Below are 72,089 nucleotides of genomic sequence, written 5' to 3' on the forward strand. Positions count from 1 at the left end.
TGTGCAACTGATTCAGAAGCGGGCGCAGGAGCGATCCGTGCTGCGCCCTCAGTAGCAGCGGATCCGAGAAGGTAAATGATGCAGGTGTCATCTTTTGAATTGTGACGCCCACCTGTGCCTTCGTCCGAAGATACAGGATCGGGTCACCATCGGCAACATCCCGTTGGCCATCAGGCATCTGAGCAACCCTAAGGTTGCCCAGGATGCCCACACCAATTAAGCTGCCGAGGCCAGTGGATCCGCTTCAGAAGATGGAGTGGCAGGCTTCATCATGCCTTGAATACCGAGCAACATGCCCCCTTTTCTGAAACGCTTCCCCCTCACCGAATCCCATTAGCGCCCTCCTCTCAATCTACCCCTATCTCTGTGTTAGTAACTCAGCACCCTCAAGTCCCGGCATCACTGGATGATTTTTTTGAACGACATGAATGATAACGACATCGTTTAACGATATATCGTTCAAATCATCCAGTGTGTATGCACTAAACGATGAACGATGCACGCTCCCGCTGGTCGTTAGCGATATCCCCAGTCCTCTGTACATGCAGCTCAATCTGGGGATATCGTTAACGATGCCATGTTGCCGAATGCAGCGTGGCCTCGCTCCTACCCCCCCCCCCCCACCTGCTGTCGATCTTCGTTGCTGGCATCGGCAAGTGTGTATGCACTTGCCGAAATCAGCACCACCGCCGGGTCCGTTGCTGACGAGGGGTCGTTCTGTACACACATCGTCCAGTGTGTACGGGGCTTAAGATGCTCTGCCCTTCAGGTATCTGTTTCCGTATTGGTAGCGGTATTCTCCAAGTCACTCTCTTCCTCCAGTGTCTCTTTGTTGTTAGATTTACTCTATAAACTATTCTCTTCCACAGGTGTCTGTCTCTGTGTTAGATGTTGCCCATAGCAACCAATCAGCTTGTACCTATCATTTCATAGAATGCACCTAATAAATGCTCATTAGCCAATCGGCTGCTATGGGAAACTTCCACGCTTGTCCGCTTCTCCTTTCTTTAGAAGGTTCGATACATTAGCCCCTAAGCCGATCTGATCCTCGGGTGTCTCTGCGTTGCATAATCTACTTGGTTCCAGATGGGTGGAGTGTGATGAGTGAAAAATCGGACACAGCATCAAGTGATTTGTTTCATAAAGTCTGCTGGAAATATACTGTCACTGCTGCAGATTTAGAGGAGCAGAAGGTATAAGAAAAGTAGGGGAAGAAGCGATCAGGATGGATGGGACAGGCAACAATGGAAGACAGGGAAAGATCAATTAGATTCTGGGAGCCTGCTGGGAGCCTGATTAAACTGCAGTTACTTTGTGTAAGAAAAGTCATAGAAGATAATTTTAACTGTTGTCTTAAAGCGGTTATTTAAATTGTAGCTGCTGCGAGACCAGAAAAGGAAATCTGAAATCATAATTAACCCTTCTCCTGTGTTTCTGCATCTCGTGTCTATTGTGTAGAGAATAAGCCTGGGGGCAGAATGAGCCATAGGTAGAGCACAGGCAATTAACTATACAAATTGACACAGTAGTAAGTATAAGGATATAATGAGCACAAATAGCAAGTGCATGAAAATGCTAAACTCTGTGTTCTCCCATTACCGTCTCTCTGTCCTTTGCTGAATGCAATTACAGCTCTTACTACAAGAACAAACCAGTCATCCTGATCCCCTTCCCATTATTAGTGCTGGGCTGACCAGGGCATGCATATCCCAGCAGTTAACCAAGTAATGTTCAAGCAAAATAATATACGTCATGTACAACACACCAGAATACATGTCTCAGCACTCCAGGGAGGTTGCTTAGTTAATACATACCTTCCAACATTTGGGAGCAGGGATTCGGAACCTTGGCACATACAAAAAAAATGGACATGGCCTTGCGTCTCTCACATTCTCCTGCTAGAGAAAGTGAAAATAGAGCTAAAGGCAAATTATAGCATTCCAGGTTGGTTGCGTAATACATACCTTTCAACACTTGGGAGCAGGGATTCGGGACCTTTGCTCATGCAAAAAACTGGCATGGCCTTGCACCATAAGCTTGGCCTCACATCATGCCACCATATTCCATTACTATGGTGGTGTGCCCAGTGTTCCCTGAGCTGCTGGGCTACTCCCAGGCTTTCTCCGGTACTGTTTCAAGACGGTGGGCCTGATACAGACCCGTTCGCTATATGTGTGCGCTCGCAAGCGGCCCGATATTCTGCATCCGCGCATGCGCACGCTTCATTCTGCACGTGCGCGAACTACTCACTGCGATCGCATTCCGCTCGCTCGCCCTGCAAAGACAGCCCAGTGTAATGAGTGACAGGAGAGGTCGTATGTCGGTGGCTGTCCTGTAATAACAGGGGGTAGGAGATGCGAACGCAGGCTTGCCTGAGTGTTTCAACGCCGTTTCAGAGGCGTGCATAATTAACAGGCAGCGTCACTTGGCTTTTTTTTACACTGAAATGCCCGCAGAGCTTGCGGTAGAGTAAGGCAACCACAAGCTCAGCGTTCGCATCCGATGGTCCTCGATGTACCAATGTTTTCATACACTTACTGGGGACGACGTGTTCCAGTGGGCGTCTCTACATACGCTAAGGGGTGTCTGCATATACAGAGCGATCACTCGCACAGCCAAAGTGGGTGTGCTTATGTCTTGGCGAGCGATCGCATCTCATGACGTCAATTTGGAAAATTTGCATACGCTCAGTGCAAGCGTACGCATCTAGTGACCGGGTCTGAATCAGGGCCCGTGTGCAGAGCAGAACAGCGGTGATATACAATATATTTTAGGGGCAAAATAGGGGCAAACGCAGCATTTCTAGAGGGAGGTTTCCTAATGCTTAATTTTAGAGTAAGTGTGGCCAGCCCAGTTAGAATTAGCAGTAAACGAGCTATACTTAGCCTGATACATAGTGCAGTGCACAGTACATTATACATCAGACATATACAGGGCCAGCAATCACTGTAAGCCGTTAGATGCGGTAGTAGGGGCAGTTTGCCTGAGTTGAAAGGGTTTTTTTTTTATCCAGATGTGGACATCGTGTCATGTTCGTCTACAGTATAGGCTAAAGGGGAGAGAGTGTAAAAAAAAAAAAAAACTTTCTGTCTCAAACATATGTAACTCAAATAATTAACATAAGTGGCCAGGAAAAGGTTAAATATTCCAAAATAAATGTACATACATAGTGTAACCAGTAGGAAACTGAGCTGCCTAAACACATATTCTCCCACCTAATGGTAAGACACCTGTTTCTTCTTCCTGGCAGCTGCTCTCTGGTCTTTCTGATCCACTGGGCTGATTGAGAGCTCAGATCCACATGCACAGCAGACAATGGGGTCTATTTACTAAGCAGTGTTAGGAGACAGAGTGAAAAGTGAAAGAAAGTGATAAGGTGCCAGCCAATCAGCTCCCAACTGTCATTTTTCAAACACAGCCTGTGAGATGACAGTTGGGAGCTGATTGGCTGGCACCTTAGCACTTTCTTTCACTTTTCACTCTGTCTCCTAACACTGCTTAGTAAATAGACCCCTAAGTAGGAGAAGCTGCTGCCACTAGACATGCGGGGGCAGCTGCTCCATTCTGTCCCTTATACTCTGGCCACTGCTTTAGTAAAATTGTATTATATACTACTGCTATTGTGGGCATGATTTTAGCCACTGGGTGTGGTGGTGGTGGTGGGGGGTTCGGGTCGGGCAACTGAAAACCAACCCATCCCCCTCCCCCCGTGTGTTTGCCTGTGTTCAGTATGTGGCCTGTAAAATGTAATTTCTGTCTGAAACCCATAGCAAAGATCTCACTGTATTCTGGTTTCGTATTATTATCCCAGTGTTGCTTTCAGATGTGTGTTGGTGATTACCCTCTATAACATTTATATATCCTTAGAGGGCAATTTATCGATCAATATCAATGAGCTGGAAAGCTACCTTTACAGATGTAGGTATACAAAGAGGTTTTCTTTATATTTGGGACAACGTGTGAGGGATGAAGAACTACGAGTTGTTAAGCGCTCAAAGAAATATTACATTAACTAATGACATATTTAGTATACAGAAAGTTACACAAAAATAAAAGATAAGACAGTAACAGTGACCAAGGAAATCACCATCAATAAAATTCCAGGGAAAGCTCCGGTGAATCCTCAAGGGAAAGTCACAGATTCTCTGACACATCTTTGTGGTGCAAAGGTTCCCAAACACGGTCCTCAAGCACCCAACACTACCAGTCCAGGTTTTAGGGAAAACCATGCTGGGACACAGGTGACTGATTTAGTACCAATTTCATTTAACCCTCTATGCTCCACCTTGGATATCCTTAAAACCTGGACTGTTAGGGTGCCTTGAGGACCTTGTTCTGCCAGTTACGTCTGCCACAGAACACCAGCTCTCCTCCTGTACAGTCAGCAGGAAACACCACCCCCATAATTCTCATTCACGGCAAAAATTTAATTTTCTTATATGGTACAGGAGCCGTGGCTTACCTAAAATGGGTGCAGGGTGTGGACGCATGAGTCCAGGGAGCCCCTGCTGTGCTGCACAGCCTTCAACCAAGAGAGATTCGCCAGAGTGCCTATGTCACAGCACCCTATATAATATACTTACTCCATCTTTCCCGGGATATATTCACAAAGATGGCGCTGGGACAGCAGATGCCAGGTGTTATTCAGTGCAAGCGTCATCTTTTAGTATATCTCACCGGGAAGATGGTACCACGAGAGCAAGCACAAGAGGCGCTGTAGCATGGAACACTTGACACCTAGATCCAACACAAGTATGGGGGGCACGGCGAGGGGACCTGCTGCACACAGGCCCACTTGTCAACGGACAGGTGACACACTTCGATAGGTGGGGGCACAGGGGCGTATCTATAATGGGTGCAGGGTGTGCAGGGAACACTACACACCCTGCACCCATAGGTAATTATACTTACCTCTCCGCCGATTCCCGAAGTGCTGCTCCGCAGCGCCGGACTGGCGCTGTACAGCAGCAAACACTCACTGGGAAAATGGTGGCGGCCATTTTCCCAGTGATCTGCGCATGCACAGAAAAGATGTCCCCGGGAAAGTAGGCGTGGGCGCCAAAAGGTGGGTACACACTAGACGATATGTCGCCTGATCCTGTGGATTGGGCTGACATCATCCACATCGGCCAGTGTGTACCCACTATACGTGACCCTGCGCACTCCTGCGGGTCGTCCATCGGGGTCGTTCCATCGGCCTGCATGTAGGGCCGATGGAACGACCCAGATGCCGACTCTGGCATAGTGGATGGAGCCGGTGCCCGACATATGGGACGTTTGGACACCACATCATGCAGTATGTATCGACCGCCCGATATATACTGCGTGGTCGGGCGTCGCATCGTTGGGTACACACATCGGCAAGTGTGTACCCAGCTAAAGACTGGCAAGGGAATGAGGTATGAAAAGAGGGAGGAGGTAAAAATGTGGAGGCTGGTGTAGAGGGAGAAAAGCAATATAGGCAGATAAGGCTGTGCATATACTAATATATTTAGGTTAGAGAAGAGGGGGAATAAGGGAAGTTAACCAGGTAGAGAGTAAAGACAAACACAGAAATGACAATTGATGGTCCCACACTGAGGTTTATCCAACGCAGGTGACGGACTTGATGATGTTGGTGAGGCTGAGATGTTGGTGAGGACAAAGAGACACCCCCCATAAATTGGGCTTTTTTATTGGGCTTTTTAGGATTGGGTTGGGCTTGTTTTAGGCTTGTTTTTTGCTTATAGGTTGCTTGTTTTCCATTTCAGAGTTGGCAACACTGCCGCTGAGTCGCCGTCAGAGAGGAGGGGGCCCAAATGGAGGCTGCACACGGGCCCCCTCCTCTCTTAAAACGCCCCCCCCCGTGTGGGCACCACGTTCCCTGTGGGCATGCCCAGCACTTCTAATGTGCTAAGCCACACACATGTCCCATCCTCTAATAACACCCCTGATCTAGAGCCATAATTTCTACCTTTAGACTAATATCCAGAGAGGTCTTATAACACGGATAGTCAGGAGGCCCGAACAGCACCATGTTGTATGTGGGTGCAGTGTTTTTTATGACCTGTAAATACATTTGCACGTCTCCAGATGTACTTTTCATGCAAGAGAATTGATAAAGATCTTGGCCTGATTGCCATTCATAGACTCTCACCCAGGCATAGTTACACAGTCGTGGAAACTCTCAGCAGGAGGACATAGCTAGAAATAGCCCTGAACACGCATACTCCCAATACAGTTCACATTCTAACATTTAATAAGCCCAGTCCTTGCCCTATATCTCTGCTTCTAACCCCAGCTCAGACCCCAGTGCCCCTAAGATGCCATCACCTGGCAAAAGAAATTGATAGAGAAGCGACTGTAATGAAACCTGTTCTGAAGCTGAGATGGGGATCTGTTCTAAAAATAAAGGCATCACAATTCTTGCATTTGTAAGGTAGAAAGAAAGCAGCTGAGATGCCGGGATTTCAGCCACACTCTACCTCCCCTTATATATCCCTGTCACTGGCAGCGAGGTGACATCTGTCAGGTCTAATTATTGGAAAAACTGGAGAAAGATTTGCCTGTGGCAGAACAGGATACTGTTTAGTACTAAAGTCATCATAGACACCATGGAAAAATGACAATAGTATGGAGCAGGCACCCATAGTGTGACTGATACCACACTCCTTATTAAGGTTTCGCTACTCCAGTAGTCAAGGGCTGGCTGGCATCTTTCTGCCTGGGGGGCAAACACCAGCCAGTGGCCCTGGTGCCCCTACTAGCATATTACAACGGAAAACAGGATGTGACGTAAATCCTGTAGGCGTCCTTTATCTAATGTGGGTGTGCTCTATATACAACTTCAAATGCAATACCTACCAGCCGCATCTGACAAAGCAAAGACTATCCTAGTGACCTCTGGACCTGATTCAGAGCCGCTCGCAAAAAGCGAACGCTCGCTCTGAATCAGGGTGGCCGCTTTTTAAAAAAAAAAATGGCCTCCTGGCCGCTCGCTAAGCTGTGGGTGACCACCCACAGCTTTTGCAAGCGGCCAGGTGATGGTCACAACCATCGCGACCATCGGGTTTGCGACGAGACCCTTGTGGTAGGGTATCATCTGCCGCAAGCCCTAGTGAGCTTCTGGCTCTAATAAAGCCGGAAGCTCACTACTGACATCACTGGTGATGTCAGTAGGGCCGCCCACAAATGGCTAGCGTTCCTTCAGGAACGCCTCCGTTTGTCCAATGCCTCGTTTGTAGCGAGCAGGGCCGTTGAGAGCCTGGCTGGGCCCGGGTAATGGGGGGCGTGGCCTGATCGCGGGAGGTGTGGCCACGTCCCCTTGGGGAAAAAAAGAAACAATAATCACTCTTTCAGTGCCGCGTAGCTGTGAGCCCCCCAGCCCGGTGCTAAGCAGGCGGGGTGCGATCAGTGTGATCGCTCCTCCCCACAGCCGTAGGAGACTGTTCCGGCTGCTGCAGCAGCCGCGAGCAGTCTCACACAGCAGCCCAGCACAAGCTGTGTGCTGAGCTGCTGTGAGGGAGAGGGGGTGACGCCAGACCCGGTCCCTGCCGGGCCCCTCTAGCAAGCTCGGGCCCGGGTAAACTGTACCCGCTCCCCCCCCTCTCGGCGCCCATGGTAGCGAGCCCCGGAGCGAGTGAATTTCTCACTTGCTACGGGGCTTGCGCACGCACATTGCGCACGCTGCGCGTGCGCAATGCACAACCATCGTTCCGCTTGCGAGCGCATAGCGCTAACGAGCGGGTCTGAATCAATACAGAGATCATTACAATATACAATACACATTCTAGTGACCAATATACACATTCTAGTGACCAATAAACTATATAGGGACAATTCTAATGACTAATATACAATACAGGGACCATCCTAGTGACCGCTATATATAATGCACGGATCATCCTAGTGACCGATATATATAATACAGGAACAATCCTTGTAACCATGATAAATCATAAAAAAAATCTATATCATCAATGCAGTTATAAAATCCCACTCGTTATGTAGAGAAAAAAAAAAAAGAATATTGCATAGCATAAAAACAATCTACCACTTATACAAATCAAAAAGGAAGTGCTAGTAGTTGCTTATAATATTATACAAATATTGTATCAAAATACATAGTACAAAATAAAATCGAGCTTTCCCAAAACTAAATCGTCATAAACACAGTCTTATAACAATATAATATATAAATATTAGCAATCAGTAACAGAATGAGCGATTGCTACAGCGCGTGTGCAAGAATCCCCCAAAACGGCGCATGCAAAACGCACAAAGGCGCCCATAGAGGCAGCCACCTCTGCGTCCACCTATGAATAGGCCCTGTCTGCTGACTAAGATGCAAGACTGAGGAAAAAGTAGCAACATTGAAAAAAAAAAAGAATGCAACACGGGAGTCATTACCCATGGGGTGCACCAGACAGCTCGCACCATAATGCACACAAAAATAGGTGTATGATACTGTACTTAGGGGTCTTTTGAATGTGAAGCTGCTAAACTTCAGAAATCACAAGATGGTGGCTCCTAAAGTCTTAATCCCGCAATTTGTGAGCAATGTAAACCAGTACTTGGCATTGACATTGTAATGGGCACATGCATTGGCCAAAATATGTGTAAAACTAGTCCTATTATATTTATGCCACACACATATTACACAGTACTGTATAGAGATGTGGGAGAGATACTGGGAACTGCAATCATTTTTGCAGACAGACCCGGTGGTTGTTTTTTTATTAACTCTGTGTCAGACTCACATCACACAGACTCAAGTGAGCGCTAAACTTGACAACATTACAGACAGTGGTTAGAGATTGCAGTACCTTGGCACTGGGTCCGTGACAGTAAGTAATGGATGTATCTCTAGACCTGAAACGCACGATTTCAAACTCTCAGAAAAAAAAGTGTGAAAATAACTAAAAAGTAACTGGTCAAAGTATATGCTGAATAAGAAATTCTCTGCAATGTATTATCAACGTGTATACATACAGGACCTGATTCAGACCTGCTCGCTAGGATGCCATCGCTCGTAGCTGGCCGATATTTGGATTCTGAGCATGCGTATGCATCACAATGCGCGTGCGCGAACCACTGCGACAGATCGGGAAGCACTCAGTCGCCCAGCATAGACCGCCCAGTTGAATCAGTGACAGGAGAGGATGTTTGCGGGTGGTAACAGGGGCAGGCCACTAGAAACGGGGGAGTGGAGCTTTGAACGCAGGCGTGCCTGAGTGTTTCAACGCCGTTTCATAGGCGTGCATATTTACCAAGCATCGTCATTGTACACGTCACCTGGTTGTATTTCACACTGAAGGGATCGCAGTGCTTGCGGCCAGGTATAGTCAACTGCAAGCGCTACAAGCACATCTGCGGGTGCTCGATGTACCAATGTTTTCATGCACTTCCAGGAGATGACGGGCGCAAGTGGGCGTCTTATGAACGGCTGGTGGGCGTCTGCATACACAAAGTGATCGCTCGCCAAGACATAGTGAGCGTGCTAATGTCTTGCCGTACGATCGCCTGCCTTACTGGGCGTGCGTTGGATTGCATAGGCTGGAAGCGAGCGACCACATCTAGGGATTGGCTCTAAATCAGGCCCACAGTATAAGAAGTGATTTTTGGAACAGTGCAGAGTTCTGCCGATTTGTGAACAAATGACTAAACCTGTAATTTGCAGGTCGTGAGATTAATTTTTAAACATCTAAAACAACAAAACAGCCATGCACTCTACTGGCGGTTTATAATTTCACGTGCATGCTTTTCAACATTGTTTATAGGAATTGGTTCATCAAGATGACACCATCTGCAGAGAGCCCAGTGTCACTGGGGGTCCACGTCGCACACTATGAACCCCAGAACAAGGTCCAATCAGGTGTGAAGAATTAACATTTTTGAGGGGATGGGGCCAACTCAATAACACACACTCCTGGGGGGCAGGAAATATGGGCTACAAATATACATAAATCCATATACTTTCAGAAGAATCGGGCATGAGTACCTCACTTTCAGTGGCAGCCTGTAGGAGTCTGTACAGCACCAATCACATCTAATTGTCAGTGTCAGAAGAAGCGGATAAGCCCCAAAACTTTGGGCATCCTCCCTTACTCTGCCACTATCTATCACAGCTAGCGAGGATGCAGGGGGGGGAATGGTGAATGACCTGATCACCTCCATTTGCCCCTTCCTGCACTGGATGCTCATGGTACTGGTAAGAGCATTACTAATTATTGGGGAAGGTTCCTCAGTTGCTCCCTCATAGTACATGGCTGCAAGATAAGAGGAGGATCAATGATTTGCACTTTAGAAAACATAGAGGCATTGCCTGGGCCTGAGAAGGAAGTCTTCAGTATGCTGAATGGACATTTGATTATGACATATAGTAGTGGTCCATTCATCATTACTAAATGTAAGTGAAAATCCAGGTATCGGAGGTATTCAGCACAGTGGTAATGCAGGAGACATCATTGATATCTCTAATCTCCGATCCTGGTCGATGTCCTAGTACTGTAGCATGGGGATCTTCATTCAACAAACTCCGAAGCTGAAAGTTGCTGGAGTCTGACAGCAGGAACATACGCCATCTTCAGCATTGGTTCCTGGAGCCCGGCTACTTCCTATGGGAAGGAGGTCCAGGTTGCGAAGAGGGATTAGATCGGATCTCTCTGCCTGTGACGGGAAGGGCCGGATTAAGGGGAGACAGGTGTGGTTGTCCATACGCAGAGGTGCCCCCATAACTAGCGCACACAGGGGGGGTTTCTGAGTACTTAGAACCCCTGACAGACAAATCCCCACCTTACAGCATGCAAAGTGGGGGTGGAGCCAATACAGCAAGCCTAATGATGTGAGGTGCCCACCCCCATTGCCAACCTGCAGCTGCAGCATAAAAATGTAAGTATTTGTGTTGTGTACTGGTTTATTGTGTATATATGTATATGTATGTGTTTGTGTGTATATACTGTTGTGTATGTGTTATTGTGTGCATACTATGGATGTGTTAGTGTAACACAGCTTAGGTGCCCTGGGGCCCCCACAAGCCTTAATCCGGCCCTGGTGCCAGGTCTCTCCATGCACATGCGTGTACTCGGTTCACCTATGGGCACTAACACTTCTGGGTAAGACCAGTGATAGGGCTCGCTGCTTTACGGAGCAATTGTCCCCACAGCTGAGTAATACTGAATTTCTTTGGTAATATGGTATCCGGCAACGCACTTCATGTCAAGTCGAATTCCAAAGTATTGGGGGTCATTAGGGGCATATTGGCATATTAATGAGTATGACCCTTAGCATCTTCATCAATAGACACGACTGCGCAGAGGACATAGGGCCTAATTCAGAGTTGGACGCGGCGCCGATATGTTACACAGTTGAGCAATGTTTTGCTACTGTGCATGTGCGAAAAGTGTAGAAAACCCTTACGGCGCACAAGCAAGCCAATGTGAGCGATGCCGTTCGCAATTCCGTACGGCTTCGCTAACACTTGAGAAGGGGTTTTGCGACCCCTGGGCGTATCAGGAGACTGGGAGGTGACCTAAAGTGATTGCAAAAAAGGGGAGGTGTCATGGGCGTGTTAGGGGAGTGTCATGGGGCGTGTCTGGGAAGGCTGCTGTATTCCTAACCGCAAATCCAGAGCCCCAGATGCCATGTCTAGTTGGATTAGAGGATTAGTGAATAGCAGCTAGAGTAGAACCTAGGCTACCGCACATGCCAATGGTGTGACCAATGTGGCATCGGTGTTGGAGTATTCATGGCAAATGCACAGACCATGCAGCCGGAACGTGGGCATCTCACCGCTCGTACACCCCATCGCACCATCCAGCACAAAAGGGAAGGCTGAGATTAGCATTTGCATATTCCGGCATCCGCTATAGCGAGGGTGGCAGCGACCACAGTTGCGTCACCGACCATCTCTGAATCAGGCCCATAAACGGGACATAAATGAATAAAGAAACATGTGAAAAATATCTCTATGTACTAAGCATATCAATGATCTGTACAATACAGGGTGTTTTCTGATATGTCGGTACATTAATCCAGGGTGTTACTCTAGTATAGATATACATTCATAGCCGGCCTTTCCTTCCGCCAATTCCTGAAGGAATTCCAGATAATTAAGGTCATTTTGGTAAAGCAATTTTGCAACTGACAGTTCATTTTCCTCCCTTGCTCTAGGATGAAATCTCTCTTACTATTTAAATCCCTGATGAATTGAATACGATCGATGGACATTTCATATGTTCATGGTCTCGGGAGATGTAAATGTTAATCCTTGCTGTAATATATTCAAATCTGTACATGTAATTCCTACGCTGGGACAGGTCAGTAACATTTCCCCTGTATGCATTTGATTTTGCTTTCTCTTTTGGTCTCCAAGATGTGTATTGTTTATTTTCCAAGCTTAAACTTGGAATTTTTGAGCTGGAGGCGATTGATCCATGGAATTGTTCTGATTGACATTATTGGGGATCTATTATTGCAGTTTCCTGCCCGTCCACCCATTTTTTCCAACGCTTTAACACTCTCCCTCCCCTGACATCACTGACACAGTTTTCAATCTGAATGCCGCTGTCCTGTTGATTGACAGAATGGACTGTCCTGTGGGCTGCAGGAGCCTGTCCTGTGGGCTGCAACGGTGTGTGCCATTCTTAAAAGCATCGCTCTCCCTTCCCTTCACCAGGTAAGTAAAAGTTTAAGTATCACTCTTATGCATATGGAAGCTGAACAAAACCCCAAGTATCGAAGTTTAAAAACTTAAATTCAAGGGGAAAAAAATATAGGGCCTGATTCAGATCCGCTCGCGAGCGCACAGCGCTTGCAAGCGGGTTTATGGTCCCCCACTGCACATGCGCACACCGAAGCTGGCTCCGGCATGAGCATGCGTGAGCCCCAGCGAGCGACGGCACCCATAGCTTAGCGAGCGGCCAGGAGGCCGGCTCCAATTAAAAAAAAAAAACGCCCTGATTCAGAGCGAGCGCTCTGAAAGAGCATCCGGCTCTGAATCAGGGCCATAGTTTTTGGGAGTATAATGGCCTGATTGTCAGTCTCACGTTGCAGCATTGCCTGTGTGGGCCCTTAACTAGTCTTGCATATGCAAATATTGCTACAAGCCCTTCCCTGATGTACAAGGGTGCGTCTGAATCTGCAATGGCTGAGACTACCACTTTGAGCTTCTGTAGATGCTGTATTAGCGCCTGGTGTGTCTTCAGCAGTGGCGGCTCCAGAGGTGGGGATGCAGCGTGGTCCGAAATTCAAATAGGGGAGTCCCACCAACTGTCACCCCAACTGCTGCCAAAAATCACTGGCAGTTGGTGTGGCTCCCCTATTTGAATTTTGGATCGTGCTGCAGCCCCACCATGGAGCTGCCAGTGGTCTTCAGACACAACCATTGGTCGTACCATCAAAACTCGTACAAGCCCTATGCTAGGTGCAGATTAATCATCAGAGTATGGCCTCCATTGTGAGTGATTATGCAGCTGAGTTTACTACCACTTCAGCAACACTCCTATAACACGCCCATAAGATGGACCATCTTTTTGCGTCTGAATAGCCACCTGGAAAGCCATCTCCCTGTCACCGCCCAATACATTTTCAAGAGAATTGAGAATCAGTATTGGAACTTTGGGCCTGATTCAGAGAGGTATACTCAGTACAAAAAAATGTTTGGTGAGTAATTGCTCCTTTATGAAAGATGTATCAATATTGTTGCCTTAAAATGTATTATTCATTGGTGTTTAGCTTTATCACACCCAGGCTATACACATTCAAGTTTAAAAGGAGGATTTATTAAAAATAAAAGTAGAAACATAGGACCTCATTCAGAGGCACTCACAAAATGCAAGCGCTCGCTCTGAATGAGGGCGGCCGCTTCCATTTTCTGAGCCGGCCTCCTGGCCGCTCGCTAGGCTCTGGGTTACCACCCACAGCTTTAACGAGCGGCCAGGATGATGGTCGCGATGGTCAAGGCCAACGCGACCATGGGGGCTTGCGCCGAGACCCTTGTGGTAGGGTCTCGTCTGCCGCAAGCCCCAGAGAGCTTCCGGCTCTAATAGTGATGGTGATGTCAGTGGGGCCACCCACAAACGGCAGGCGTTCGCTTGGGAACGCCTCCGTTTGTGGAACCACCCGCCTGGGATGCCTACAAAATGGGGCAAGCTGTCAATCAACATCGACAGCCGCCCCTTTTGTAGTGAGCCCCAGAGCGAGAGAATTTCTCTCTCACTATGGGGCTTGCGCACGTGCAGTGCAGCCACTGCGTGTGCACAGAGCCATACATCGACGCGCTCAAACGCTTGCGAGCGGGTCTGAATGAGACCCATAGTGTGAATTGCATAAATATTTGCCTATCACAAAATCACATTCCATATAAAGTGCATAAGTGTGAAAAAAAGATATAGGAAACCAATTTCATAAATACACTTACATATAAAGTGCAAAATACTGTAAATGTATAGGAATCCCCTTGTCTCATAGACTTTTGGGTTGGTGGTGTGAGCAAACATTCAGGTAGCCAAAAGTTCTGTAGATGAAGGCAGTTTTAACTGCATACCCCCAAGCTTTGCTTGATCATCTGGCAAAGAGTCCAATGTAGGGGTCCGTACAATGCAGCATAGTAACAGTGAAACACATTTTGGATGCCTCAAAGGGTCCTTTTTCAAGTGCAAGATACTATGCAGTTAGGGTCTATGATATTTAAGTGAATATACTAGAAATTAGGATTCAGCACTTTGTGTGGGATTTTATCATAGAATCTATTGCTTTTATTTTAAAGAGCAATTATTTTTATGTTAATGGATCATTTTACCTTCAGATTTTAGGAACCACAATGGGCACCAGGTTTGCCCCCAGCTATGCTAATCTTTTTATGGTCTACTGGGAGCATTTGTGCATAGAACCTATTAATGCAGAGGGGGCAAACCTGGTGTGCTGGTTATGTTTTTTGGTGTGGAAAGGGGAAATAGAAACTTTAAACCAGTTTTGTCAAAATTTGAATAACAATGATTTTAATATCCTTTTAACCTTCACCAGTAGTCCAACTGATCTCACCTTTTTAGACCTTCTCTAAAAAAGATTAAAGATGGCATTATCTGTACAGAAACTCATAGAAAGGAAACCAATTAAAATTCTTACATACATACTACCAGCGAACACCATAAAAGGTGGCTGAATAATATTTCCATAGGGCAATATAAAAGCGTAAAGAGAAACTGCACAGAGGAAAGTATATGCCAAGAAGAAATTACAGAAATGAGTAATACATGTAAGGATAAGGGCAATTCCTTAGAGGTTTTACATAAAGTAAAAGAAAAGACAGTTTATATAGAGAGAGACTGTAAGAAAAGGATAAAAAGAAAACTGGTAATTCTCAATATGATTAGGCCAATATGGGTCACATTACAAGCAATTGGAAAATAATATCACAAAAAATTGTAGGATTCTTAAAGAGGACCCAATATTGAAGGAACATTTACCATCAAATCCAGTTTTTTTATCTATAGGAAATCCCAATTCTTGAATGACAAATTAGTGAAAAGTGCACTGACGGAGGTGAAACCAATGAGTGATAGAATTAAAGGATTTCATACAGTAGGTGCGCCTCTTGTTTAATGTGCCACACCACTAACAACAAAGGAAACCCTAGCAAAACCACTTAATTTACAATAAATAAAAATAATAAAGAATATATTATTAATAATTTTGTTACTTGCCAGTCACCGAATGTAGTGTACATGTTGGAATGTACTTGTGGGCTGATATATGTGGGCAAAACCACAAGAAACTTGCAACACAGCGATGACGACTTCCGGTTTCTGGTCTCCCGCGATAGAATGTAAACTAGCACCACTTCCGAGTACTGGCTCCTGTGGTGAACGCAGGAAGCACTGAACCGTAATTTCCGGTATCTTCACTTAAATATCAGAGACCCTAACTGCATAGTATCTTGCACTTGAAAAAGGACTCTTTGAGGTGTCCGAAACACGTTGTGCCGTTACTATGCTGCATTAAACAGACCCCTACATTGCAATCTTTCCCAGATGATCAGGTAAAGCTTGGGGGTGTGCAGTTAAAACTGCCTTCATCTACAGAACTCTTAGCTACCTGAATGTTTGCTCACACCACCAGGCCAAAAGTGTATGAGACAAGGGGATTCCTATGCATTTATTTTGCACTTTGTATGTAAGTGTATTTATGAAATTGGATTCCTATAATATTATTACCAGTAGGGGTGAGCGGGTTCGGATTTCTGAAATCCGAACCCCCCCGAGCCCCCCCGATCCGAGTCCGATCCGAGTCAGGCTCGACTTTTCCCGCCTGACTCGGATCTGAAATCGAGGCAAAACGTCATCATCCCGCCTTCCGAGTCTCGCGGGTTTTGGATCCTATATAAGGTACCCGCGTCGGCGCCATTTTCTCACTCGGCTGTGGACAGTGAAGAGGGAGGGTGGGAGTTAGGGCTGTGTAGTGTAGTGTAGTGTAGTGCTGCTGTTGTCCACTACTTCAAAGTCCATAGGGGCTGGCTGTGTTGTGCTGTGCTGCTGTTGTTAATAGGGGCTGTGTCCACTACTTCAAAGTCCATAGGGGCTGGCTGGACTGTGTTGTGCAGTCAGTTCTCCATAGGGGCTGTGTCCACTACAAAGTCCTGTGCAGTGTCCCAGTCCTAAAGGAGTGCTGTAGTGTTGTCCAGGGGGTGCTCTGTCCATCAGGGGTGCTCCCCCCAAGTGCTAAAAAAATAATATATTTTCTGTGTTTGTGAATTGTGTGCGCAGTAGCCGCACGTGCATCAACAAAGTAGTGCCAAGCGTGCGCCTGTGTCATAAGTAAAGGGCCGGCTGGCTTGACCGTTAAAGGGTGCTGTAACCCCCGAAAGTACACTCCAGTCCAAACCAAAAAAAAATTATTTTCTGTGTTTGTGAATTGTGTGCGCAGTAGCCGCACGTGCATCAACAAAGTAGTGCCAAGCGTGCGCCTGTGTCATAAGTAAAGGGCCGGCTGGCTTGACCGTTAAGGGTGCTGTAACCCCCGAAAGTACACTCCAGTCCAAACCAAAAAAAAAATTATTTTCTGTGTTTGTGAATTGTGTGCGCAGTAGCCGCACGTGCATCAACAAAGTAGTGCCAAGCGTGCGCCTGTGTCATAAGTAAAGGGCCGGCTGGCTTGACCGTTAAGGGTGCTGTAACCCCCGAAAGTACACTCCAGTCCAAACCAAAAAAAAAATTATTTTCTGTGTTTGTGAATTGTGTGCGCAGTAGCCGCACGTGCATCAACAAAGTAGTGCCAAGCGTGCACCTGTGTCATAAGTAAAGGGCCGGCTGGCTTGACCGTTAAGGGTGCTGTAACCCCCGAAAGTACACTCCAGTCCAAACCAAAAAAAAAATTATTTTCTGTGTTTGTGAATTGTGTGCGCAGTAGCCGCACGTGCATCAACAAAGTAGTGCCAAGCGTGCGCCTGTGTCATAAGTAAAGGGCCGGCTGGCTTGACCGTTAAAGGGTGCTGTAACCCCCAAAGTACACTCCAGTCCAAACCCAAAAAAAAATTATTTTCTGTGTTTGTGAATTGTGTGCGCAGTAGCCGCACGTGCATCAACAAAGTAGTGCCAAGCGTGCACCTGTGTCATAAGTAAAGGGCCGGCTGGCTTGACCGTTAAAGGGTGCTGTAACCCCCGAAAGTACACTCCAGTCCAAACCAAAAAAAAATTATTTTCTGTGTTTGTGAATTGTGTGCGCAGTAGCCGCACGTGCATCAACAAAGTAGTGCCAAGCGTGCGCCTGTGTCATAAGTAAAGGGCCGGCTGGCTTGACCGTTAAAGGGTGCTGTAACCCCCGAAAGTACACTCCAGTCCAAACCAAAAAAAAATTATTTTCTGTGTTTGTGAATTGTGTGCGCAGTAGCCGCACGTGCATCAACAAAGTAGTGCCAAGCATGCGCCTGTGTCATAAGTAAAGGGCCGGCTGGCTTGACCGTTAAAGGGTGCTGTAACCCCCGAAAGTACACTCCAGTCCAAACCAAAAAAAAATTATTTTCTGTGTTTGTGAATTGTGTGCGCAGTAGCCGCACGTGCATCAACAAAGTAGTGCCAAGCGTGCGCCTGTGTCATAAGTAAAGGGCCGGCTGGCTTGACCGTTAAAGGGTGCTGTAACCCCAGAAAGTACACTCCAGTCCAAACCAAAAAAAAATTATTTTCTGTGTTTGTGAATTGTGTGCGCAGTAGCCGCACGTGCATCAACAAAGTAGTGCCAAGCGTGCACCTGTGTCATAAGTAAAGGGCCGGCTGGCTTGACCGTTAAGGGTGCTGTAACCCCCGAAAGTACACTCCAGTCCAAACCAAAAAAAAAAATATTTTCTGTGTTTGTGAATTGTGTGCGCAGTAGCCGCACGTGCATCAACAAAGTAGTGCCAAGCGTGCGCCTGTGTCATAAGTAAAGAGCCGGCTGGCTTGACCGTTAAAGGGTGCTGTAACCCCCGAAAGTACACTCCAGTCCAAACCAAAAAAAAAATTATTTTCTGTGTTTGTGAATTGTGTGCGCAGTAGCCGCATGTGCATCAACAAAGTAGTGCCAAGCGTGCGCCTGTGTCATAAGTAAAGGGCCGGCTGGCTTGACCGTTAAAGGGTTCTGTAACCCCCAAAGTACACTCCAAAACAAAAAAATATATATTTTCTGTGTTTGTGACTTGTGTGCACTGTGGCTGCACGTGCATCAACAAAGGAGCAGCGCCAAGCGTGCGCCTGTGTCCCATAAGTAAAGAGACGGCTGGCTCATTTCTTAAAGGGTGGTGTAACCCACAAAGTGCACTACTCTCCAGCAAAAATAAAAAAATATTTTCTGTGTTTGTGTGCGCTTTAGCCGCACGTATATATCAATATAACATAAATGGAGGACCAAACTTTCTCCGATAAAAATAAAATAGGGAAAGATCAAGAACCACTTCCTCCTAGTGCTGTTGCTGCTGCTGGGAGTTGTTCATCATCCCAGAGAGGAAGTAGGAACATCACTACTTTTACTAAACAATTGACCCTCCAACAGTCCCTAGTGATGAGGATGAAGTACGACAGCAGTCATCCTGAAGCAAAACGTATAACTGAGGCCTTGACTGCTATGTTGGTGTTAGACGTGCGTCCGGTATCCGCCATTAGTGCAGTGGGATTTAGACAATTGATGGAGGTAGTGTGTCCTCGGTTCCAAATCCCGTCTAGATTCCACCTGCATCCTCAAAGCAGCAGCGACAAGCGTGCGTCTGTCTGTTAAAGGGTGGTGACACCCTCAAAGTGTGCTACACAAACAATTCAAATATTGTTCTTTTTTTTTCTGTCTTTGTGAAATGTGTGGGCTGTAGCCGCACCTGCATCCTTAAAGCAGCAGCGACAAGCGTGCATCTGTCTGTTAAAGGGTGGTGACACCCTCAAAGTGTGCTACACAAACAATTAAAATATTGTTCTTTTTTTTTCTGTCTTTGTGAATTGTGTGGGCTGTAGCCGCACTTGCATCCTCAAAGCAGCAGCGACAAGCGTGCGTCTGTCTGATAAAGGGTGTTGTAACTCTCAAAGTGCTCCAAAAAAAAAAAAAATTTTTTAATGTGTTTGTGACTTGTGTGCGATGTAGCCGCACTTGCATCCTCAAAGCAGCAGCGACAAGCGTGCGTCTGTCTGTTAAAGGGTGGTGACACCCTCAAAGTGTGCTACACAAACAATTAAAATATTGTTCTTTTTTTTTCTGTCTTTGTGAAATGTGTGGGCTGTAGCCACACCTGCATCCTTAAAGCAGCAGCGACAAGCGTGCGTCTGTCTGTTAAAGGGTGGTGACACCCTCAAAGTGTGCTACAAAAACAATTAAAATATTGTTCTTTTTTTTTCTGTCTTTGTGAATTGTGTGGGCTGTAGCCGCACTTGCATCCTCAAAGCAGCAGCGACAAGCGTGCGTCTGTCTGTTAAAGGGTGGTGTAACCCTCAAAGTGCTCCAAAAAATAAAACATTTTTTTTAAGGTGTTTGTGACTTGTGTGCGATGTAGCCGCACTTGCATCCTCAAAGCAGCAGCGACAAGCGTGCGTCTGACTGTTAAAGGGTGGTGACACCCTCAAAGTGTGCTACACAAACAATAAAAATATTCTTCTTCTTTTTTCTGTCTTTGTGAATTGTGTGGGCTGTAGCCGCACCTGCATCCTTAAAGCAGCAGCGACAAGCGTGCGTCTGTCTGTTAAAGGGTGGTGACACCCTCAAAGTGTGCTACACAAACAATTAAAATATTGTTCTTTTTTTTCGGTCTTTGTGAAATGTGTGGGCTGTAGCCGCACCTGCATCCTTAAAGCAGCAGCGACAAGCGTGCGTCTGTCTGTTAAAGGGTGGTGTAACTCTCAAAGTGCTCCAAAAAATAAAAAACTATTTTTTTAATGTGTTTGTGACTTGTGTGCGATGTAGCCGCACTTGCATCCTCAAAGCAGCAGCGACAAGCGTGCGTCTGTCTGTTAAAGGGTGGTGACACCCTCAAAGTGTGCTACACAAACAATAAAAATATTCTTCTTTTTTCTGTCTTTGTGAATTGTGTGGGCTGTAGCCGCACCTGCATCCTTAAAGCAGCAGCGACAAGCGTGCGTCTGTCTGTTAAAGGGTGGTGACACCCTCAAAGTGTGCTACACAAACAATTAAAATATTGTTCTTTTTTTTCAGTCTTTGTGAAATGTGTGGGCTGTAGCCGCACCTGCATCCTTAAAGCAGCAGCGACAAGCGTGCGTCTGTCTGTTAAAGGGTGGTGACACCCTCAAAGTGTGCTACACAAACAATAAAAATATTCTTCTTCTTTTTTCTGTCTTTGTGAATTGTGTGGGCTGTAGCCGCACTTGCATCCTCAAAGCAGCAGCGACAAGCGTGCGTCTGTCTGTTAAAGGATTACATCGGTGACAGCATCCAAGTAGGCATGTCAGACAGTCCGTACCTGTACTGGCAGGAAAAAGAAGCAATTTGGAGGTCCCTGTACAAACTGGCTCTATTTTACCTGAGTTGCCCCCCCTCCAGTGTGTACTCCGAAAGAGTGTTTAGTGCAGCCGGGAACCTTGTCAGCGAAAGGCGTAGGAGGTTGCTTCCACAAAATGTGGAGAAGATGATGTTCATAAAATGAATTATCAACTCTTCCAGGGAGACCAGCCTCCTGAACATACAGAGGGACCTGTGGTTCCAGCAGGGACGAATTAATACTCTGTGAGGATGAGGATGTACACACTGAAGAGGGTGAGGAATCGGTGGATGAGGAGGATGAGGATGACATCTTGCCTCCGTAGAGCCAGTTTGTGCAGGGACAGATTAATTGCCAGCTTGTTTTGTGGGGGCCCAAACGAACCAATCATTTCAGCCACAGTTGTGTGGCAGACCCTGGCGCTGAAATGATTGGTTTGTTAAAGTGTGCATGTCCTGTTTATACAACATAAGGGTGGGTGGGAGGGCCCAAGGACAATTCCATCTTGCACCTCTTTTTTTTCTTTGCATTATGTACAGTTTGGGGCCTAGTTTTTCAAACTGCCATCCTGTCTGCCACTGCAGTTTCACGCCTAGATGGGTCACGTGTTTGTGCCACCCACTCGTGTCGCTTAGCATAGTCATCCAGCTACCTCGGTGCAACCTTTTGGACATAAAAACACTATTGTGAGGTGTGAGGTGTTCAGAATAGACTGGAAATGAGTGGAAATTAAGGTTATTGAGGTTAATAATAGCATAGGAGCAGAAAAACCTACAAATTCTGTGATTTTAGCTGTTTTTATGCTTTTTTTCAAAAAAATACAGATCCAAAACACAAAACCCAGAACCCAAAACACGGAAGGGTGGTTTTGGCAAAACCAATCCAGATCCAAAACACGAAGAAAGATCCAGATCCAAAACCAAAACACAAAACACGAAAAGTGGCCGGTGCACACCCCTAATTACCAGTTATTATTATTACCAGTTATTTACATAGCGCACACATATTCCGCAGCGCTGTACAGAGAATATCTTACCATTCACATCAGTCCCTGCCCCAGTGGAGCTCACAATCTATGTTCTCTATCACATGCGCACACACATACACACTATGGTCAATTTTGTTGGAAGCCAATTAACCTACCAGTATATTATTATATATCTTTTATATATATAAATATCTATATCTATCTATCTATATCTATATATATATATATATATATATATATATATATATATATTAGGGGTGTGCACCGGCCACTTTTCGTGTTTTGTGTTTTGGTTTTGGATCTGGATCTTTCTTCGTGTTTTGGATCTGGATTGGTTTTGCCAAAACCACCCTTCCGTGTTTTGGGTTCTGGGTTTTGTGTTTTGGATCTGTAATTTTTTTTTAAAAAGCATAAAAACAGCTAAAATCACAGAATTTGTTGGTTTCTCTGCTCCTATGCTATTATTAACCTCAATAACCTTAATTTCCACTCATTTCCAGTCTATTCTGAACACCTCACACCTCACAATAGTGTTTTCATGTCCAAAAGGTTGCACCGAGGTAGCTGGATGACTATGCTAAGCGACACGAGTGGGCGGCACAAACACGTGACCCATCTAGGAGTGACACTGCAGTGGCAGACAGGATGGCAGTTAGAAAAACTAGGCCCCAAACTGTACATAATGCAAAGAAAAAAAAGAAGTGCAAGATGGAATTGTCCTTGGGCCCTCCCACCCACCCTTATGTTGTATAAACAGGACATGCACACTTTAACAAATCAATCATTTCAGCGCCAGGGTCTGCCACACAACTGTGGCTGAAATGATTGGTTCGTTTGGGCCCCCACAAAACAAGCTGGCAATTAATGTGTCCCTGCACAAACTGGCTCTACGGAGGCAAGATGTCATCCTCATCCTCCTCATCCACTGATTCCTCACCCTCTTCAGTGTGTACATCCTCATCCTCACAAAGTATTAACTCGTCCCCACTTGAATCCACCACCACAGGTCCCTCTGTACCTTCTGGAGGCTGGTCTCCCTGGAAGAGCTGATAATTCATTTTGATGAACATCATCTTCTCCACATTCTGTGGAAGCAACCTCCTACGCCTTTCGCTGACAAGGTTCCCGGCTGCACTAAACACTCTTTCGGAGTACACACTGGAGGGGGGGCAACTCAGGTAAAATAGAGCCAGCTTGTACAGGGGCCTCCAAATTGCCTCTTTTTCCTGCCAGTACAGGTATGGACTGTCTGACATGCCTACTTGGATGCTGTCACCGATGTAATCCTCCACCATTCTGTCAATGGTGACAGTATCATATGCAGTGACAGTAGACATGTCAGAAATTGTTGCCAGGTCCTTCAGTCCGGACCAGATGTCCAAACTTGGTCCTGCCTGCCCTGCATCACCGCCAGCGGGTTGCTTAGGATACCTAAGTTTTTTCCTGGCAGCCCCAGTTGCGGGAGAAAATGAAGAAGGAGCCGTTGACGTGTCACGTTCCGCTTCAGCTGACAGTGTGTTCACCAGCAGGTCTTTGCACCTCTGCAGGCTTGTGTCGGCCGGAAAGAGAGACACCACATAGGCTTTAAACCTAGGATCAAGCACGGTGGCCAAAATGTAGTGGTCTGATTTCAACAGATTGACCACCCTGGAATCCTGGCAAAGCGAATGAAGGGCTTCATCCACAAGTCCCACATGCCGAGCGGAATCGCTCCATCTTAGCTCCTCCTTCACTTTCTCCAGCTGCTTCTGCAAAAGCCTGATGAGGGGAATGACCTGACTCAAGCTGGCTGTGTCTGAACTGACTTCACGTGTGGCAAGTTCGAAGGGCTGGAGAACCTTGCACAACACGGAAATCATTCTCCACTGCGCTTGAGTCAGGTGCATACCCCCTCCTTTGCCTATGTCATAGGTGGATGTATAGGCTTGTATGGCCTTTTGCTGCTCCTCCATCCTCTGAAGCATATAGAGGGTTGAGTTCCACCGCGTCACAACCTCTTGCTTCAGGTGATGGCGGGGCAGGTTCAAGAGTGTTTGCTGGCGCTCCAGTCTTCGGCACGCAGTCGCTGAATGGCGAAAGTGGCCAGAAATTTTTCGGGCCACCCAAAGCGTCTCCTGCACGCCCCTGTCGCTTTTCAGAAAATTCTGCACCACCAAGTTTATTGTGTGAGCAAAACATGGGACGTGCTGGAATTTGCCCAGATGTAATGCCCGCACAATATTGGTGGCGTTGTCAGATATCACAAATCCCCAGGAGAGTCTAAGTGGGGTAAGCCACTGGGCGATGATTTCCCTCAGTTTCTCTAAGAGGTTGTCGGCGGTGTGCCTCTTACTGAAACCGGTGATACACAGCGTAGCCTGCCTTGTAACGAGCTGGCGTTTCTGAGATGCTGCTACTGGTGACGCTGCTGCTGTTGCTGCGTAAGGTGATACATCTACCCAGTGGGCTGTCACAGTCATATAGTCCTTAGTCTGCCCTGTTCCACTTGTCCACATGTCCGTGGTTAAGTGGACATTGTGTACAACGGCATTTTTCAGGACACTGAGGACACTTTTTCTGACGTTTCTGTACAGTCTCGGTATCGCCTGCCTAGTGAAGTGGAATCTAGATGGGATTTGGAACCGGGGACACACTACCTCCATCAATTGTCTAAATCCCACTGCACTAATGGCGGATACCGGACGCACGTCTAACACCAACATAGCAGTCAAGGCCTCAGTTATACGTTTTGCTTCAGGATGACTGCTGTCGTACTTCATCCTCCTCGCTAAGGACTGTTGGAGGGTCAATTGTTTAGTAAAAGTAGTGGTGTTCCTACTTCCTCTCTGGGATGATGAACGACTCCCAGCAGCAGCAACAGCAGCAGCGGCAGCAGTAGGCGTAGCAATGCAGGATCCTCCAGAGGAATCCCGGATAGGAGAGTCAGTCATGCCAGTGACATGGCCTGCAGGACTACTTCCGATCCTGACTAAGGAGGAAATTGACGAGGAGGGAGTTGACGGTGTGGTTTGCAGGCGCTTGGATACAACAGGACAACGGGATTTAGGTGTCCCTGGACTGCTTACGGTCTTAGCCAAAGTTTCTGAACTTGACAGTAACTTTTTATGAACGCGCTGCAGGTGCCGTATAAGGGAGGATGTTCCTAGGTGGTTGACGTCCCTACCCCTACTTATTTCACCTTTACATATGGTACATATGGCAAGACAGTTGTTGTCCGGATTTGGATAGAAATATTGCCAGACCAAAGAGGTGGAATGTTTGGTCTTCTGCCCAGGCATGACCGTGATGGGCTTTTTCATCCCACGGACAACAACTGTCTCCCCCGGAGCCTGATTTAAACAAACCACATCACCATCAGAATCCTCCTCGCCAACTTCCTCCTCAGCGCCAGCTACACCAGTATCCTCATCCTGTTGTACTTCAACAGTGACATCTTCAATTTGCATATCAGCAAGTGGACTGTGGGTGCTCCTTTCAGCACTTGCAGGGGGCGTGCAAATGGTGGAAAGAGCCACCTCTTCCCGTCCAGTGCTGGGAAGGTCAGGCATCGCAACCACCACCACACTTGGACTCTCCTTGGGGATTTGTGATATCTTCTTAGAAAGCACAGTTCTTCGCTGTGCTTTTGCCAGCTTAACTCTTTTGATTTTTTTAGTGGGAGGAGGGCTTCCATCGTCATGTGAAGCTGAACCACTAGTCATGAACATACTAGGGATCGACCTTAGCCGTTCCTTGCCACTTCGTGTCGTAAATGGCATATTGGCAAGTTTACGTTTCTCTTCAGCTGATTTAAATGTCTTTTTCAAGGTCATTTTCCTGAACTTTGCCATTTGGGATTGTATGTGCCCTCTACTATGACATTGGGCATCGGCCTTGGCAGACGACGTTGATGGCATGTTATCGTCTATGTCATGACTAGTGGCAGCAGCTTCAGCACTAGGAGGAAGTGGTTCTTGATCTTTCTCTATTTTATTTTTATCGGAGAAAGTTTGGTCCTCCATTTATGTTATATCGATTTGATATATACGTGCGGCTAAACACAGAAAATAATTTTTTTTTTGGTTTGGACTGGAGTGTACTTTGTGGATTACAGCACCCTTTAACGGTCAAGCCAGCCGGCCCTTTACTTATGACACAGGCGCACTCTTGGCACTACTTTGTTGATGCACGTGCGGCTACTGCGCACACAATTCACAAACACAGAAAATATTTTTTTTTTGGTTTGGACTGGAGTGTACTTTCGGGGGTTACAGCACCCTTAACGGTCAAGCCAGCCGGCCCTTTACTTATGACACAGGCGCACGCTTGGCACTACTTTGTTGATGCACGTGCGGCTACTGCGCACACAATTCACAAACACAGAAAATAATTTTTTTTTGGTTTGGACTGGAGTGTACTTTCGGGGGTTACAGCACCCTTTAACGGTCAAGCCAGCCGGCCCTTTACTTATGACACAGGCGCACGCTTGGCACTACTTTGTTGATGCACGTGCGGCTACTGCGCACACAATTCACAAACACAGAAAATAATTTTTTTTTGGTTTGGACTGGAGTGTACTTTCGGGGGTTACAGCACCCTTTAACGGTCAAGCCAGCCGGCCCTTTACTTATGACACAGGCGCACGCTTGGCACTACTTTGTTGATGCACGTGCGGCTACTGCGCACACAATTCACAAACACAGAAAATTATTTTTTTTTGGTTTGGACTGGAGTGTACTTTCGGGGGTTACAGCACCCTTTAACGGTCAAGCCAGCCGGCCCTTTACTTATGACACAGGCGCACGCTTGGCACTACTTTGTTGATGCACGTGCGGCTACTGCGCACACAATTCACAAACACAGAAAATAATTTTTTTTTTGGTTTGGACTGGAGTGTACTTTGGGGGTTACAGCACCCTTTAACGGTCAAGCCAGCCGGCCCTTTACTTATGACACAGGCGCACGCTTGGCACTACTTTGTTGATGCACGTGTGGCTACTGCGCACACAATTCACAAACACAGAAAATAATTTTTTTTTTGGTTTGGACTGGAGTGTACTTTCGGGGGTTACAGCACCCTTAACGGTCAAGCCAGCCGGCCCTTTACTTATGACACAGGTGCACGCTTGGCACTACTTTGTTGATGCACGTGCGGCTACTGCGCACACAATTCACAAACACAGAAAATAATTTTTTTTTTGGTTTGGACTGGAGTGTACTTTCGGGGGTTACAGCACCCTTAACGGTCAAGCCAGCCGGCCCTTTACTTATGACACAGGCGCACGCTTGGCACTACTTTGTTGATGCACGTGCGGCTATTGCGCACACAATTCACAAACACAGAAAATAATTTTTTTTTTGGTTTGGACTGGAGTGTACTTTCGGGGGTTACAGCACCCTTAACGGTCAAGCCAGCCGGCCCTTTACTTATGACACAGGCGCACGCTTGGCACTACTTTGTTGATGCACGTGCGGCTACTGCGCACACAATTCACAAACACAGAAAATAATTTTTTTTTGGTTTGGACTGGAGTGTACTTTCGGGGGTTACAGCACCCTTTAACGGTCAAGCCAGCCGGCCCTTTACTTATGACACAGGCGCACGCTTGGCACTACTTTGTTGATGCACGTGCGGCTACTGCGCACACAATTCACAAACACAGAAAATATATTATTTTTTTAGCACTTGGGGGGAGCACCCCTGATGGACAGAGCACCCCCTGGACAACACTACAGCACTCCTTTAGGACTGGGACACTGCACAGGACTTTGGAGTGGACACAGCCCCTATGGAGAACTGACTGCACAACACAGTCCAGCCAGCCCCTATGGACTTTGAAGTAGTGGACACAGCCCCTATTAACAACAGCAGCACAGCACAACACAGCCAGCCCCTATGGACTTTGAAGTAGTGGACAACAGCAGCACTACACTACACTACACTACACTACACAGCCCTAACTCCCACCCTCTCTCTTCACTGTCCACAGCCGAGTGAGAAAATGGCGCCGACGCGGGTACCTTATATAGGATCCAAAACCCGCGAGACTCGGAAGGCGGGATGATGACGTTTTGCCTCGATTTCAGATCCGAGTCAGGCGGGAAAAGTCGAGCCTGACTCGGATCGGACTCGGATCGGGGGGGCTCGGGGGGGTTCGGATTTCAGAAATCCGAACCCGCTCACCCCTAATATATATATATATACAGTATAGTATAAAAAAGTATTACACAGTATAATATAAAGTACAATATATTAAAAGTATTAAAAAAAGTATAATATACAGTATCAAAAACAAAGACATTTCATGTGAAAACTCCTATAACTAAGAATTACTTAATAAGTTGAACACGTTCCACTAGTTTAGGAGGCTGGAGCCTGTTTGTGACAATAAAAAGTACATCAATTATGTTTCCTCATTTGAAAAACAATATAAAATTAACGATCCACCGTCTGTAGTCAGGCAAAAAGGATAAATAGTTTGTAATTATTCACAAGATGTTCTTAACGTTATTCTTAAACAAATGGGTGATGTTACCCATCTATGGTTATCAGCAAATCTGTGTAATCTGGGCTGTAACACTTATCCTCCGTTCCTTGCATTGTGAGCGCTGTGCATTTAAGAATTGTAAGGAACGGTGTAATTTTCCGCACAGGGCTCCTGTTATTAGAACATGACGGCTGACTGTGCCATCTGTGTCCACAATAAACTACCTTGTTTGGTTAAATTAAAAACTGATGGCGCCCAAGATGCTCATTTTATCCACATTCCAAGTCGCTGATAAACAGTGAGTCCGAGATAACACAACAATGGAGCCGGAATCGAGGTCTGTGCTTCATGTTGCAGAACTGGTAAGAGTGGTAAAGAAAGCTATGCAATGTCATGTTAGGTAACATAATGACAGTCAGACTCTGAAAAATTAAAGGGGCCATTACCGAGGTATCTACCTAGAATATCGCAAAGGACAACTCAACACCCAGAAGTCCCACTGTCATCCTTCTGCGCAGGTGCAGAAGGCCACAGGCCACATGGCATAGGCAAACGCAGGGGGGGTTTCCGTCTGCCTGGAAACTCCCCTCCCCAGCCCACACCATGACCACAATAGAAATAGTAATATAATAGAATTTTACAAGTGCTGCATGTTCTTCTCAGTATCACAAATGAACTAATTAGTGTGGTTCTTTTCACATGTATCAGCTATTAATAAATAACCTGTGCATCAACTAGGAGATCTGGAAAACATGCACTGTTAGGGATGTGCTGCTATAGAGCCCAATATGTACATATATGTCCAGGGCAGTGCTAGGTTATTCTGCTGCTCCCCCAGACTCCCGGACATACTCTAATACTCTGGAATGGTGCCCACATCTAAAATAAATACATTCAGCTCAGGCAGGATGGCCCTACTGCCGCATCTAATGGCTTACTGTGATCACTGGTCCTGTATATGCTGGAATTATGACACACAATACAATATGTATGACACATATAATGGGTTACTGTGATCGCTGGTCCTGTAAATGCTGGAATTATGACACACAATGCACTATGTATGACGCATATAATGGGTTACTGTGATCTCTCGCCCTGTATATGCTGGAATTATGACACACAATACACTATGTATGACACATATAATGGGTTACTGTGATTGCTGGTCCTGTATATGCTGGAATTATGACACACAATACACTATGTATGACACATATAATGGCTTACTGTGATCACTGATCCTGTATATACTGGAATTATGACACACAATACACTATGTATGACACATATAATGGGTTACTGTGATCACTGATCCTGTATATACTGGAATTATGACACACAATACACTATGTATGACACATAATGGGTTACTGTGATTGCTGGTCCTGTATATGCTGGAATTATGACACACAATACACTTTGTATGATGCATATTAAAGCTGGATAAGTGGTAATTATTCCCTGTTCATGGACTGGCCACACTCGCTCTAAAATCAAGCATTTGGATACCCCCCTCTAGAAATCCTGCGTTTGCCACTGCAGGGGGTGATGGGAGGGATCCCAAGGGGGAGCGTCTTAGAAGCCCCTAGGCTTCTATTGGATAACGCCACCCTGAAGGTGGCGTTACCCACCGGGATGAAGCACTGAAATGCCTCGCATTCCGGTACTTTGTACATATGGGGAATGCTATAAAACCCCCAAAAACAGCAATTTTGGGGGTTTTACTGCATTTTCCCCTTTAGTACATCCCACCCTATCAGAGCCATTATGGAGTACAGTGTGCGCAGTAGCGCTGTCCAGTTTCAACAGAAATGATGCGGTGCCTGGCAGGTGACTATGGCGTTACAATTATAAGGAAAGGAAATGGATCACATCTCATAATAGTCTCTTTCAAATATTATCATTTAGTTTATTCTCACATTGTATCAGTGGAACTGGGAGCAGCACATAAAGCGAGGAGAGCACATCAAACACATTTCATATCCACGTCAAGTTAAAAAGAGCATGTGAGCATTATTTTTATTTTCGGACGCAAATATTGCATCCATCCCCACAGTAATGCCGCGTCTTCTCTACAGATCTGCTGATTTGCATGAAGCATAGGCTTTGCTGGAAGGGAGATAAAACACCAAGCCAATAATTGGACAACATGATGGGAACTCATCAATCGCGGCAGCAGATTCCAGCGTGGTCATGTGATTTCAAAGAGGAGAGAACAATTCGACCCCACCAGGACGTGCAGCGTATTAAGGAATCCTTCATATTCCCAGGATCTGCTGACATAAATTTATTGTAGCGTAATAGGATGTCAGAGGCACACGTCGGCATCACTTCTCTGTGAAGCTGCAGGACTGTGCCAGCGGGAAGGTGATTGAGGAGGGGGCCGCCTAACCTTTGGTGGCCCTCTGGCAGAAGAACAGGTTTTGCAAATCAACAGAACAGAGGCAGAGCAGATTTGGAAGGAAGGAAAGCTGAGCCCAGGTCATTGACAGACATAGCTCGGTGCGAATCATCTTGGGAATATTACTTATCTCATTCTATTTTTGATTGGGAGTCACAGAGCCGCAGGTGTGGACCAGCAGGAGGTGTGAAGTGTGCTGGCAGCCCAACATTATGGGGTTTCCTTTTTTATTATTTTCTTTCTATAAACTGGTCAAATCTGCACCTACTTAGACAACAGGTGGATGCTGTGGAACTAAAAGTCCCAGCATAACCTACCATTTTCCAGAGTTAGAGAACAGCTACATAATATGACTTACAATATATCAAGCAGAGAGGATTCAGGGCCTGATTAAGAGGTGGGCGCTAATGTTTGCGCCACCGCGTCCATTTACGCGATGGGACTGCGTCTTTGTGCTAATGCCGCAGCCAATGGGATTCGTACAGAGATGCCTACCAGCTGCATCGCAAATCTGCCGCTTTGCGTAAAAAGTCGCACCATCGGGCTCACATTGGTCGCACCATCGGACTTTAGAGCCGATGGTGCCCAAAATGGTTGTGCGCCAAAATAAAGTATCTCCGCACAGAGCCGTAAGCAACTCTAGATACAACTACCTACGCATCAGCAACATATGGGCAAAAGATAAGCCTCTGAACAGTCGTAAATGCGCATAATTGTTGGTTTGCATGATCTGGGCACAGTGAGTGTGGAATAACTCAATGATTGAATATGTTACTGCAGCGTGAACGACACTTGTTCACTTATAATTACTGCCTTTCTATGCTAACGCCTATATATATATTTATGTAGAATCTAAGCGTAGACGTGCATGGCATATATGGAGTGATGCTAAATACTGCATACATTCCCCTGTAAAGCTCCCTGCATTTCTGTCTTTTTTCCCAGTGATTAAAGGCATTTGCATGAAACACAAAGGAAACCTTTCACAGGCTCAGCGGGAGACGGAGGGAGCAGAGATGAAGGGAAAATGACTGACTTTCACGGATGGGGGAGAGACAGCGCCAGGCAATCAATGTTACTGCAGCGTGCTTCCATCGGGCAAAGGGCTGGTGCTGCGCATTATGGGGAGGGTCTCACCTTGTCAGGTCAGTCCACAGTGGGGTTAAGTCTTTTCATTGCGGCTTTGCCCAATGGAGTATAGAGAAAACGGGATGCAGTCAGTAAGCTGACGGTCGAAATGCCGACTGCCAGCTTCCTGACTATCAAATCCTGGCAGAGGTCTAATGATAGGTGTCGAAATCCCGACGCCTATCATTATCCCTACACCGGGAGCTTGACGCCTGGCATACCAAACGAAGGTAAACTGGGCGTCGCGGCACGGACAGCCGTGGGGGGGAGGGTTAGGTTAGGAGCTGCCGTGGGGGACTTAGGGTTAGGCACCCAACCAGGAGGGTTAGGGTTAGGCTATGGTTAGGCACCCCGGGGGGGAGGTTAGGGTTAGGCACCCCCCGGGAGACTTAGGTATAGGCTACAGGGACGGGGGGTTAGGTTTAGGTACTTATTGGGATGGTTAGGGTTAGGCACCCCTAAGGGAGGGTTAGGGAGGGAGAGGGTTAGTTATACTTACCTTTTTTAGCTGTTGAGATCTTCACTGCTGCCGGTCTTCCGGCGTCGAGATTTGAACCGACCCCAAGAAAACGCCTCAGTCTAGTATCAGTTTTTGGTTGGGATGTATCAAGCTTGGGAAGAGATAAAGTGGAGAAGTTGCCTACAGCAACCAATCAGCTTATAACTGTCAATCTACATAAATGACTGTTAGAAGCTGATTGGTTGCTTTGGGCAGAGACGACTTGTCCATGTTTATCGCTCTCCAAAGCTTGGTACACCTCCCAGCTGTCCAGCTTTGTGGCAGATCAGTGGCGTCACTATGGATTGTGACACCTATGGCAGAATGCAGCAAAGCAAGAAATGTGGTCAAAGCCCCGGAAATGGCGTTTTGTCATATGCATCAAGCCCTGGAATGCGGATCCCTCCTAGTACCCCCTGAGGTGCGCGTCCTTCTGCATGTACGCAGAAGGACGCCAGAGAGACCCGGATCATAGACCCAGAAGTCCTTCACTTGCAAAGGACAGCTCTTTCCGAGAGAGCTGTCCTTTGTGTTTTACTTCATGCATATCGGCGTAATTTATGCCGGCATGCATGCGAACAGTGGCGGGATACATTGCATCCCACCCATAAAGCATCACTTAGCCTTCTTGTCATGCTGGGTGCTTGCCCAGTGCTTCAGGGGCAACTGGGAAAGCCCCCAGCCTCTCTGGACACAGGGGTGTATAGATGAAGCGCGCGTGCGCTCCTTATCCATCACCGCTGCTTCAGGGCAACTCGGCGACATCATCTGAGGGGGTGGCACCAAAATAGAAGAGCTCCTCTGCTCTTTTGTTGTCACCTGGTGTGGCCCGCTCTCCTCGTACCCCCCTGGTAATGCCACTGTGTTAGATAACATAGAACACGTATAGAATCTTATTTTATTATTTTATATGCAATATCGATTGCGCACGCAGTTGAACTGCGACAGTATGCTAATCCATTGCGATCGCTATGCCGCCGAAACACTATACAGGGACGCCCACCGTATCTTACACACATCCGTAATGTTTAGCAAGATTGCGAAACGGTAACATGGAGTACCATCACAGCCTCACGCACACTTGCACAAGCTCTGACCTTACTAACTTACTTACTAATTGCTAACTATGAGGCCTCAGGCTGCGTATGGCATCACAGTGGATAATTTATGCACGCCCCAGCAACAGCGTTGAAACGCACAGGCATGCCTGTGTTTTGCCGACCCCCCACCCCGTCACCACCCACAAAAGGCGCTTCCTGTCAGTCACACTACGACGGGTCTGCAGTCCCAATCACAGTGGCCGGTTTGTGCACTGCAGTGCATACGCAGTACGCAACAATCTGCCGATTGCATGCGTATTAGCCACTGCGTTCCTTGCTGAATCAGGCCCAATGAACCTATAAAATGGCAATACATAACAATAATCCCAAAGCCCCGGCCATGTCATGATGGGTCGTACCTAGGGCCTGATTCAGACCCGGATGCTAAGGCGCGATCACTCGCTTCCAAAAGGGGCCGGGTATGCAAATTCCGTGATCGCACTGTGTGGCGTAAGGACGCCCTCTATGTCTTATAGAGCGACGGCAGTGAGCATACGCTGGTGTATAAATACGCCCACTTTCCTTTCTAAACACACGTCATCTCCAGGAAGTGTGTGATTAATCGGTAACATCGAGAGCCATCGACGCTGCACGCAGGGCTTGAGGTAGCCCCTACCCGGCCGCAAGCACTCCAGTCAGTGCTGACTGAAATACAACCAGGTGACATGTACAATGACGCCTCCATGCTAATGATGCATTCCCTTTAAACGCCGTTTTGACGCCCAGACACGCCTGCGTTCGCTCCACCACTCCCCCGTTCACAAGCACCTTCCCCTGTTACCACCCACAAACGACGCTATCTGTCACTCAAGGTAGCGCTCAGTCTTTGTGCTCCGAGCGTACGATTCGCAATCGCAGTGACTGGTTCACGCACTGCGATGCATACACACAATGCGAACCATCGGCAGCTACGAGCGAACGCTTCTTAGCGTCCGGGTCTGAATCAGACGCCTAGTTCCATGTCGTCTCTTACCCCACATACCTCCCCTAAGAATCAGAAACGCCACATGCACCAGTCGAAGATGGACCTATGCAAAACGGAGCGGGACACTTGCCAACAGGCTCAGCAGTTGGGACTTTTCTGTCAGGACAATGAATAAGCACTGTCCTGCCTAATTCAGGATAATTGAGAGGTATGATATATTGTACATGTATTATTATTACACGTAATACCGATGTTCACACAGTTGAATGATTATTTGCTACTGAGCAATTGCAAAACATCCTGGAAACCATTAGTGTGCATGCCAGCAGCGGATCCTGCCCTCTTACCTGAGGGGGGCTGCCGCTGCTGCTGGCCTGGGTCCCGCCTGCTCAATGAATCTGGCAGGCATTGGGACCTGCGCATGAGCGGCGGTGGCGCTGCGCATGCACATGCCTAACACCGGCTTATCGGGGCTGTATTCAGGCCCGCCAAGAGCCGTGGCAGGCCCGGTAATAGGGGGCGTGGCCTAATTGCGGGAGGCATGGCCACGCCCCCTTGCCGAGAAAAAACCCGATTTGCAGCGCCGCGCGCTGGGGAGGGGGGGCGCTCTGAGTACCCTCAGCCTGGCGCAAAGCCAGGGGGGCACGATCAGTGTGATCGCTCCCCCGCCAGGCATAGGAGACTGCTGGGGCTGCTGCTCAGCAGCCACGAGCAGTCTCCAACTGCAGCTCAGCACACGCTGTGTGCTGGGCTGCTGTGAGGGGGGAGCGGCGCCGGACCCGTACCCCTCAGGTACCCGCTCCCCCCCCCCTCTCGGCGCCCCTGGCTGCATTGTGTGCAGCCCTGAGAAGTCCTGTAGGGCTGCTCGAAAGGCAGAGCAGCAGCTTCCACTGAAAACCACTCTCTGCTGATCCCAGCCCGGACTGGCAGTCCCCGGGGGAGGAGACACCTCCCCCTGGCTGCCTGTCTTCAGCGTGACTGGCAGGTGGCGCTTCCAATAGGAAGCCATCTCCAGTCACATTGAAGCCAGTGCAGCCAAGGATTGCACTGGCTCACTGAACAGTGGACGATTTTACTGGAGGGGGTCTGCAGCCTCGCAGCCCCTAGGTAAGATCCGCCACTGGTGCATGCATTACCCTGTGTGTATGCACAAATGCACTGTTGCATATGAGCCCACTGGCATTAGAAATGGTGAGGCAGAACTATGGGTGTTCCTGGGTGATGACTGGGAGGTGGTCTGAATAAAATGCATAAAAGTCAGTCTCATGGGAGTGTTTTGGGAGTGTCTCGAGCGCGTCAGTGACAGTGGCTGTGTTCTCAGACGTAGAGGCGCAGACACAGAGGCCTTGTTTAAATGGAGTTCCAAAAGTGACACTGCACCTGCCAAAGTGCCCATGGTGAACATGATGGTGTATGAATGGTATAGTGTAGTGTTTAGAACCATCGGTGAAGTTGCTGCAGAGTACACAGGCACTGAAAGTGGGCATCTCAGGGCTTGCACATACCAGCACATGCTAGAACATAAGGGGAAGGCTGAAACTAGCATTTGCATTTTATCACTGCTGATGCAGGAAGAAGCTGCGGCAGCGACTGCGTGCAATCCTGCATCCGGACCCTAAACTCATCCTTTTTTTTTACCCAGTTTTATTTAGTTATTAGCAAAAAGGCAATCAGCCTACAGCCAAAAAGTGACCCTGATTGGTGTGTGGCCAAGTGTAACCTGCAGATATGGTTTATGCCCATACAGGGCCGGCTCCAGGTGTAGTAGCGCCCTGTTCGAGAATATTTTGTCACCCAAAACCCCTCCCCCCTCAAAGCTGAGAAGTGCTGTGGGGGCCTGAAGAGAGAAGGTCCCACGTGGGTGCCAGCCAATGAGTGGCTGCTACATGAAAAGTGGCCGCTGATTGGCTCGCGGCCCGTGAGAAATTACAGCTGACTTCGGTCATCTGTCATATTGCGACGTGTAATGTATAAGGGACAGCATATACTTACACATGTCCGCCCTAGTTCGGGTAAGTCATTTTATTGTTTTAACAAGACCGTGGATGCTACGGAGATCAGCGCCAGGATCTAGGTGAGTATAGACTCTTTTTTCAGCTCCTGCCGTGGATTATACTTGGAGAAGGGGAAAGAAACATCTGGAAGCAGGTAAGTATGTGTGAGTGGGTAGGTGTAAGGAATAAAGTTTACTAGGCAAGGTGTGTGTGTGGTGTCTTTATTTAACTATTTATTTTACAGTGGGGGTATGGGTGCTGGCCGCCTGCTGGCACTTATAGTTCCACAAGTACCAAAGGGCAGGCATGCTGGCACCTGTAGTACCACTGTAAAATACAATAGTTTACTTATATTTATCACTTTATTACCCCCGTACCCACAGCCCAGGGGTTCAGACCAAGCCTGGGGTTTCGGGGGGGACCCCTTCATGGGGGAGTCCCCACTTCCCCTGAGATCCCCGGCTTGGCCTGAGCAGCTTGGGCTGATAATGCTTTGGTCACGGAGCCCTGGTAATAGGGTCTCAGGGCTGTGGCATTACAGCCTTGCCGTTAGTCCAGTGCTGGTTTTAATTATAGGGGGACCCCTATGCATTTTTTCCACATATAATTAAAACCAGGACTGGACCTGCAGCCTGGTGTTGGTTCTAAATTACGGTGGAACCCTACTCATTTTGTTCCCTGTAATTTTAGGAACCAGGACTGGCTGGCAAGTCCGGGGCTGGTTAAGCTTTAGGGGGAGTTTTGCAGAGAGAATACACTGCAATCTTGGGTGAGTAATCTCCTGCAAAAAGTGCTACTCGGGGGAGATATCTCGTTCTGCTTCACCATCGGCCATTTCACTCTCAGCTAAAATTACTTCTTGGTAAATTTGAGAGTTTCAGGAACCTCAAATCTCCCGTGTTTCAGTGAAGCTAATCGAGTAAAAAAAAAAAAAAAAAAACTCTCCCAAACTCGATTCTTAGTAAATTTACCCCTAATGGGTAAATTTACTAAAGTGAGAGTTTTTAGAAGTGAGTTTTAGAAGTGTTGTTGCCCATACCAACCAATCAGATTCTACTTAACATTTAACTAGCACCTTCTAAAAGATAATGGCTATAATCTGATTGGTTGCTATGGGCAACATCACTTTTAAAACTCACTTCTAAAAACTTTCACTTTAATAAATTTACCCTTAAGATTACAAAGTGCTGTAATGAGAAAAGAGGCAGAGCATTCAGCTAATACTGACCAGGTCCGAACCCTAGGTGGCAGCTGCCCTGTGCCTCTTTGGGGTGGCGCCCGTTTGGCCACACTGGATGAACGTCCCTCGATGCGGCCCTGTGCCAATATTATTCATACTGTATGTTGAGATGATTTTTCATTTTATACGCTGATTTTGTCACGTACACATGTCACACACTTGGGACAGACAGAGGATGCATTGCATACTTTACCTTTTTGACCCTCTCCCCACCCCACCTACAAAATTTCTGACACTCATTAACCCTCAATGAGCTACAGTGAAAAACATATTCCCTCACACTATCCAGCAAACAAGCGATTCCTAGCAGCCTTCCTAAGAGTTAAATGAGCGCTCTCCCGGATTAGCGGAAGACAGTTTGGTTGAAGAGGTTGTTTGAAGATGATTCACAGCTGATTAAAGCGCTAAGATTCTGATCACTCATTATTATTCTCTTGTGATGTGTCAGAGAAACAGCTACATCGCACAATCAGACCTCAGCCGCCCAGCCTGAGCCATATAATGACATAAGTGATACTAGTAAAGTGTTGGGGCAAAACATGCTGGATTGCTGACAGCCCACCGGGATGACAGTGGAATGTAGATAAGACTGGCCATTCAGGTCCATTGCTTATGTGTGCGAGCCAACACGCTGGGGAACTAGGGAATGTAGCCAGTTCTGGGCAGCATTGCCAGGCTGTCGCTCAGCTGCCATGGCGATGTCTTGCTGCAATAAGGTATTTTATAACGCCACGATAGATAAATCTTACTTACAGCCACAAAGGGGCTCTTTAATAATAAATAGGATCTGCTAAGGGAATGGGTATGCAATGCCGGCTTTCGGGATGCCTACTGTCTGAATACCGACAGCGGCATCCTGATGGTTGGTATCCTTACCTCCCCCCTTCTGCCCCTAACCCTCCTTTTGTACTCTAACCCTCCCCACCCCGCACCCTAACCCTCCCCGTTAGTGCCTAAACCCAAGTCTCCTCCCTCCTTGCCTAAACCCAGCCCTTCCCCCTTAGTGCCTAACTCCAACACCCAGTTGTGCCTAACCCTAACCCTCCCCCATAGGGGTGCCCAACCCTAACGTCCCCCCAAAACCTAACCCTGCTATGCTCCCTAAACTTAACCCTCCACCCACGGCTAGGCGTTAAGGACTTACCTTGTTCGGGTCGGGATCAAGATAGGCATCAGTATTTCGATGCCTATCTTAAGTCCCTTGTCGGTATTGAGATCGGCGGCATCACGGCTGCCGGTCTCATAAGTACATCCCCTGCTAAGTCATGCAAATTCTATTGAGCTAATCTGTCATCTTCTGGTGGTAGCAGTTAAGCAGTACAACAATACAAACCCCCGACTATCCCGATTGTGGGGGAAAGCCCCGATTCCTGGACCTTGAAAGGGCTGAGGTTTTATCCCAATGTGGTATTTTCTGTGTGGATAGAAGTGGGTTTTGGGTGGATAGTGTGAGGTTTGAGCTGGTTGGCGCTTGGCAGGCTTATTGTGACCCAACTTTCAGTGTCTGTGTTGGGAGTTATGGGCAATATAACTGAATCACCCCCTCAGTCATGTAGGGGCTCATAGGGTCAGCCAGGACCGGCAACAGAAATCTTGGGGCCCGGTACACGGATATCTCTAGGGCCCCCCACTGCACAACCCACACATCCCTCCCAATACATGTATCACCAAATATAAGACACTGTAATTGTGCTATCTCTTTCTATACAGCAGTAAAGAAGGTCCAGTACGCTCACATATGATAAGAAATGCACATATACCAGGGTTGCCTACCCTCCCGATTCGGACGGGAGCCTCCCAATAAAGGTGCCTCCTGCTTGCCGCCGATCCCCCGTCTCCCCCCCGACCAGTAGCTGTTAAACCCCCGCAGCGGGGGAGCCGCTGACACGATTTGCGTAATTTTGGCCCCGCCCCCTGCTTCACAATGCCTGTTTTCGGCATTGTGTAGCGGGGGCGGGGCCAAAATGACGCGATTGCGTGGCCCCGCCCCCTGTAATAACACCCGCAAACTGCCTTCAGCCCGCTCGGCCATGCCCCCTTTTGCCGACCATTCCCCCTGTTCTGCCGATCTGGCTGCTCCCTCCCGGTAGGAGCAGCCAGATAGTCAGCAAGTATGACATATACAGATAGATAGATAGATAGATAGATAGATAGATAGATAGATAGAGAGAGAGAGAGAGAGAGAGAGAGAGAGAGAGAGAGAGATACAGATGGATATAGGCTACAGGCATCTATCTATAATATATATTTTGTGCGATCTGTCTATACAGCAGTGGAGATGGTCCGGTGCACTCCATGGTAAATCAAAAAACAGTGACGTGAAGGAAGACGGCGGCACTCGGAGAGGGGAACATACCAGTATATATGAGATATGAGTTACCTTTACAAAAGGGTCTGCGGGACATGAAATGTTGGTATGTTTGGATCAAATATATGAACTTCACTATAAGTCTCAGAGTACTGCCATCCTCCTTCACGTCTTTGTGTGTATATATATATATATATATATATATACATATATATATGCACATATAAAGAAAAAAAAAAATATATATATATATATATATATACATACATACAGTATGTACATCTATATACATATACACACACACGCACAATTTGCAGATTTTATATATATATATATATATGTGTATATGTGTGTGAGTGTATATATATATATATATATATTATACAGATATACATATATGTATATACACATTTATATATATATACACACACACAAACATTTTATATATATATATTTCAAGGATTGACAAATTTTTCTAAAATCTAGGGGCCAGGATGAAAGTGTGGGCCATTACACCCCCACCCCACTGGGCCCACATTACTGAGCACTTAACCTCCCCCTAGGAAACCAACCCCCACGGCCACATCATGTACAGGGTACCCCTAGGCAAACTATCCTTTCACAGACACATTGCTGTGCAACTAACCCCGGGCAAACAAACCCTTTCCGAACCCCCACCCCCATTGCTAAGCAGTTAACCCCCCTCCCCGGGCACTTACCCCCTACAATTATCCGCTGGACAGACAGTGGAGGACTGCAGGTACGGAGCACATGTGCGCTGGGCAGTCTGTGTGACCGGCGGCTGTCGTTTCCACTTCCTGGCCTCCCTGCTCCTCGGTGGATCAATGTTGCAGTGGCAGGACAGGAACACAGGGAGGGCTGGTGCAGCAGCGTCATGCGCACTGACGTCATGACACACTATGCACAGCGTCGCGGCCACTTAGAACGTGGATTGAGGTCCGGGGGGGAATTATTATTATTTGCCAGACGGGAGGCCGGTGGGGCGGTAACTTTATTTAATATTAGCCACGACCTGCAGCAGATGCTGTTTGTGCCCCTGAACCTCCGGGACCCCTCAGATTCACGGGGCCCGGCACGGGTGTACCCCCTATCGCTGGGCCTGGGGTCAGCACTGTAATTGTACATTCTCCTTATAAAGCCTGTATACACCCAGACACATGCTGATGACTTTTAGGCGGCCATTCAACAGCTGCCTTTAAGCAAACCAGCTGACAGGTCTGTGTATCTGTATGCAGTCGGGATGCCGATGGTCTAATTCCAGCAAGGGTCTAATGACAGGAGTCGAAATCCCGACGCCTGTCACTTTACCTACGCCCGGAGACTGACACCCGGCATACCGAACGAAGGTAAGCTGAGCGCCAGGCACGGACAGCAGCGGGTGGGGGGAGGGTTAGGTTAGGGGCTCCTGGGGAGGACTTAGGGTTAGGCACCCCCCTGGGAGGGTTAGGGTTAGGCTTGGGGAATGGATAGTTAGGGTTAGGCACCCCCAGCGGGAGGTTAGGGTTAGGCACCCCCCCTGGAGACTTAAGGTTAGGCTATGGGGAAGGGGGGGTTAGGTTTAGGCACTTAGAGGGGGGTTAGGGTTAGGAACTTGGGGGTGAAGTTAGGGTTAGGCACCCCTAAGGGAAGGTCAGGGTTAGGTTAGGGTCACGGGGGGGCGGGTTAGGTTAGCGATACTTAATTAACGATCATGATTTTCACCCCTGCCAGGCCTCCGCTGTCGGCGGTAAATCATACTGATTCCCCCCATGAATACAATGTAGCAGCGGTCCTGGAAGAAACACATCCATGGCCTAATGGACATTAATACCGGCTGCTGGACATTTAACTTGTGATTAGTGAGAAACCTTGGGCGCTGCACTGTGCATGTCTGCTCACAGCATGAGCTGAGTCTCCCTCCACATTACATTAGGCCGTGGATGTGTTTCTTCCAGGACCGCTGTTACAGTGTATTCAGCCGGGGAGTGTAATACACACAGGCCATTCTCCCACATCCGGGGAGTGTAATACACAGAGGCCATTCTCCCACATCCGGGGAGTGTAATACACAGAGGCCATTCTCCCACATCCGGGGAGTGTAATACACAGAGGCCATTCTCCCACATCCGGGGAGTGTAATACACAGAGGCCATTCTCCCACATCCGGGGAGTGTAATACACAGAGGCCTCAAGTTCGTGGAGAGTGAGCACGTGAACTATTTGGCATTTTTGTCACAATATAATACTAATTGGAACATCTCACTAAGTGTCAATTCTATGTCGGAAACTTGAGACCAATCAGTGCATTTATTGTCTATAGACATTGTTTCTATTTCTTTTATTGTGTTATTATTTAATAGTGATTTTTTTTTCATGTTATATTAAACAAAATTTGTTTTATTCTATATGCGCTCCCTTGTTCTGTATTTTACTAGTTTTGTATAGCTATATAAGTGTTCCCAGCACTTTAAGTGGGAGCTGCATTACAGCTATTAATTAACCATATTTTAAATTGTGTTCACTTTGCACCTGATATATACATAAGTCACCTTGTATTTGTTTTTTAGGAGATTTATCAAGCCTTGGCGAGAGATAAGGTGGAAAGAGATAAAGTGCCAACCAATCAGCTCTTAACTGTCAGTTTACAGGCTGTTTTTGAAAAATGACAGTTAGGAGCTGATTGGTTCGTACTTTATATCTGTCCATTTTATCTCTCTTCAAGGCTTAGTACATCTACTCCATAGTCTATTAATAGGGACAATAATGGTCAATTAATTCTGCTGCGAGGTGTGGGGGATCTAGAACTAGGAAAGATTAGACAGCCATACTGTATATGGATAAAGGTAAATATTCCATGGAACATTCTAGTTATTTTTGGTCATCTCTAGTTGGGAGAAATGCTTGTGTCATATACTATTTATCAGTTACGTGATGAAACAGAGGTCGTCCTGTGATATCGGCTCATTATATAATCTTACCAGAAATATTAACTACTAAAGAGGATCATTTTGAAGCTCAAACAAAAATGCTGTGTGTGTATTTTTTGTTTTTTATTTTTGGAATGATTAGCCCCTAGTGACCAAATAGCAGAACTGCACACAGAGGGCCTGATTCAGCACTGCTGAACGCAGAGTCCCGATGTTTGGGAATCTGCGCAGGCACCAGACCCGTCCGTTCTACTCAAACTGTCAGCAGACTGTCAGTGATTGTCGTGGACGGGGAAGGGGGCGGCGATGCCCTCCGTTTCCTGAAACAGAGGCATGTCGCCGCCGTTGCCGGGGAGGGAAGAAGCCAGGATCTCCGTCGGCTGACGGAGATTTCCTGGTCTCTTCCCCAAAACTGCGGCAGCCGGCTGCGGGGCCTCATGGGTCACCGCAGCCGGCCGATGGTACGCAGATTAATCGATGCTGCGTTGGACAATGCAGCTCGGGTAAGTAATGCACAGGAGGCGTGAAGCCTCCTGCTGCATTACCATATCTGCAAGGGTCTAAATTGCGAAGCTGCCTGCGTGCATACATCATATCTATAGCCTGAGTGCATACATCATATATCTATAGCCTGCGTGCATACATCATACATCTATAGCCTGCGTGCATACATCATATCTATAGCCTGAGGGAATACATCATATATCTATAGCCTGCGTGGATACATCATACATCTATAGCCTGCGTGCATACATCATATCTATAGCCTGCATGCATACATAATATCTATAGCCTGAGTGCACACATCATATATCTATAGCCTGCATGCATACATCATACATCTATAGCCTGCATGCATACATCATATCTATAGCCTGCGTGCATACATCATATCTATAGCCTTAGTGCATACATCATATATCTATAGCCTGCATGCATACATCATACATCTATAGCCTGCATATATACATCATATCTATAGCCTGCGTGCTTACGTCATATCTATAGCCTTAGTGCATACATCATATCTATAAACTGCGTGCATACATCATACATCTATAGCCTGCGTGCATACATCATATCTATAGCCTGCGTGCATACATCATACATCTATAGCCTGCATGCATACATCATATCTATAGCCTGCGTGCTTACATCATATCTATAGCCTTATTGCATATATCATATCTATAGCCTGCGTGCATACATAATATCTATAGCCTTAGTGCATACATCATATATCTATAGCCTGCATGCATACATCATACATCTATAGCCTGCATGCATACATCATATCTATAGCCTGCGTGCATACATCATATCTATAGCCTGCATGCATACATCATATCTATAGCCTGCGTGCATACATCATACATCTATAGCCTGCATGCATACATCATATCTATAGCCTGCGTGCTTACAGCATATCTATAGCCTTAGTGCATACATCATATCTATAGCCTGCGTGCATACATCATACATCTATAGGCTGCATGCATACATCATATCTATAGCCTGCGTGCTTACATCATATCTATAGCCTTATTGCATACATCATATCTATAGCCTGCGTGCATACATCATACATCTATAGCCTGCATGCATACATTATACATCTATAGCCTGCGTGCATACATAATATCTATAGCCTGAGGGAATACATCATATATCTATAGCCTGCGTGCATACATCATCTATAGCCTGCGTGCATACATCATATCTATAACCTGCGTGCATACTAGGGGTGTGCACCGGCCACTTTTCGTGTTTTGTGTTTTGGTTTTGGATCTGGATCTTTCTTCGTGTTTTGGATCTGGATTGGTTTTGCCAAAACCACCCTTCCGTGTTTTGGGTTCTGGGTTTTGTGTTTTGGATCTGTATTTTTTTGAAAAAAAGCATAAAAACTGCTAAAATCACAGAATTTGTAGGTTTTTCTGCTCCTATGCTATTATTAACCTCAATAACCTTAATTTCCACTCATTTCCAGTCTATTCTGAACACCTCACACCTCACAATAGTGTTTTTATGTCCAAAAGGTTGCACCGAGGTAGCTGGATGACTATGCTAAGCGACACGAGTGGGCGGCACAAACACGTGACCCATCTAGGCATGAAACTGCAGTGGCAGACAGGATGGCAGTTTGAAAAACTAGGCCCCAAACTGTACATAATGCAAAGAAAAAAAAGAGGTGCAAGATGGAATTGTCCTTGGGCCCTCCCACCCACCCTTATGTTGTACAAACAGGACATGCACACTTTAACAAACCAATCATTTCAGCGCCAGGGTCTGCCACACAACTGTGGCTGAAATGATTGGTTCGTTTGGGCCCCCACAAAACAAGCTGGCAATTAATCTGTCCCTGCACAAACTGGCTCTACGGAGGCAAGATGTCAACCTCATCCTCCTCATCCACCGATTCCTCACCCTCTTCAGTGTGTACATCCTCATCCTCACAGAGTATTAATTCGTCCCTGCTGGAACCACAGGTCCCTCTGTACGTTCTGGAGGCTGGTCTCCCTGGAAGAGTTGATAATTCATTTTATGAACATCATCTTCTCCACATTTTGTGGAAGCAACCTCCTACGCCTTTCGCTGACAAGGTTCCCGGCTGCACTAAACACTCTTTTGGAGTACACCTTGGGGGGGTTGCAACTCAGGTAAAATAGAGCCAGTTTGTACAGGGACCTCCAAATTGCTTCTTTTTCCTGCCAGTACAGGTACGGACTGTCTGACATGCCTACTTGGATGCTGTCACCGATGTAATCCTTTAACAGACAGACGCACGCTTGTCGCTGCTGCTTTGAGGATGCAAGTGCGGCTACAGCCCACACAATTCACAAAGACAGAAAAAAAAAAGAATATTTTTATTGTTTGTGGAGCGCACTTTGAGGGTTACACCACCCTTTAACAGACAGACGCACGCTTGCCGCTGTTGCTTTGAGGATGCAAGTGCGGCTACAGCCCACACAATTCACAAAGACAGAAAAAAGAAGATTTTTATTGTTTGTGTAGCACACTTTGAGGGTGTCACCACCCTTTAACAGACAGACGCACGCTTGTCGCTGCTGCTTTAAGGATGCAGGTGCGGCTACAGCCCACACATTTCACAAAGACCGAAAAAAAGAACAATATTTTAATTGTTTGTGTAGCACACTTTGAGGGTGTCACCACCCTTTAACAGACAGACGCACGCTTGTCGCTGCTGCTTTAAGGATGCAGGTGCGGCTACAGCCCACACAATTCACAAAGACAGAAAAAAGAAGAATATTTTTATTGTTTGTGTAGCACACTTTGAGGGTGTCACCACCCTTTAACAGACAGACGCACGCTTGTCGCTGCTGCTTTGAGGATGCAAGTGCGGCTACATCGCACACAAGTCACAAACACATTAAAAAAATAGTTTTTTATTTTTTGGAGCACTTTGAGAGTTACACCACCCTTTAACAGACAGACGCACGCTTGTCGCTGCTGCTTTAAGGATGCAGGTGCGGCTACAGCCCACACATTTCACAAAGACCGAAAAAAAAAGAACAATATTTTAATTGTTTGTGTAGCACACTTTGAGGGTGTCACCACCCTTTAACAGACAGACGCACGCTTGTCGCTGCTGCTTTAAGGATGCAGGTGCGGCTACAGCCCACACAATTCACAAAGACAGAAAAAAGAAGAATATTTTTATTGTTTGTGTAGCACACTTTGAGGGTGTCACCACCCTTTAACAGACAGACGCACGCTTGTCGCTGCTGCTTTGAGGATGCAAGTGCGGCTACATCGCACACAAGTCACAAACACATTAAAAAAATAGTTTTTTATTTTTTGGAGCACTTTGAGAGTTATACCACCCTTTAACAGACAGACGCACGCTTGTCGCTGCTGCTTTGAGGATGCAGGTGGAATCTAGACGGGATTTGGAACCGAGGACACACTACCTCCATCAATTGTCTAAATCCCACTGCACTAATGGCGGATACCGGACGCACGTCTAACACCAACATAGCAGTCAAGGCCTCAGTTATACGTTTTGCTTCAGGATGACTGCTGTCGTACTTCATCCTCATCGCTAGGGACTGTTGGAGGGTCAATTGTTTAGTAAAAGTAGTGATGTTCCTACTTCCTCTCTGGGATGATGAACAACTCCCAGCAGCAGCAACAGCACTAGGAGGAAGAGGTTCTTGATCTTTCCCTATTTTATTTTTATCGGAGAAAGTTTGGTCATCCATTTATGTTATATTGATATATACGTGCAGCTAAAGCGCACACAAACACAGAAAATATTTTTTTATTTTTGCTGGAGAGTAGTGCACTTTGTGGGTTACACCACCCTTTAAGAAACGAGCCAGCCGGCTCTTTACTTATGGGACACAGGCGCACGCTTGGCGCTGCTCCTTTGTTGATGCACGTGCAGCCACAGTGCACACAAGTCACAAACACAGAAAATATATATTTTTTTGTTTTGGAGTGTACTTTGGGGGTTACAGAACCCTTTAACGGTCAAGCCAGCCGGCCCTTTACTTATGACACAGGCGCACGCTTGGCACTACTTTGTTGATGCACGTGCGGCTACTGCGCACACAATTCACAAACACAGAAAATAATTTTATTTTTGGTTTGGACTGGAGTGTACTTTTCGGGGTTACAGCACCCTTAACGGTCAAGCCAGCCGGCCCTTTACTTATGACACAGGCGCACGCTTGGCACTACTTTGTTGATGCACGTGCGGCTACTGCGCACACAATTCACAAACACAGAAAATAATTTTTTTTTTGGTTTGGACTGGAGTGTACTTTCGGGGGTTACAGCACCCATTAACGGTCAAGCCAGCCGGCCCTTTACTTATGACACAGGCGCACGCTTGGCACTACTTTGTTGATGCACATGCGGCTACTGCGCACACAAACACAGAAAATAATTTTTTTTTTGGTTTGGACTGGAGTGTACTTTGGGGGTTACAGCACCCTTTAACGGTCAAGCCAGCCGGCCCTTTACTTATGACACAGGCGCACGCTTGGCACTACTTTGTTGATGCACGTGCGGCTACTGCGCACACAATTCACAAACACAGAAAATAATTTTTTTTTTGGTTTGGACTGGAGTGTACTTTCGGGGGTTACAGCACCCTTAACGGTCAAGCCAGCCGGCCCTTTACTTATGACACAGGCGCACGCTTGGCACTACTTTGTTGATGCACGTGCGGCTACTGCGCACACAATTCACAAACACAGAAAATAATTTTTTTTTTGGTTTGGACTGGAGTGTACTTTGGGGGTTACAGCACCCTTTAATGGTCAAGCCAGCTGGCCCTTTACTTATGATACAGGCGCACGCTTGGCACTACTTTGTTGATGCACATGCGGCTACTGCGCACACAATTCACAAACACAGAAAATAATTTTTTTTTTGGTTTGGACTGGAGTGTACTTTCGGGGGTTACAGCACCCTTAACGGTCAAGCCAGCCGGCCCTTTACTTATGACACAGGCGCACGCTTGGCACTACTTTGTTGATGCACGTGCGGCTACTGCGCACACAATTCACAAACACAGAAAATAATTTTTTTTTTGGTTTGGACTGGAGTGTACTTTCGGGGGTTACAGCACCCTTTAACGGTCAAGCCAGCCGGCCCTTTACTTATGACACAGGCGCACGCTTGGCACTACTTTGTTGATGCACGTGCGGCTACTGCGCACACAATTCACAAACACAGAAAATAATTTTTTTTTTGGTTTGGACTGGAGTGTACTTTCGGGGGTTACAGCACCCTTAACGGTCAAGCCAGCCGGCCCTTTACTTATGACACAGGCGCACGCTTGCCACTACATTGTTGATGCACGTGCGGCTACTGCGCACACAATTCACAAACACAGAAAATAATTTTTTTTTTGGTTTGGACTGGAGTGTACTTTCGGGGGTTACAGCACCCTTTAACGGTCAAGCCAGCCGGCCCTTTACTTATGACACAGGCGCACGCTTGGCACTACTTGGTTGATGCACGTGCGGCTACTGCGCACACAATTCACAAACACAGAAAATATTTTTTTTTTTGGTTTGGACTGGAGTGTACTTTGGGGGTTACAGCACCCTTTAATGGTCAAGCCAGCCGGCCCTTTACTTATGACACAGGCGCACGCTTGGCACTACTTTGTTGATGCACGTGCGGCTACTGCGCACACAATTCACAAACACAGAAAATAATTTTTTTTTGGTTTGGACTGGAGTGTACTTTGGGGGTTACAGCACCCTTTAACGGTCAAGCCAGCCGGCCCTTTACTTATGACACAGGCGCACGCTTGGCACTACTTTGTTGATGCACGTGCGGCTACTGCGCACACAATTCACAAACACAGAAAATAATTTTTTTTTTGGTTTGGACTGGAGTGTACTTTTGGGGGTTACAGCACCCTTAATGGTCAAGCCAGCCGGCCCTTTACTTATGACACAGGCGCACGCTTGGCACTACTTTGTTGATGCACGTGCGGCTACTGCGCACACAATTCACAAACACAGAAAATAATTTTTTTTTTGGTTTGGACTGGAGTGTACTTTCGGGGGTTACAGCACCCTTAATGGTCAAGCCAGCCGGCCCTTTACTTATGACACAGGCGCACGCTTGGCACTACTTTGTTGATGCACGTGCGGCTACTGCGCACACAATTCACAAACACAGAAAATAATTTTTTTTTTGGTTTGGACTGGAGTGTACTTTCGGGGGTTACAGCACCCTTTAACGGTCAAGCCAGCCGGCCCTTTACTTATGACACAGGCGCACGCTTGGCACTACTTTGTTGATGCACGTGCGGCTACTGCGCACACAATTCACAAACACAGAAAATAATTTTTTTTTGGTTTGGACTGGAGTGTACTTTGGGGGTTACAGCACCCTTTAACGGTCAAGCCAGCCGGCCCTTTACTTATGACACAGGCGCACGCTTGGCACTACTTTGTTGATGCACGTGCGGCTACTGCGCACACAATTCACAAACACAGAAAATATATTATTTTTTTAGCACTTGGGGGGAGCACCCCTGATGGACAGAGCACCCCCTGGACAACACTACAGCACCCCTTTAGGACTGGGACACTGCACAGGACTTTGGAGTGGACACAGCCCCTATGGAGAAATGACTGCACAACACAGTCCAGCCAGCCCCTATGGACTTTGAAGTAGTGGACACAGCCCCTATTAATAACAGCAGCACAGCACAACACAGCCAGCCCCTATGGACTTTGAAGTAGTGGACAACAGCAGCACTACACTACACTACACAGCCCTAACTCCCACCCTCCCTCTTCACTGTCCACAGCCGAGTGAGAAAATGGCGCCGACGCGAGTACCTTATATAGGATCCAAAACCCTCGAGACTCGGAAGGCGGGATGATGACGTTTTGCCTCGATTTCAGATCCGAGACAGGCGGGAAAAGTCGAGCCTGACTCGGATCTGCCTCGGATCGGGGGGGCTCGGGGGGGTTCGGATTTCAGAAATCCGAACCCGCTCACCCCTAGTGCATACATAATATCTATAGCCTGAGTGCACACATCATATATCTATAGCCTGCATGCATACATCATACATCTATAGCCTGCATGCATACATCATATCTATAGCCTGCGTGCATACATCATATCTATAGCCTTAGTGCATACATCATATATCTATAGCCTGCATGCATACATCATACATCTATAGCCTGCATGTATACATCATATCTATAGCCTGCGTGCTTACGTCATATCTATAGCCTTAGTGCATACATCATATCTATAGCCTGCGTGCATACATCATACATCTATAGCCTGCGTGCATACATCATACATCTATAGCCTGCGTGCATACATCATATCTATAGCCTGCGTGCATACATCATACATCTATAGCCTGCGTGCATACATCATATCTATAGCCTGCGTGCATACATAATATCTATAGCCTTAGTGCATACATCATATATCTATAGCCTGCATGCATACATCATACATCTATAGCCTGCATGCATACATCATATCTATAGCCTGCGTGCATACATCATATCTATAGCCTTAGTGCATACATCATATATCTATAGCCTGCATGCATACATCATACATCTATAGCCTGCATGCATACATCATATCTATAGCCTGCGTGCATACATCATATCTATAGCCTGCATGCATACATCATATCTATAGCCTGCTTGCATACATCATACATCTATAGCCTGCATGCACACATTATATCTATAGCCTGTGTGCATACATCATATCTATAGCCTGCGTGCATACATCATACATCTATAGCCTGCATGCATACATCATATCTATAGCCTGCGTGCTTACATAATATCTATAGCCTTATTGCATACATCATATCTATAGCCTGCGTGCATACATCATACATCTATAGCCTGCACGCATACATCATATCTATAGCCTGCGTGCTTACATCATATCTATAGCCTTATTGCATACATCATATCTATAGCCTGCGTGCATACATTATACATCTATAGCCTGCGTGCAGCTCTGCAATTACGATCCTTACAGAATCTGGCCCAGAATACGCCAGCTGAAGTATAACCATTTCTTTGTACCTTAATTCTGCCGCTGCTGCAAATATGTACGCAGCTGCAATGTGAAAATATGGAAATGTCGCAGCTGCCGGGAGATGTACTGTATTGAGACGCCCACCCGTGGCTTTGCATATCCAAGCACCCGCGTATAAAGAAGACCGGCATCGGTCTCAGATCATTCGATGTCAGCAGTCCTGAGTAACTCTAAGGTTGCGCAGAATGGTCGCGGGAACTGAGACACTGGAGCCATATTTCTTGCGTATGGGATCGCAGGCGCAGAATGTGACACTCACAAAATGGTTTTCAACACGCCTGCATTTTTTGCAAGAAAATAGATGCTGCGAGCGACTACAGTCATGTACTTTGACACATGCGCAGACGCAGACGCGGTTAAAGAGAGGAAGGGACTCTTGTTCAGCCTCCGTGAGGGCCCCCTCCTCTCAGGAAACCGCAGTAGACTCTGACTTTGTGCCAGGGTCTACTGTGCATGCGCAGGTCTCCAGGAAGATGGTGCCCATGCTATGTTCCCAGAGACATCTCTATTGCACATGTGCAAATCTTTGGGAAAATGGCTTCCGCGCCATTTCCAATGGATTTCTGTCTGACATGTGGGCAACAGTGAACGATGAACGATGCGCGTTCCCTTTTGTCCGATAACAATATCTGACATCTGATGTGTTTGCAGTCAGATTTGATCGATTTCATTCATTTTAATACAGGCTGAGGCCCTCATTCAGAGCCGCACGTTAACAACAGTATGCTCGTTGCGTTCCGAAGGTTGACTAACCGCGCATGCGTCGGTGTTACACTGCGCATGTGCGTACGGCAGATTGCGAGCTTTTTTTCTCTCGTTCCTAAAATAGCGTACAGGAAGTGACATGTCAAATGTGATTGACAGAACAGGGCGTTTTTGGGTGTTGACGGGGGTGGAGATGAAAAAACGCAGGCGTGGCGAGGCGTTTTTGGGGCGTACATACATTAGCAGATGCGAACGTCAAATGTGTTCGGACCGTCTCATACGTCACTGAAACATCCGCTTTCCCTTCAAAATGCTCGCACAGCTTAGGGTCAGGATTACTCGACCACATTGGCGATGGCCTTCTCCTCCGTCCCGGGACTCCACGATGGTGCAGCGATTAATCGCGGCTGGTCAGTAAAGTAATTAGTGTTGGATTGAAATCCGGCTTGGTATGTGTTTGGAAAGCAGTTTATTGGGATAGCACAAAAGCGTACGCAGGTGGAAATCAGAGCTGCTAATGTCATGATTACACAATCAATTAGCGTACATTTTTGGGGTTTTATTTTGGCCACAATTTGGTGGTTATGGCCTATTGTAACAATAATGTCATCATCTTTTAATTAGCTCCCCTTTTTTTTGGTTTACTGTGGAATTTGCATCGCTATGTGATTTTTTAAACGTTCCTTAAAGAGGCCTTTTTTTTTTTAAAAGAGGGTCAGTTTTTGCCTTTAAGGCCAGGATTAAATGTAACCCATTTGTACAATAATGTCACAATACAATGTCAGTGTTTTGTTTTTAATTTATTGTTTACACACAAACAAATTGGCCTAATATTGTATTGCCTTTTTTTGTGGCCAAGATATTTGATCCAAAAAAAAATATAACATAACTACTAACATAAGCGTAAATACAAAATTTAAAAACATTTCACAAGAAAGGAGAGGGAAGTTTTGACCAGAAAGGAATATGAGCCAAGCACAGAAGGAGTGTGGGAAAAGTCGCCATTGCTGTCACCGTTTTCTCGCCCGTTTGGCTGGGTGAGGGTGGGCGCCAGACCGGGTCCGGGATGCCATCGGGCTGGCCTGTCCAGAGGCAGATGTTGTGGCCTCTGGACTAGGCACAGGGCTAGGCACATTTGGAGGATTGGCTGATGTTGTGCCAGAGGTGGAGGATCCGGATGTTCCGGCAGGAAGGGAGGTTGGCTCCACCATGTGCTGGCGAACGAGCTGCTCCAGGGCATCGGCGATGCGGATGTTGGCCCTGGTATTTTCCGCCAGGGCCTGACCAATGGTCACGTTGGCCGCAGCATTTTGCTCCAGGGCCTCAGCCACCCGTATCAGACTGGCGTCCATCCTCTGCAGAATCTCCGTATGGAAATCCGATTTAAAATTGAGTTCTGTGAGGAGGCCCACTGCCTGCGAGGGGGCACGCCCTGGACTGGCTTCTGCAGGGTCCTCAGCCGGATGTACTGGTTCCTCCCCTGCAGAGCCAGCAGAAATTCTGCACCCAAGGCTCCCCTCTGGAGCAGACTCATCCGCCTCTGTCTCTGTTAGGAAATTGGAGAAAAGACTCACATTAGAATCTACATATTGGCACAATAGCATTTCTGAGTTGGTGACATCACAAGACTTACCTTGGCCAACATGAGGAGCCGCAAAGTCTGGCATGTCCGTATCCATGTTGGACACGCCAAACACCTCCACAGCCTGCACACACCCCTGTGCCATCTCTTCTAAGTCTGTCAACTCCAATGACACAGGGGTGGGACCCCCACCTGTCCCCCTTGCATGCCTAGCCCTGTCGGCAAGTTTTTGTTTGAGACGATATTTGAAGTCTGCCCATCTGTGGAATGAATTTGGAACCATTATCCTTTTTTTTACAATGGGGTTTGTTTATAGGATGGGAAAGTGTTTACTTACCGCCGTTTGACATCCCGGGCTAGACGGACATAATCACCCACCCTATTGACAGCAACGGCGACCTCCTCCCACATTCTCCACTTCTGGCTTTGGCTCATATTCCTGGCTGCCTGGGGCAGGATGTCAACGCACTTCTGGATCAAAACCTCCATCTCCTTGCTTGTGAAATGTGGCTGCCTTTTTTTTTTGCCAGCTTTGGCGGGTTGACTGGGGCCAGCAGTCTCTTCCATGTCATCCTCCTCACCTATTTGGGTAAATATGCAGATTTAGCCACTTCACAACTTGCACAATATTATGTTTTAAAAGAATCATTGACACAAAATGCATGAAGGCCTTACCGCCGCAATTTTGACCATTGTTTCCCTGGTTTGAAGCCATGTCTCTGCTTCCAGCATGAAATCATCCAGAAATTCTATGTGATTTCGTGACGTATTTATACATGCGTCCTTAGTTTGCGGCCGCATCATTGATTGTGCGTCCCTATGATTCATCCTTAATTTGTGCGGGAAAATAAACACTATTTATGGCTTGGTGTGTGTGGAGTCGAGGTGGGGTTGTTGGAGTGTTGTCGGTTAAGTGGTTTGGATTTGGTTGTTTGCGGTTGGAGGATTTGGCAGAGTTGGTTTTTTGTTTGTTTTTGCTACATTTCTTTGGTTTTTCCGTTCGCATTTTTTTCATTTTTTCCACATCCTTTCCTGATTTGGTAAGTTGTGTGCATTCAAATTTGTGGCCAATTGGTGTATTCTTCTGTTTTGTGGTTCGTTAATTTGTTTAACACTCATTTAATCTTTTTTAGTTTTTTTTGGTTTTCGGACCCAAAGAAGTTTTTTGTGGAAATCTTATATATTCGAGTTGGGTAAGTCCATTTTTTGTCTTGCATTTGCGAATTAATTACCGCATTTTTGACTGTTGGTGTAGCGACTTGCATTTGCGAATTAATTACCGCATTTTTGACTGTTGGTGTAGCGACTTGCATTTGCAAATTAATTACCGCATTTTTGACTGTTGGTGTAGTGACTTGCATTTGCGAATTAATTACCGCATTTTTGACGGTTGGTGTAGTGACTTGCATTTGCGAATTAATTACCGCATTTTTGACGGCTTATTCATCATATAATCCAGTTTTGCTTTTCCCTTTTCCATTTTTTGGGTCCATTTGAACCCTATTTGACGTACGGTGTGCAATGTCGTTTTCATCGATGGCCAAATGTTTTTTTCCGCTATTTTCTGTGTTGGCTTGCAACAATTTTTAAACAAAAAAAACACCCTCTAAATTTTTGAAGTCTCATTGTTGGCTTTTTTACAGTTTATACGTATCATGACAATACCCCGGCATGTAAGCAGCTATGGATGGTATCAGAAAGCTAAGTTGTTTTTTCTTACTTTTGGGGTGGGTCAAAAGCCTTACATTGTAAACTTTGAATTTCAGGTAGATCTGGGGCGAATTGTTCTGGCCCTGCTCCCGGAAGACGACCAACCTTAAACTCGTCCCAGGCGTAGGCATCGTAGGCATGCAAGGCCCCAGATATTTCGAACACGTGTCACCCTTTTTGGAATGCCCGATGATGAGGTTTTAAGACGCTACCGTCTACCTCCCAAAATCATCATAGACACTCTCTCATTAATAGAAAGTGATCTTGAGCGGCAAATTGACAGTCCAACAGCAATACCACCACTGACGCAATTTATGGCGGTGTTACATTTCTGTGCCTCAGGATCGTTTCAAACAACGGTGGGAATAGTGGCGGGCATCTCCCAATCCTCCTTTTCCCGGATCCTGAGGGCAGTGATGGAGGCACTTTTCAACCACCTCCATCATTTTATTAAAATGCCTTTGGATATGGGTGCCCTTAGTGTGGCCAAGGCCAATTTTTACCAAATAGCTGGCTTCCCACACATCATAGGGGTTGTGGATGGTACTCACATACCACTTCAGCCTCCAGCACGGCTGGAGGCAAAATTTAGAAACAGGAAACACTATCACTCCCTGAATGTAATGGTGGTATGTGATGCCTCCCTCCAGATCCTGTCCCTGAATGCTAAATTACCCGGAAGTGCTCATGACTCCTTCGTCATCCGGCAATCAGGGATATGGCAGAAATTAACCAACCTACAAGCTGGTGATGCGTGGCTTCTGGGTAAGTGGAGACCTTTAGTACATAACAATGTTAAGCTTGATACACAGTGTTCCTGATGTGGTCTATTTTTGTTCACAGGAGACAGTGGATACCCTTGCATGTCCTGGCTGCTCACTCCTTATTTGGCTCCCACACCAGGGCCACAAAGTGCGTATAATTCTGCACTTACAGCCACCAGGCAAGTGGTGGAGCGCTGTATCGGCCTTTTAAATGGCCGATTCAGATGCCTCCACCGCTCTGGTGGCGAGCTCATGTATGTGCCGGATATGGTGTCGAAAATTGTGGTCCTGTGTGGGATATTTCACAACATTGCCATAAGGAGTGGTGTCCCAATGCAGCCAGAGGATGCCTTACCTGAGGATGGCCCCCCCGAGGTTGGTCGAAGGTCAGTATGTGGGGGGGCCATACGCGATGATGTGGTGGCCAGATTTTTTAGGTAAGTTTGAACAAAACTCCAGTGTTTATACCTAATGTGTTTGTGTTTTTTGGCGAACATCTAATTTATTTTTATTTTTCTCACCATCTTCTGTTTGTTCACATAATCTTTGGCACTCCAACGCTCACTACTTCCTGCTACCCTTACCAAACCTGGATCTGGTCCTTTTGGGCATATATTCTGGAACCCATATCGCAACGCCATGTTTGTGGAATCATGTTGGCATGGTCCTTCGTCAAACAGTTCTTGATTTTGTGTTTTTATTTAATTATTTCTTGGTATGTGTTGTATTTGAATTTATCACTGTGTATTTTTTTTGGGAGTGACCACTTTGTTTTCTCTGTTATGTTGTGAATAAATGTTTGAAGAATGAAATGGTCTTCCTTTTTTGGGACGTTAACAGCAAGTGTAACCAGGTTAACACAAGTTACATTTGACTAAGGGGTAAACCAGTACTGACGCCAGTTTAGCTAAACTGAAATATGTTTTCAGCTTCCCAATCCACACCAAAAGGAAGCCTGGCCCAACCTTGGGATTTGTAAGATTGGCCTAAGCAGCTTGCGCACCAAGTAGGAACCTGGAAAATGTAGAAATCTGTAATTGACACTACACCCAAAAAGGGAAATGACATTGTTACTGTTATGTGTTTCTGGTGTCTGTTTGACATACAAAGACAAAACACAATCTAACTTTTAAAAAAGGGAAATCCTTGCAGGAACAGTCTACTTATGTCAGGCTAAACTATCTTGGTTTTGGTTTTTAAAAATGAGCCACAACGTATATTTGTCTTAATAAATTTATTTGGAAAATAGAACCCAAAAAAAAAATCTAATGCCGAAGGAGGCCAGACAGCCGGTCGAGGGCCACCAGAAGGCCGATTACATGTTGGCGCATGTGCCCCACAACATCCGCCACCTCTTGCCGACGCCTCTGTTCCTCTGTGGGTGAGAAAAGTGTGTGGGTTAATACAACAATAGGGAATCCACAGAAAAATATAAAAAAAAAACCAAATCACTCCTAAACCCAAAAACAGAAATAAAAAGGGTGGGCTGGCAAAAATACAAGGCCTAGGTTCAAATTCCCACAGGTATGATATGTGTATGCTTAAATCACCAGGAAGAGGTAAAGGCAAACCTTCACAATCAACAAAAGTCAAGCCACAAAAACACGAAGAAAGGCACGACACATGATTACATACAAACAGTTTGTGCTTTAAAAAAAAAATTTAAAAAACATACCGGGAGACAAATCGGGAGCTCCGGCCAAACCTCCATGATCCTCCTCGGAGGATCCGTCATTCCCCAAAGAATGGGGCGGAGTTATGCTGGACTCCGGGGAGGGGGTAATTGGAAGAGGGGTGGGTGGAGGAGAGGGGGAAGTGGGACGGAGGGGAAGGAGGCCCGACATTTCCGGGAGAGGGTCTGGGAAGGATGGGGAGGAGTGGGGAATAGGGGAAAGATTTGGGGTGGAGTGTTGGCTGGGGGTTGGGGAGAGTGGGCGGGAACGCCGTCTGGAAGGACGTTGACGGCGGAGTCTTGGCTGTCCCCCTAAAATATGTCAAAGAAATTGCGTTTAGTTTATGGACAAATCCGGGCAACCAAACAAAAAAAAAAAAACAAGAAAAAAAAAAAAAAAATAGCAGTAGAATTAACAAATCAGAAATAGAGGGGAAACATGCAGACGCAGATATGAGTACAAATAATAAATAGAACAGACAGGAAAACATGCACACGCAGTTTGCCCCACAAACACAAACATTAAAACCACAATACATAACACTTACTTGCCAGGATCTGCATGCGAAAGCATGCCAGCAAGCGGGGCGTTCGCCGTTGCAGGTCGGACCACCTGCGCTCCAGCTGCCCGATGTTGCGGCGTGAGCCGAAGGACCGCAGGCGGGACCGTACCTCCCCATACGCGGAGCGCTTCTGCCGGTTGGTCATGGGTTGAGGCTGGCTGGTGATCCGGCGATCCATGACCTCCGTAAGCACCAGCAGCTCACGCCTGGTGAATGCGGAGGCTCTCATGATGGCAATGGTGTTTTTCTTAAAAATCATTTTTGATAAAGTGTGTAAAAATTTTCTGATTGGCTAATGTATTTTGGAAATTAACAGGAGCAATTTTATTGGTTAGTGTATGAGTCATGTGTTCAACAGGGCCAGAAATCTCTGGAGAGTTAGGATAGGCTTGATGCAGTGACATGCGTAAGCAAATTTAAATAAAGAAATGAACCCAGGGAAATATGCGGGGATCCACAGCAATAGTACAATTGTTTAATTGTGGTTCACATGTTTTTTGAACAATAAAAGCGAATGTTTCATCCGTACGTATTCTGCGGGTAAACACAAACACGGACAAGAGTAAAGTTTCTTGCATTGTGTTGAAAAAAAACAAACAATTAAGCTAATTGATACATTGATTGGCATGATACGATTGATGGAGGTAGGCAGAATAAAGGAGCAGGTAATCGACATCTGACAAGGCCACTTCCTGTTTATACGTGTGCGTGCATTCCTTTCAAGCCATTTCGGGGATGTACACTCGCTATTTCGTACGCTCGTTAGTTAGAGGAGGGGTCGTCAGAGTTTAGGGAGGAATTTTAGATGCGAACGAAAATACGAGCGAGCCATTGAATTTAAATATTTTTGTACGTACGCCTAACGTACGTGCGCCCGCTTGCGAGTGGGTCTGAATGAGGGCCTGAATTCATTCAATCGTTTGCAAATCGTTCAATCGTTCATCTGACATATCTGACCGTGTGTATGCACCATTACTTCCTTGTGCATTAAATAGCCCTTCTAGTCTGCATGTGAAATGCTACGTTACACTGTCACAGCCGCTGACAGTGTAACTTAGCATTTCCCATGCTGAAACACCCGCAGTCGCACACAGAATATACGGTAGGCATGCTGCATATAATTTTAATATACAGAAGCTGCTTGTGTGCCCTATTCACATCGCTTTACGAATAAGAATCATTTGAAGGTAAGAAGTTGCATGGGAAGACGCTCAGCCGTACAGAGTCACATGGAGCTCATGCATTAAGTAAGATGTACTGTATGTGGACACATCTGTAGCGTTCAACCATGGGAGTAGCCAAAGTGGGTGCAAGGTGGCATTGCTATGGAGCCCAGAGGCTTACGGGGCCCGGGACAACTCATATAGTTGACTACCTAGTTCCCAAAATTGGATGCTAAGAAATTGGATCTGGCCCATTGCCGGGGTCTGAAAAGGGGGACTCATCAGTGGTGACCTCTGTCTCCCCCTCTCAGTAAAGCTCCACACTAATATATGATCCATCTACCACACTCCTGTCGCACACTCACAGACACAGCTGAGCTAATCAGTAATCCCATCACTGTCAGAGAATAGGCTTCTCCTTGTTTGTAGCCTTTGTGGAGCTGGGGGGTGGGAATTGAGCTCCGAGATTAGGACTGTCCCAGAAAGGGGCAGTGTGTCTAAATTAAGAGGCACTGTGAGGCATAATGTGTACCGGCAGCACTACAATGTGGCATATTGTGAACCTGGGGCAATACAATGCTGCATAAAATGAACTGGAGGCACTGTGTGGCATAATGTGTACCGACAGCACTACAATGTGGTATATTGTGAACTGGGGGGAATTCAATGTGGCATAACATGAACTGGAGGCACTGAGTGGCATCATGTGTAGCGGCAGCACTACAATGTGGCATATTGTGAACCTGGGGCAATACAATGCTGCATAATATGAACTGGAGGCACTGTGTGGCATAATGTGTACCGGCAGCACTACAATGTGGTATATTGTGAACTGGGGGGAATTCAATGTGGCATAACATGAACTGGAGGCACTGAGTGGCATCATGTGTACCGGCAGCACTACAATGTGGCATATTGTGAACCTGGGGCAATACAATGCTGCATAATATGAACTGGAGGCACTGTGTGGCATAATGTGTACCGGCAGCACTACAATGTGGCATATTGTGAACCTGGGGGGAATTCAATGTGGCATAACATGAACTGGAGGCACTGAGTGGCATCATGTGTACCAGCAGCACTACAATGTGGCATATTGTGAACCTGGGGCAATATTATGCTGCATAATATGAACTGGAGGCACTGTGTGGTATAATGTGAACTAAGGCACTTCTATGATGCATAACATGAACTAAGGCACTATTACTGTATGGTGCTTAAAATGAACTAGGACAATAGACCTTATTCAGAGTCGGTCGAAGCGGCTGCACGGTCGTACGGGAAAAGGGGCCGGATATTCAAATGATTCCCTCGCAAGTTGCGTACCTAAGTTCGGATCGGTATCTGGCCGACCAAGGGGAGGAAGCGGCCGGAATTAGAAAAAATACGCCCCCTTCTCGTACGCATTGCATGTCATCTCTGGGCATATAAGGATTAATCGAGACCATCGGGAACCATCGGAACTGGTCGTAGAGCTTAAGGTTGACCATACCCTCTCTTTATCTCTACGATCATGTCAGTGTAAAAACCTCCCATGTCACATGTGCCATGACGCTACTTTGTTAATTATGCACTCCCATAAAACGCCGTTCGCATAATTAGGCACGCCTGCGTTCGGATCTCCACTCCCCCGTTTTCAAGCACCTTCCCCTGTTACCACCCACAAACGCCTCAATCTGTCACTCAAGCTACCGACCTGGCTGTGTTCAAGGAGAGAGAACTTTCTGATCGTAGTGGCTAGTTTGCGCACGCGCATTGCGAACTTTACGCATGCGCAGTATAGTGAACATCGGTGGCGTACCACCGTGTGGCCGCTTTGACCTACTCTGAATGAGGTCCAATATGTGGAGAGAGGTGTCTCTCTAGAAGCATTGGGGAGGGTCCCCTATGAAGGTTGCTATGGGGCCCACAAATTTCTGGCTACGCCCCTGCGTACAACTCCGAATCAGGCCCATAGTTTATATGTTTAACATAACTACAGTACATGTATCGATTACATCTCCATATAAAAGGTTTACAGTTTAAGATATTAATAGTAGGAGAATTGTCAGTAAATGTAAATGTTTAGGTACAAGCTACTCTTTAAATAACACCAGGCGCAGGGTGTGCGGTGCACACAGGCCCACACCGTACACCATGCACCCATATAGACTTTACACCTACATCTCCGTTGTCTCCAGAGTGGCCCGGCAAAAATCACTGCAGTACTGCTGTCCCCGGAAAAACATTGCAGGCGCCATTTTTCTGGAGACACACGGCCCCCTTCTCTCTTAAAACGCCCCTGAATAGTACATATAGTATAATATTTTTCCTGCTAGTATTAGTTATCCTATACAAAATAAATAATTTCATCTGCACCACCATGTTACAGCAATACTCCCCTACATCCACATTATAGCAATATCCCCTCACATTTCAGCAATACCCCCACCCTCCACCATACAGCAATACTCTCCACTCTAAACATTATAACAATACAGCATTACAGCAATACCCCCAAAACTCATCACTACAGCAATATCCTCCACACCCCACACTACAGCAATATTCTCCACACTACAGCAATATCCTCCACACACCACACTACAGCAATATCCTCCACACTACAGCAATATTCTCCACACCCCACACTATAGAAATATCCTCCACACTACAGAAATATCCTCCATACCCCACACTACAGCAATATCCTCCACATTACAGCAATATCCTCCACACCCCACACTACAGCAATATCCTCCCCATCCCACACTACAGGAATATCCTCCACACCCCACACTACAGCAATATCCTCCACACCCCACACTACAGCAATATCCTCCACACCCCACACTACAGCAATATCCTCTACACCCCACACTACAATAACATCCTCATCCCACACTACAGCAATATCCTCCACACTCCAGACTACAGCATTATCTTCCACACCCCACACTACAGCAATATCCTCCACACTACAGCACTATCCACACCCCACACTACAGCAATATCCCCCACACCCCACACTACAGCAACATCCTCCACACCCCACACTACAGCAAAATCCCCCACACCCCACTCTACAGCAATATCCTCCACACCCCACACTACAGCAACATCCTCCACACCCCACACTACAGGAATATCCTCCACACCCCACACTACAGCAATATCCTCCACACCCCACACTACAGCAATATCCTCCACACACCACACTATACAAATATCTACCACGCACCATCACCAATGCAGCAATCAGCTATATCACTCATACTTATACTCATCCACACCCCACACTATAGAAATATCCTCCACACTACAGAAATATCCTCCATACCCCACACTACAGCAATATCCTCCACATTACAGCAATATCCTCCACACCCCACACTACAGCAATATCCTCCCCATCCCACACTACAGGAATATCCTCCACACCCCACACTACAGCAATATCCTCCACACCCCACACTACAGCAATATCCTCCACACCCCACACTACAGCAATATCCTCCACACCCCACACTACAGCAACATCCTCATCCCACACTACAGCAATATCCTCCACACTCCAGACTACAGCAATATCCTCCACACCCCACACTACAGCAATATCCTCCACACTACAGCACTATCCTCCACACCCCACACTACAGCAATATCCCCCACACCCCACACTACAGCAACATCCTCCACACCCCACACTACAGAAACATCCCCCACACCCCACTCTACAGCAATATCCTCCACACCCCACACTACAGCAACATCCTCCACACCCCACACTACAGGAATATCCTCCACACCCCACACTACAGCAATATCCTCCACACCCCACACTACAGCAATATCCTCCACACACCACACTATACAAATATCTACCACGCACCATCACCAATGCAGCAATCAGCTATATCACTCATACTTGCCTCCGGGGGCATGGTGGCGGCAATGATGGGTGGTGCAGGGGCATGACGACACAATTGCATTATTGTGGCCCTGATTGTGGCCCCAAGATTACTGGCATTGTAAAGTAGGGAGTAGGGCTACAATGATGCATTTAAGTGCAAATCGTATCATTGCCCCCACCCTGCAGACTTCCCACTTTCACTCGGTAAGTTGGAGGCTGTGGGGCGGGGGGGAGGGTGATTTCATCTGATGCCAGGGCCGCTGGATCCCCAGATACTCTGCTAATACAATGCTTAGACGATGCTGCTATGATTTGTGTTGCACACGCCCTCTTGCCAATTCTACTACATACTATACATTGCTTTAGCTTATATCACTTAGGGGAAGATGTACTAAGCCTTATGGTGCAGACACACGTAGCGATATAAATGAACGATTTGAACGATATAGTTATCGTTCAGATCGTTCAGTTTTTGGTCCCTACCAACCTACCAACAACCAGCGATACGCGGGCACGTATGGACGATAGCGATATCGTCCATCGGCCGTGCATGCTGACCAACCTGCTCGATATCGAGCAGGTTACTATAGGGCCAACGATCGTTGATCGCGGGGTCACTATAGCCGTTGGTGAATTGGTGGTGTGCTGGATGATCGATATCGATCATCCAGCACACTAGGGAGGGTGCAGGACGATCAGCCAGCAATATCGTATCGCTGGCTGATCGCTCCGTGTACGCACCATTAGAGAGAGATAAAGTGGAGAAAGATAAGTACCAACCATTCAGCTCCTAACTGTCCTTTTTCAAAAACAGCATGTAACATGACCATTAGGAGCTGATTGTTTGGTACTTTATCGCTCTGCACTTTATCTCTCTCCAAGGCTTAGTACATCTCCCCCTTAGTGAAATGTATTTATTTTCATTGTCCTTGAAAAAAAGACACAGGTTCAACCCCAGTGCAGCAGTTATCTGTGATATGTGCACATGTTACAGTCATGGCAGAGCTTTGTGTCATATTCAAGGACAGTGACAATACCCAACTTTGCCTACAGAATATAAAGGCACTGGTTAAAAAAAAAATGAAAAAGTAAAAGTTGCAGGAGGGCGTGTACACACTAATAACAGCATACTGGCTTATGGCTCAAACCCTCTTCAAGGATAAAGCTGTAACCGTGGGGTTGTGACGTGGAAAGACAACAGGTGTATGGAAAATATATTCATCGAGCTGCGATACGGATCCTCCTTGTCTGACACAACTCAAGCTGCAGTATGTTTGGGTCATTTATTTATTTAATATTGACGTAATTTATGTGTAAAAAAAAATGTTACTACAGGAAAAAATAAAAAATTCTCCCATCTGACTAATAAAGGGCTCTGCGAGGCGTCACGAGTTCCTGTTGTACAATACTATATAAACTAACACACGCTGGGGACGGTGATTTTCCAGCAGCCTCCTGGCCTTGACATGTTTCCAGTGTAATGTGTTTTATTCATTCACATGCAGAGACACCAACTCGCCAAATCGTAAATCATACCTAGCGCGGCTGCGTCTTTTGCTGTGAAGGCTGGTTCCTGACCCTCTCCGAGCCTCACTTGTCACGAGGAGCCTGATATAAGGATAAAGATTACGTTTTGTCGCCAAGGTCGTACTTACATGTATATCGCAGCAGACCCAGGTTATCTCCCATTCATAGTACGTGTATACATTATGTACAAACTGTAGGTGCCAAAGCAAGGTCACCTCTCTCAGATGGGAACCTATATTTACACTTTATCATTGTAATATGGGGCTTACCATACTTAAATACAAGTTATACAAGTTGTAGGAACCATGTTGCTCTAATTGAACCCACCTAGGGGTTAATTTACTAAAGTGAGAGTTGTTAGAAGTGAGTTTTAAAAGAAATGTTGCCCATAACAACCAATCAGATTCTTCCTATTATCTTGTAGAAGGTGCTAGTTAAATGTTAAGTAGAATCTGATTGGTTGCTATGGGCAACATCACTTCTAAAACTCACCTCTAAAAATTCTCACTTTAGTAAATTTACCCCTACTGTATGGATAGATGGTGATCTACCATGGGCTAAAAAAGATGGCAGTCACCATGCTAAGTGCACGCGATGTTCATGTAGATGAGCGTTTATTCGCTATTGCACATGTACAGAACCACCGCGCAGAGGATCTGTGAGATTGGGAGGGCCAGAAACAGACAAATCTCAGGTGCACAACTCCAAATTATTAATAATATATATAAATGCAATAAAATTTTGCAATCAATAGAGGTTTTTAGCATAATCATGGCCAAGGTTATGGGCCTACCCACCATATCCAGGTAACCTCTTTCGAGTAGGTCCCTAACATACTAGGGTTCAAATCCAGAGCACAGGACCCCCCAAAACTGGCCCAGCCAAGCTGCCCCAGGGTACCACCATAGTAAGAAAAGTGCAGTGTAAAGAGATAGTTAGGAGCAGCTGCATATAAAGAATGAAAATAAAAAAGTGTACTACATATATATTAAACACACAGTGAAGGGTTAAAATGTGTTATAAAGGAAAATGTGTTATAATGCAGTGCCCTGAGACAGATCAACCAATGCAATCTAGGGGGACCCATGACCCAAAAATGAACCAAAGTTGCACTACAGTATATAACTTGTAGGACTTATCTAGAATTGTGCCTAATACAGTGTGCATAAACATTACCACACTCCTTTCCCTCAGAAGTGCACTTCTGAGGGAAAGGAGACGCCCCCATTCTGGATTAGCACCCTTCCTTATTGGTTTAAAAGCATGGAGTATGGTAATGTATATGCACACTGTATTAGGCACAATTCTAGATAAGTCCTACAAGTTATATACTGTAGTGCAACTTTGGTTCATTTTTGGGGCGTGGGTCCCCCTAGATTGCATTGGTTGATCTGTCTCAGGGCACCGCATTATAACACATTTTCCTTTATAACACATTTTAACCCTTCACTGTGTGTTTAATATATATGTACTACACTTTTTTATTTTCATTCTTTATATGCAGCTGCAGCTGCTCCTAACTATCTCTTTACACTGCACTTTTCTTACTATGGTGGTGCCCTGGGGCGGCTTGGCTGGGCCAGTTTTGGGGGGTCCTGCACTCTGGATTTGAACCATAGTATGTTAGGGACCTACCCGAAAGAGGTTACCTGGATATGGTGGGTAGACCCATAACCCTGGCCATGATTATGCTAAAAACCTCTATTGATTGCAAAATTGTATTGCATTTATATATATTATTAATAATTTGGAGTTGTGCACCTGAGATTTGTCTGTTTCTGTGCCTGCAATTAGTCTCATCAGGTAGCACCTCCCATCATATATATAGTCAGGTTGTGCAGATTGGGAGGGCCCCCTCCTCTGTTAAACCTTACCTGTAGCACTTCCTTTTGCCAGCAACATTTAGCTGCTGTAGGCAATCGTTGAGGAGTGGTATTTTCACTGAAGCTGGCAGAGGATCTCCAGCATGGTACATTGCAGTGATACAACATTATGTATCACAGTTATACATAGCACTACATAATGATAGCTGCCGTCTGGCCACTGCCACTAATGATAAATAGAACCCTTAGAGTCGATATTTGTCTAGCAGCTGGGTTCTTATAACTGTTTTACCCAATTTGTCATGCACAATAAAGGAGTGGGGTTTGTGCAGGGCCAAATTAAGCCTCTACGGGGATGGGGGGGATTTAAGTCAGTGTGGCCAGACTCCACCCCTTCAGCCCTCCCCCTCTTGTAAGCACCGCCCCCACTCATTATCCAGCCTGTCCCCATTTGGCCCTTGGACAATGCTGATGCTCCGTCCTCCGGCTGCCTTTCCGAGTCTAACTTAGCCCTAGATTTCCTAGCTACTAAGTTCGAGTCAGGCCTCGCTTCTGCCACAATACGTTCATATGGCTCGGCACTGGCTCTTCTTATTCCAGGCCTCACAGAAAATAATCTATACCTTAGACTATTTAACGGTATCTTCTTGTCCAGGCCTCCGTGTCCACGTTACTCTACCACGTGGGACATTAATCCCTTTCTGAATTTTCTTGCCACTATTCCTTCTACGGCTGACATCTCTAATCTTCAAAAAAGCTAGCTTCACTTCTAGCACTGTCATTTGCAGCCAGAGGAGCCGAACTTTCTTTAATACACACATCCGAACCCTGGATGACACCCACTCCACTTTCCATATTGTTTTGAGAGGAGACACAAAGACCAGTTCCATTCAGTCCCCTCTGGTGGAGTTTGATCTACTCAGAGATCAGTCAGACCAAGATCTTTGCATAGTCGACTGCTTATCTACCTACCTAACACTCACAGCCCCACTGAGGGACAACATTTCTTACCTCTTTATCACTTGACGCAAACCCTTTCGTCCCGCCAGACCTTCCACAATCAGGGGTTGGATAGTTTCTGCTATGCAGAGTTCAGGAATAGACAGCTCCCACTTCAAGGGTCACTCTCTTCCTGGGGCAGCGGCTAGGGGCTTGCGATTATAGTCCATAATGCGAGACGTTCATTGGTCTTCCACACGTACCTTTGTTAAACACTATTGGAAGCCTTCTGATATGCAAAGGCTAGAATTCCTTAGAGCAACCACGAGGCATGTGGTAGTCTACCCACCAGCTGTTGCTAGGTGGAAAGCCCCCCAACGAACAAACACCAGTTTGCAGGAATCTATGACCTGCCAACTCTCTTTGTTCTAGGGAATAGGATTGCCACCTAGCAATATCTCCCATCCAACCCACCCTATACCTTGCTAGGTCTGCTGGCTTTAAGCTCTAATATCAGTTATTAGTTATACCTGACCTCTCCTTTACTTTCAGGCACTCCAAAGGTCCAGAAGAAGCAACAGCAGTCACAGCTACCTAAGGATCAGAAGTAGTTTTAGCCTTATCTTCTACAGTCACCACAAGTTCGCAGGAGTTTAAGATTATGTTCCAGTTTCAAGGCAACATAGGAGATCGTTCTTCCTCCATTCCCAGTTGCTTTCCTGATTACTTTATACTACAGTTTGATGGGTTCTAGTAAATGTATTGTTTCTGCATCAACATAGTCTCCTGTCTCCTTTGTTCTTAGGTTACAGGAATTAGGGTGATTTCACCCTTCCCAACCTCTCTCTCGTTCTAGTCGGGATTGCCATCTGTAAGCTTCCGTAAAATCTAGCAAGGGGGGCGTGGCTCAGCCTTCTATACTATGCACGCGCACGTGCCCAGCGGGCGCATGACTGGCGTGCACGCGCGTTGTCCGTGACATGAACGCACCCATGATTCGCAGATCTCCTGAGCACCGCTTTTCCACCCCGGCTGTGGAGAAGGTAAGTGGAAGTTTTTTCACTTTACCTTCTCTGCGCTCGTCAGGAGGCTTGCACCTAACCCACCAGCTGTTGCATAAGGGGCACTACTGCTGTGGGCATTATGTGTAAGGGGCACTACTACTGTGGGCATTGTATAAGGGGCACTACTACTGTGGGCATTATGTGTATTAGGGGCACTACTACTGTGGGCATTGTGTATAAGAGGCACTAATGTGGGCATTGTGTAAAAGGTGCACTACTGGGTGTGGCATAATCATAACATGCATAAAGGATACTACTATGTGGTGTAATGTGAATCATGGGCACTATGGCCCTGATTCAGAGCCGGTCGCTATTATCGCTCGCTCGTTTAGAAAAAGGGGGTGGCTATTCAAATGAACCGTTCACTCTTTGCGGTCTGTTGCCGCCTCTATGTCTGAACGAGCGAACAAAACATGCAGACGTTTTTTTGATAAAAACGCCCCCTGGCCGCTCGCATTATACGTCATGTCCACTATTTATTAGATTAATCGAGTACATCGACCAGCGTATGAACTGCTCGCTATTCTAGTGGTTGGTTTTTCCTACCACAAATTTGCGAGCAGTTCTGACTATAAAATAACCCAGTGACGTGGTCAGTGACGCTGCTGTATTAATTATGCACACCCATAAAACGCCCGTTTTGACCTTTAAGCACGCCTGCGTTCTGATCTCCACTGCCCGTTTTCAAGCACCTTCCCCTGTTACCACCCACATACGCCTCCTCCTGTCACTCATATTAGCATACATTCGCTATTTAGCGAACAAACGATTTTCGGCCGCACTGACTGGTTCGCTCATGCGTATTACGATCCGTACGCATGCGCAGTTGGGCAAACATCGCTCGGAACGAACGAGCGGCCGCTTACGAGCGGCTCTGAATCAGGCCCTATGTGCGGTGTAATGTGAATAAGATTGTGCTATTGTGTGGCGTCATTTGAATTGGGGATACTATTGTGTGACCACGCCCCTTTCATTTGAGACCAAGCCCCTTTTTTTGTAGTGTCCCTTTTTTGAAAAAGCGCTGAGGATGGGGGGGTGGGGGAGGGGAGTTCCACCATGCCTCTCTCTAGGACCACTTTAAGCACTGTATGTATGCTGTTTTTCCTTGTTTTTATGTCTGTAGTCATTTGGTATTCCGTGTGTGGCTTCATTCATTTATTTATTTGTTTGTTTATTTATACTGTTCTCTTTTTCTATTGTGTATTGTTGGCCTGATTCAGCAAGGAACGCAAGTCTGCAATCGCATGCACCCGCTCGATTCGAAAATATGAAAGTGAAGCAATCGCAGTGCGATCACAGCAAAATATAAAGACGCCCACCATTTTATCCAGCTGCCCACTTCCCTTTACTTACATCCGCAATACCTTTACAAGTGTGCTAAAACATCGGTAACATCGGACCCATACGCACAGTTGTGGTTGACCTGATCACAATCACAAACTGCTAAACTTCCTACACGCAGTGATACCATTGCAATGGATAATTTATGCGCACATCTGTAACATTGTTCAAACGCACTGACACACCTGCGTTTCACTGGCCACCCCCCATCACCACCCCCAAACGGCTACTTCCTGTCAATCGCTTTATGATGTGTCTGCATGCTCACTGCCATCGCTTCCCGAATCGCAACAGCCGATTCGCGCACATGCACTGCATACGCATGCGCAGAATGCAAATATCGGCCGGGTGTGTGCAAATTTGCGGCTGCGTTCCTTGCTGAATCAGGCCGTGTGTTCCATTGTATTTCATTTTATTTTATTTTGTTTTCTGTTGTTTAGTTTAGTTGCATTTTATTTTCTATATATTATGTACTAGCTGGAGTACCCGGCGTTGCCCAGGATTTTAAGAATGTTTGTTTACACATCATCCTCCAACCAACCTCTCCTTAGGCAGGCCTCACGAAAAGTGTGAAAAACTTCCTCATCCACAGTCCTAAGGTCTTCGAAGGAAGTAGGACCTGTAATGATGTAAAGCAGACTTTGGAGATAGAAGCATTCAAAATTTGTCGGATGTACAGTGTAAACACGGCCAAGAGCTTCTGTTGCTCTGATACCAGGGTGACCATCTACAGCTACTCCCTGTTTTCTGCGCATAAAAACTTTTCAAGAAGCATTCCATGTGTAATATTTGGCAGCTCACAGTACAGTAGGGTCCTTGCAAAGTCATCATTTTGACAGTTCGAAGAAAGAAGTCAATGTTGTTGCGTAATTTGGTATAGTCAGAGAGCTGAGAATGCTGGCAAAGCCTGCTAAAGCTCTCTTCAATAATAAACATTAAGATCATGACAAAACATGACAACACAAAACACTTGCTCCGAGGCCCTACCCATATGCCGTGAGGCCCCACAATGAGCGTCCAGCATAAATTTTGTTTTTTAATGAATTAAAAATTAACATTAATTAATTTCGATTTCACATTTTTTTAGTTTCCTCCGTCGTGTTTTAATATGCTCGTATGTAAAATTTCACGATCGCTTGTAAACTGTGGATTTGTATAGAAAGACAGAAGGACAAATTTTCGCCTTTACATAGTAGAGAAGATAGAAAAGAAAAAATAGTAGATAAGCTAAATCCTTTTGTAATTCTGGACCTGAACCTGTAGAGGGCGAAAGCTATGCAAAAATGTTGTTTTTAATTAATTAAAAATTAACAGTAATTCATTTTGATTTCCATTGTTTTTTAGTTGCCTCCGCCGTGTTTTAATACACTCGAATGTAAAATTTCACGATTTTGGCTTGTAAACTGTGGATTTGTATAGAAAGACAGAAGGACAAATTTATTTCTTGGTATATCAACAGGATGTGTGCTATTTGTACTGGGCTTAATTACTTTAAGACTTGTTGCAATCTTAGCCTATCTTAATGTATATACGCGGCTATATGTGTTTTGCACTGATGCTTACCAATGTTGTATAATCTGTACTTTTGTGATTATATGTGTCTTCTATAAATTCATCATTCCGGCCCTTGTGTATCCCTTGCTCTTGCATATCTGTTCTGTTGGTCATTATGCTACTGGTTGTTCAATAAAAAAATACTTTATTTTAAAAAAAAGTAAGCAAAGTGCATGGCCTTCTGTTGAGTTGGGCCCCAGGTTAAAGAGTCAAACATTTCCAGACTCCAAACACGATCTCTCCCTGGAAAGCGCCGATGTTGCTGCAATTGCACATTACTCCATCTGTGCCACATTTATAACTTTAATTC

Source organism: Taudactylus pleione, unplaced genomic scaffold, assembly GCF_031769625.1.
Source record: "Taudactylus pleione unplaced genomic scaffold, aTauple2 ptg000428l, whole genome shotgun sequence".
Lineage (NCBI taxonomy): Eukaryota > Metazoa > Chordata > Amphibia > Anura > Myobatrachidae > Taudactylus > Taudactylus pleione.